General features: G+C 38.5%; 5 protein-coding genes across 8 annotated transcripts; 3 read left to right on the forward strand and 2 right to left on the reverse strand.

Annotated features, from left to right (window-relative positions):
• The first annotated feature begins 6,032 nt into the window (after nucleotides 1–6,032).
• On the forward strand, nucleotides 6,033–10,771 carry rtn4rl2a (reticulon 4 receptor-like 2 a). Its single transcript, XM_079462370.1, has 3 exons — nucleotides 6,033–6,399; nucleotides 6,991–7,217; nucleotides 7,629–10,771. Exons 1-3 carry the CDS (start codon nucleotides 6,342–6,344, stop codon nucleotides 8,727–8,729), a joined length of 1,386 nt encoding a protein of 461 aa, XP_079318496.1. The 5' UTR covers nucleotides 6,033–6,341; the 3' UTR covers nucleotides 8,730–10,771.
• An 8,519-nt stretch (nucleotides 10,772–19,290) lies between these two features.
• zdhhc5a (zDHHC palmitoyltransferase 5a) lies at nucleotides 19,291–42,916 on the forward strand. Of its 2 annotated transcripts, none has more exons than XR_013787033.1 (12): nucleotides 19,291–19,665; nucleotides 27,053–28,529; nucleotides 28,810–28,931; nucleotides 29,053–29,210; nucleotides 30,693–30,865; nucleotides 32,503–32,605; nucleotides 33,000–33,091; nucleotides 33,191–33,317; nucleotides 35,722–35,839; nucleotides 35,942–36,054; nucleotides 37,055–38,041; nucleotides 41,326–42,916. XR_013787033.1 is itself a non-coding variant. In XM_079462662.1 (12 exons), exons 2-12 carry the CDS (start codon nucleotides 28,375–28,377, stop codon nucleotides 41,552–41,554), a joined length of 2,292 nt encoding a protein of 763 aa, XP_079318788.1. In that variant the 5' UTR covers nucleotides 19,291–19,665; nucleotides 27,053–28,374; the 3' UTR covers nucleotides 41,555–42,916. The 2 variants fall into 2 exon arrangements, 1 of the variants encoding a protein (XP_079318788.1); XM_079462662.1 differs by having other exon boundaries at nucleotides 37,055–37,956.
• Nucleotides 42,917–43,920: 1,004 nt separating this feature from the next.
• Nucleotides 43,921–47,835, reverse strand: tmx2b (thioredoxin-related transmembrane protein 2b). The gene is made up of 8 exons (XM_079462664.1): nucleotides 47,471–47,835; nucleotides 47,135–47,195; nucleotides 46,664–46,777; nucleotides 46,094–46,170; nucleotides 45,760–45,866; nucleotides 45,601–45,666; nucleotides 45,385–45,514; nucleotides 43,921–45,245 (listed from the first exon to the last, which is right to left on the reverse strand). Exons 1-8 carry the CDS (start codon nucleotides 47,657–47,659, stop codon nucleotides 45,063–45,065), a joined length of 927 nt encoding a protein of 308 aa, XP_079318790.1. The 5' UTR covers nucleotides 47,660–47,835; the 3' UTR covers nucleotides 43,921–45,062.
• An 8-nt stretch (nucleotides 47,836–47,843) lies between these two features.
• Nucleotides 47,844–50,217, forward strand: med19b (mediator complex subunit 19b). Of its 2 annotated transcripts, none has more exons than XM_079462667.1 (7): nucleotides 47,844–47,947; nucleotides 48,034–48,440; nucleotides 48,638–48,760; nucleotides 48,875–49,008; nucleotides 49,101–49,197; nucleotides 49,279–49,373; nucleotides 49,523–49,849. In XM_079462667.1, the coding sequence occupies exons 2-7, from the start codon at nucleotides 48,233–48,235 to the stop codon at nucleotides 49,586–49,588; spliced, it is 723 nt and encodes a 240-aa protein (XP_079318793.1). In that variant the 5' UTR covers nucleotides 47,844–47,947; nucleotides 48,034–48,232; the 3' UTR covers nucleotides 49,589–49,849. The 2 variants fall into 2 exon arrangements, with proteins under 2 accessions (XP_079318793.1, XP_079318794.1); XM_079462668.1 differs by having other exon boundaries at nucleotides 47,908–47,947; nucleotides 48,127–48,440; nucleotides 49,523–50,217.
• A 340-nt stretch (nucleotides 50,218–50,557) lies between these two features.
• On the reverse strand, nucleotides 50,558–60,662 carry slc43a1b (solute carrier family 43 member 1b). Of its 2 annotated transcripts, none has more exons than XM_079462666.1 (15): nucleotides 60,526–60,662; nucleotides 57,703–57,860; nucleotides 57,316–57,502; nucleotides 56,930–56,985; nucleotides 56,685–56,761; nucleotides 54,428–54,520; nucleotides 54,169–54,302; nucleotides 53,841–53,992; nucleotides 53,601–53,750; nucleotides 53,433–53,468; nucleotides 53,117–53,249; nucleotides 52,905–53,034; nucleotides 52,345–52,418; nucleotides 52,115–52,238; nucleotides 50,558–51,990 (listed from the first exon to the last, which is right to left on the reverse strand). In XM_079462666.1, exons 2-15 carry the CDS (start codon nucleotides 57,854–57,856, stop codon nucleotides 51,850–51,852), a joined length of 1,641 nt encoding a protein of 546 aa, XP_079318792.1. In that variant the 5' UTR covers nucleotides 57,857–57,860; nucleotides 60,526–60,662; the 3' UTR covers nucleotides 50,558–51,849. The 2 variants fall into 2 exon arrangements, with proteins under 2 accessions (XP_079318792.1, XP_079318791.1); XM_079462665.1 differs by lacking the exon at nucleotides 60,526–60,662 and adding an exon at nucleotides 59,620–59,639 and having other exon boundaries at nucleotides 51,706–51,990.
• Between the last annotated feature and the right edge of the window lie 286 nt (nucleotides 60,663–60,948).

Genomic DNA, 60,948 nt, shown 5'->3' on the forward strand with positions numbered 1-60,948 from the left:
TGTATATAAAAAACGTCTATGATGTACCCTTGCTTTCTGCAATGACGTTCTGATTCTTTGCCTACTAGATTTCTTCTTTTTTACAGATATGTGTGAAGGTCTTGTGAAGATAAGATGCTTATTATTCTCAGCATGTCATTTAACAGTGACACAAACCGCATTACACCACATGAACATTTTATTTTCAAAGGCACAGCTAAGTAACATCAATCATTTGAGCACAATGCAAAGCACCTCTATATTTTTGTTTGGTTAATGTCATTGTGTTTTAACCAGCGTTCACCCAGAATTACAATTCTGTCATCCTTTACTCACCCTCTTGTGACTTATTTTCTTCTGCAGATCACAAAATGAGATATTTTGAAGATTTATTGTCCAATTTCAAATATATTGTTTCATTTGAATTATTTTGCTCTGCATTTTTCAGACCTCAAATACTGGAAAGAAAACAAGTTATTATTCACTTTTAAGCTAAACAAAAGTAATATATACATGTTTAGGAAACATCTGTTTTTACTGCGATTTTCTTTTTTATCACAGTTTTCACGTATCGTGTCATGTTGTCAGTCTTTCACAATGCTGTTGGATGACTCTTGAGGTTACATTTTGTTGAAATTTAACAAACACTGGACTGGTATGGCCACAATACATCTAGAAATGCTGATTAAATGAAAATTTCCATATGTGACCCTGCTGGACAAAACCAGTTTTATGGGCAACTTTTCCAAGTTGAGATTTTTACATAAACTGAAAGCTGAAGAAACAAGCTTTTTATTGATGTAGTTTGTTAGGATGGGAAAATATCTGGCGGAGATACAATTATTTAAAACTCTGGAATCTGAGGGTGCAAACATTTTTTTGAATTCTCAAATCAGAGGCACTTGTAGCAGGCCATCCACTCACAAAAAGACAGTTTTTATATATCAAGTGCAGGACATTTACAAAATATCTTCATAAAACATTATCTTTGCTTAATGATTTTTGGCATAAAATAAAAATCAATAAATTTTCCCCGTATAATGTTTTTTTGGCTTTTACTAAAAATGTTCCCTTGCTACTTAAGTTTTGTGGTCCAGGGTCACATATGTTCCGTATGTTCAGATATACAAAATATTCTACAAATTTACAGATATACAAATTTCTATTAAGTTCTATTTAGTTTTAAAACCACAGTATATACAACATAGAGACGTGTGAGCTGTGACAGAAACATTTAGTAAATCAGTATAGAACGTGTACAGCGGATCAGACATGATGATGCTGTTTGAGAGACCGTGAACAAAAATGAGAACCCGAGACAGGAAGTTGGTCTGTTAGGCAGGGACAAAAGAAAGTCAACAATTAAGAAAACACAATGCTTCTGTCAAAGCAGACAGGAAAAGTCTGACAGCTTGTCGCTTTTTTTCGTCTGAAGCGTGACTTGGTCCTTCTATCTAATTATCATTTGCGTTGTCATAGCAGGCTGTGATGTATTAGGCTGAAGAACTTTCCAGTTATCAGTATTAGGGCAATTTGGGTTTGGGTGGCTCTATGACGTTGTTGAAGACGTCTCAGCCGCCTTAGTTCTCTGGTCCAATAGAGAGCTCCCGTTTCTAACGCAGTCACTGCGACTTTGTAATTATTTCTTTTTGTCTTCAAAATAAACCACTCTCATCCAGAAGAATCCCAGCAAAAGGCAGCATCAATTTTCTGCCGAGTCTCTAGAGGACACTTCAGATTGAGTAGCTCGGCAAATGAGTCTGAGATGAGCTTTGTGTAATCAAAGCAATTAAAGCACATTTTCAGAAGGTTTGCTGGAACACACATTTAGAGATGAGTCAATGACTCAAAGCAACTATACAAGCCAATCCAACTGAGACTTCTTATAATTTTTGCCTTAGAAGCTGGGATGCATTCTCTGTAGTGCCAGAGAAGTCATCAATAATGTTGTCCGATTTTCCAGCAAGAGATGAAGTCTAAGTTCTAGATGTGAGTGTGTGCTACTGTAAATTCTCCTTTTCGTTTTTTAACAGTTACTGTTACTGTTCTTTAGTTCAGTTTCATATACCTGAAGTCACTCTTTAATGTAATTATAAATGAATCATTTTAATCATATCACTGACTGTACACACTTACTTTTAAAAAGAAATGTCCACCACATATACATATTTGTTTTGCTTTATCGCCTATTTTTATAGAATTACTGAACATTTTGACCTCACACTGTAGTTTTTCACAAACCACATGAAAGGGAAGGGGGTATATTCAGGCATATGTAAATATTCAGGATTACTTGCAAAAAATCATAGACAGGTGAGTTTAATTTAGAACTAAAAAGCTCTGTGCTAAAAGTGAATTTCATTAAAAAACGAAATGTGAGCCTGTCCGTAAAACCCAGGCTAAACTCGTAATGTAGTTCTGAGATAACACGCATCAACGTTATATTTCAATCTTTGATATGATCGCTCATTTTTTTCTCACAGAATTTTTTTACACTCTGTAGAATGATTTTATCTAGAAAAATGTATACCACAAAGAATATGCGGGGTCACAGATAACCTCAAAATGACCACAAAGGGACTTAAAGTGATAGTTTACCCAAAAACGAACATTTTGTCATCATGTGCTCACCCTCTTGTGATTTCAAACCTTTATGACTTTATGACGCACAAAATATATTTTGAAGAAACAGCACTGGCCCCCATTCACTTCCATTGCACGGAACAATGCAAACAATGCAAGTGGATGGGGGCCAGTTAACAACATCCCTCAAAAAATCTTCTTTTGTGATCTGCGCAAAGAAAGTCACATATTCGAAAGAAAAAAACTGCGAGCAAATGATGACAGAATTTGTATTTATGGGTGAATTTTAAAGCCATAACTCTCATCTCTTTGAAAACAGTTTACCTTGTAATTTTTTTTTTAAAACACATCTTGACAAGACATGTTCGGCTCTATTCAATGCACATACACATAACAGATTTCTAAGTTCTTAACACATACAGGCTGAATATTTCATGAATATTTATTCAACAAATAGATGGCTGTAGGTGTGATGACAGTTTACGCTAACATGTACAGCTCCTGATGTTAACACATCAGAATTTCAAGAAAATATGTTAGCGGAACTTATCACATGCATGAATTAAGGTCCAAGAAGCATACAATAACAATAAAGCAATGCACAATATTAATTAAGATATGACCTAGATATGAGGCACACAGAACGAAAGACTCAAAAGTTACATCACTTCTCTGGCCCTTAAGATACAAGCAGCTAGAGAGAAACACATCAGAAAGCATTGGCCAAAGAAAGAAATAATGAGGGAGAGAGAGAAAGTGGAGACTACGGAGGTACTGTACCGTGGGGGATTTTAACATTTGATTGTGGTTGTGCGTCATTAGATTCTCCTGCAACCCGATTATGGGCAGAAATACAGAGTGTCGGCGTATGAGGATAGGTGCATTACATATTCAGCATTATATAACCTTCCCCATTGACTTATATTGTATGGACATAAAACCAATTCAAGTCAATGGGGACCAATGGTTTTCTGTTACCATCATTTCTCAAAATAGCTTCTTTCTGTTCTTCAGAAGAAAGGAAGTCATACAGGTTTAAGATGGATGGCATGTGAATAATGACAGAATTTCCATCTTGAAGGTAAACTATCCCTGTAATCTCACAGGTAATCTCACAGCGACAATCCTCACCTGCACCGCCTTGAGGGCGGAGCTTTCCGTGGCCTGGAGAAGCTTCAGATCCTCCACATGCATCGCTGCCGTCTGGCTGCCCTTCCCCATAATTTAATTATCTTTCAGTAATTATTTGTTGATCTTGTAGATCCAAAATTAGAGTCCAGTTTCACTAGATCTCTCTCAGTCAGGAACTTATTAAATCTGAAAATATGATTATATGAGTAAATACTTTAAATCAACCGATACAGAGATAGAGACAGCAGCAGGAGACGAAGTGCATGATTCAGAACAAAGACATGTAAACGATTTGGAACAACTCAAAGGTGAGTAAATGACAGAATGTTCCTAAAAATCTGAATTATTTACAATATTATCAAGTGTAAATTTAAGGCAGTAAATCATCGGTAATCATTTATCTTAACATCTCAATTATTGATAAAACCGGTATGTCACACCACTAGTACAAATGTACATAAGCGAAACTTACAGTATGTTGAAGCATTCATTTTAAGTTATCACTTTCTAGACAAACTTTGTGTGTGTAATGTTCTCGCAACTTTGAGTTTGGATTTAAATGGTCATAAGATGAGTTTAAACATTGGTGATAACACACAGACCAATATAATGTCAAAACATAACTTAACTGCATAAACTGAAAAAATATATTATTTATTAGGTGCAGACTCTTAAACTTGTAATGTGACTTTTGTGGTTATAGAAACATTATTTTGAAACATTTTTAACCCTGACCCCCGAAACCCCGAAACTACAGATGTTCATGACGCAGTCTCTAAACTTACCAGTGCTGTTTTTATTCTGATATCTCTCTGCAACAGGGCAAAGTACATCTGTCATTGTATGTGGGCCGCCACTGTTGAGCACTCCCTTAGGGCACTACAAAGCCACTCTTGGAACACTAGATGGCATACAGCTTTAATGCATTAGGCTGCCGGCCCGCATTCTCATCAAGTTTTGCATACAACTTCTCTCTAAGTGCAGTCCCTACTCCTCTTGTTCCACCATCCATGAGTCATGTGCCATTCGTTCCCGTATTTCAATTCCTTAAACTCCTCCCTTCACTCCGTACTTCCTCTTGTGTTCCATACTGGTCTTTTCCGTCCCCCGTCATTCTTTTGTTACGCTTCTTTTTGCTCATGTCACACACGTCTGTACCACGACTGACATGCTGTCAGTCATGTCTTATGCACGGCTGCCTGTTGTCGATAGGGTAATATACATGAGACATGAAAACCCTCGCACAAGCTCACATTCCCAGCTGGTAAGTGTAGGTGGAGCAGGGAATGCCTGTTTGCAGTCATCCTGTGTTGTTGTGTAGGTGGAGAGGGAGGGAGAAAAAGAAAGAGGTGTCTAGAACATGAGTAAATGAACGAGGTGCTAAATAACAACATGGACATCCTCGGGTCCTCCGTCTTTCGATTCGTCAGTCTGTCTTAACCTGTTAGTAGTAACCTGTAGTGTTTGGAGAGGAATGGTGTTGTGTGGTAATAAAGCATCTTCTTCAGACTTCAAGTTATTGTGTAATTGTCACAACATGTAAATAGTAATATTAATCCAAACTTTCAGCCACCCCCGAAACAAACAGCGTAAACAAAGAACCTTTACAGGAGGTGAAAAACAATTGTTCGTTTCAATAAATAAAAAGTTATTCTCTTCTTCTGTATGGTGACCCCTGGTTACAAGCCGTATAGTGCCAGCTATAAACCAAACATTTAGGAAAATTCAACATTTTATTATTATAGGCAAAGCAATGTTTTGTTTACCATAGTTTTAATGCAAATATCATTGGTTATTAAGGTTTTATACAAATTAAACGAAAAACTAGTTACTATAGTTAAACCATGGTTACTTTTTAAAAGGAAGACAGACCTGGTTAAACATTCTTAGCTAAGAGTTTAACTCAAGGTTCAGTCCACACCCAGGAAGCTGCCCATAACGATGCTGTTAGGATTGTGCGTTCTTGGTGTTGGCTGATCTGTAGTTACTTCTCTCCTGATAGTTCATATGCCATTTACTACATTCTTTAGTCATTCAAATCCCCGATTATCTCATTGTTCAAACTTCAAATGTCTATATTTTAAATCATGACTTATGAGTCTCTAGAGCATAATTCTCTTCTGCAAACAATGCACCTTGTTTCAATGTGGATTCTCATTTATAATGCGGAGGAAAAATTCCAGAGGGACACCGGCTTGAAAGCCAAGAAACGAGCTGTGTGACTGTTTCATGTGCCTCGTGCACTACTCCTCGCCTGTTCTCCGTTCAGTCATTACCGGGCGCCGTGCCCGCGCTCCCCCGCCCTTTCCATACTGCGTCTCCACGTTCGTGGTCCTATAACGTAACTCTGAGCTAAGACGTCTGACTTCCTCGGTCCAAACTGGTACAAGAAAGCCCTCCCCTACTCTCTCCGCCCCGCCTTTTCCGTTTGCCACCCTCGCTTGGGCTTGACCCGACTAGTGACGTAGGAGAGATTCCGTGTGCCCACAGCCGTAGGCGCACGCGGCGCTCGGGTATATATTGGGCCTGGGACCCATCATTCGGCACTCTCTCAGTCGCTCCGACTCGGGAACCAGAGCATCAGCGGAGATAGCAGGGAATCAGTGGCTTTACTCCTCAGGCTAACTCGCTTTCGGCTTTGGTTCGGAATGGAAACATCAACTTTTACGCGGAGCCAACGCAGCTCCTTTGCGCACAACTTTAAGAGTGAGTTATTGCTTCTTATTTGTTCATATTCTGTCTGAGTCTGTGTTAGATGGTCTGTTGCGTTTTCAAAGTGTTTTAAGTATTGAAAATATTTTCCTTTGAAGTAGTTTAATGTTAATTATGATTACGGTTCTGAAGAACGTGCTTGGTTTTACGCATTAACAGTTGGTGAGCATGCCTTTGATTTTTGCTGCTTGAGATGTTGTAAATTAGTATTTACGGGTTAACATATGAATATTTTGTATATTACAAACGTATAACTAAAGTTTGCAGGCTTAATTTACTTTCAAAGAGAACGATAAAGATGGCTAGTAGACATCGGTGCAACTGTTTTTCGTTTTTCAAAATTATTATTGCATGTGTTCTGCATTTATTATTGTGTTACATTTTTTATATTTATTTGCTAACATGATAACAAAATATTGTTGAATGTAACAAAATATGATGACAAAATATTGTTAAATGTCGGTCGACTGAACCGTAATGGTTTTAGCAGGAAAGCTTACATACAGCTCCCGTTTAGACATGCGCTTTAGCCAATACAAAATACTTGGTGATGTGACGTGCAACGTCTCTATCTCTTTTCGTCAGGCGCTCTCTCGCTCTGGCTGGTTGTCTGGCTGGTCGTGGTAAAACCCGTGCCTGCGCAGAACTGCCCTCACCGGTGCGTGTGTTACCCGACCCCCATGACAGTGAGCTGCCAGGCGCAGAACTTCACCATCGTGCCCACCGGCATGCCCTACGAATCCCAGCGCGTTTTTCTGCAGAACAACCGCATCACTGAACTGAGAGTGGGGTCTTTTGCTTTTGGCACACAGGTGAGAACGTGTATTTATGTAAATGTGTTTAAACATACAATCTTAATAATTACAAATATAGTTGAGAGGATAATTATGATGCAATTATGAGATTTAGTAGGCTGCTTATGAGTTGTTAAGTATGGAAATGTCAACTGTACATCTTCTAATTATATTGTTTATTCTTTTCCGACGTCCAATGTTTTCCACCTCTTGCTTCATACTACTTCATTTCTTTTTCACTTTTCACTTTTCACTTTTCACTTTTCACTTTTCACTCTTCTCTTCTCTTCTCTTCTCTTCTCTTCTCTTCTCTTCTCTTCTCTTCTCTTCTCTTCTCTTCTCTTCTCTTCTCTTCTCTTCTCTTCTCTTCTCTTCTCTTCTCTACTCTACTCTACTCTACTCTACTCTACTTCAATTCATACCATTCAGGTGTTGTGGCTCTTCTCCAACAACATAACCTGGATTGAAGCTGGTTCATTCAGCGAGCTCCGTGATCTGGAGGAGCTCGACCTGGGCGATAATCCTCACATGCACCGCCTTGAGGGCGGAGCTTTCCGTGGCCTGGAGAAGCTCCAGAGCCTCCACATGCATCGCTGCCGTCTGGCTGCCCTTCCCCATGACATCTTTCACAAGCTCTACAGCCTGCAGTTCCTCTACTTGCAGGAGAACCAGCTCCACTTCATCCAGGATGATCTCTTTGCTGACCTGATCAACCTCAGCCAGCTCTTCCTTCACGGCAACCGCATCCGCACCCTGTCCGAGAATGTGTTCCGTGGTCTGGTGAACCTTGACCGTTTGCTTATCCACGACAACAGGGTCCGTCAGGTCAACCGTCGTGCTTTTCGTGACCTGGGCAGGCTGACCATGCTCTTTCTCTTCAACAACTCCCTGGCAGAGCTGCCCGGTCAGGCCATGCGTGACATCGACTCCATCGAGTTCCTGCGGCTGAACAACAACCCCTGGGCATGCGGCTGCGAGGCTCGCCCCCTCTGGGAGTTCTTCCGAGGTGCCCGTGTATCCAGCTCTGATGTGATGTGCGCTTCCCCCGCTACTCGTCGTGGACAGGACCTACGCTTCCTGAGGGAGATGGACTTCGCCCTGTGCCCATTTCCCGACCCTGGCTCCCTCACCGGCAGCACCACCACCACCTTCAGCACCAAGACCCGCTGGTGGTTCTCCAAGCATAAGCCAGTCAGCAGCTCTAAGGGCATCTTCGAGAAGAGCTCCGAGACCAAGGCGCACCCCTTCACTGCAGGAAAATCTCAACATCCCTCCATCACTTCCACATCCACAAAGTACGAGCTCGGGGAGGAAGAGGCTTTACTCCCAAAGCTTGACCCGGAAGAGTACTGGGCCAACTATGGAAACGAAGATGCAGGCGTCACCTCCCTACGCTGCTTTGAGCTCGATTGCCCCCCTGAATTTGACTCTCTGCCACCCTCCTCTTCTTCTTCTCGCTCTTCGTCTTCTGTCCTCTTGCTGCTCTCCATGTCTGTCTTGACTGTGTGCACCCATCTCCTCTTTGGTTGAATCTATCCATCTCCAAGAACCCTCACCCCTCTAATTTTTCTCCTCTCTGGAGGAGAAAAAGTCCGGTTTTACTCAAATTGACTTCAATGCCTTGATTCCTGTTTACTATCAGCATCACCTGTATCTTTGTTCTGTTCAGTTTGAGCCTCTAGTTCTTTGCATCTAGAGGGCACTACTACTGATGTAGGATACAGTGGGTAAACAAGGGAACGCAGGGCAGCGGAGGAAAGTTCATAGAGCTTGGTTAGCGAAGCTGATACGCTGTCCTTCTTTTTTTGAGGGAATGGGTATTCGAAGCAATCTCTGTCAGTCAGTGCAGACAGAGGATACGGATTTCCATCTTAGGTTTATGTACAATATTTGTATGCTTCTAACTTTTTAGTCACTCTAAGTGCTTCTATGATAGTTGTAACTATAGCTTGTGATGTCACTTCGACACCCTCTAACTTTAAGGCTGTCATGGCTTAATCCACAGTCCCATTCTAGAGCACTGTTTATGCCTCAGTTGCTAACAAATGGCATTATGAGCAAAGCGCTTGGATCCATTTTGTTTTGAGTGCAGTGACTGAATGTACGATTTTATTTAACTGTAGTCTCAAATACAGGGCTACGTGAGAAGGAAAGGAATACAGGGGCAGAGCAAGTAAAGCACAATGGATTGAGCAACTTGAAAGGTTGCAAACAGCCAGAGAGTGCGCGAAAGCATGCAAGAGAAAAGAGCTAGAGAATACGCGCGACAGAAGGCGAAATACATTGTATTACATCACTCACCAGCTATGACAGCAATTATCACTTGTGTAAATATGACATGCTGGCAGAGGGAGCTGTAAATAGCGCTGTGAAAGGCCTTATGTTTGTCACTGTTCTGATTGGCCATGAATGTCACTGTGAGTAATGTCAGTTGTGATGATATTTCTATGGCCAGTGCATGGAAAGATCAATCAATGGCAGATGAGTGAGTAAATGTCTATTTTTGTTTTTTACATAGATTCACTAAGTCTTTCCAAAATTTCCTTGTTCATTATTCCAAATTCATGGAATTAGCTGAATGTCGGCATATTCTACTGATTCCCATTTGTCATATTCTCAATACAACATAAGAAATAATAATTGGCATTGTTGTAAAACTGAAAAGTATACAATAGCGAGACTAATGAAGGACTCCTTAGATGTGACAGATTGGTTGACATTGTGAAAATTGTCTCCCATTGGTCATGGGAGCTGAAGCAATAATGGACATCTTCGAACTGCTTTCAAACCTGTCCTAACATGGTCTCTCTCTCCAAGTTAACCTTTCCTTACCTTGCCTTTTCCTCCTCTTTCTAACTAAAGAGATGGAGAGCAATAAGAAGATGTGACAGGGCTATCGAGAAAAAACGTTTTGAAAAACTGAGAGGGCAAGGACGAGAGAGAGATAGAGAGAGAGAGAGAGAGAGAAAAGGACAAGAGAAAGGCAGGGGAGGTTGTGGGTGGTAGAGAGTAAGAAAACGACGATAAAGATTGGACATGTGTAAAGAAAAATGCAGAAAATTTCCTCCTCAGACAGAAGATGTGTTTAGTAATAATACAGGCAAAACTTAAAATATGTTTTTGTCTCACCTTTTAATTCCGGCGGTCAAGTAATGATAGAAAATTGCATAACGCAGCCTGATCCTTGCTTTCAGTTCCAATTGTTCCTATTGTTAATTCTAGCAATATCCTATCCGATGTTTACCATTTAATATTTCAAAAGCAATTAATATCGCCATCTTTCTCCACAGGTTTTATATGTTCCCTGGCACATTTATGTCTTATTTGACGTTTTGTTTATGTAGATATAAGCTGGACGGGTAAGGTCAAACTGCCTTGAGGTGCTCTCGAGTGACCATATTTGTGAGGTCACTCCTAGATGACCAAAGCATTAGTTATACCTTTTTACCCAGAATGTATGGATTCTCACTTGAATGTAAGAATGTAAAAGAATGAGCTGTTGAATGTTTTCTTTAAAAAAAAATGCTGGACAAAAAGCATGACAAAAGAATAAAGTCTTATCTAAGAAACATATTTAGTGTGGGCGTACTTTCTATGTTCATCCAACAACAAAGGTTTAACAGTAAAATACATGTACTCTCTTTCTCTCTCTCTCTCTCTCTCTCTCTCTCTCTCTCTCTCTCTCTCTCTCTCTCTCTCTCTCTCTCTCTCTCTCTCTCTCTCAGTCTGACCTCTCCTGACACAGACAGACAGACAGACAAACACACAGGTGGCTCAGAGACACTATTCCCCCTTTGTTGTGTACAAAGTTCTTTGAAATAGATATCACTCACTAACAAACAGTTACCATGCAACCACACTGGACGTCATTCAGAGTTCTAAACACTCAGATTTTGAACATGCGTATGTGCACGGTTAGGTATTCACTGGCCAACGCAAGTAAATGCTCCCCTGAGGAACGAATAAAGATGCAACAAGATGGTTTTATTGGAAAAAGTATGCACAAAGATCTCCGACAGAGACTTCAAATTGCTTTTTGAATGATTTCAGGAATCTATAAATGCATTTGTGTCTTGATGTAGCTTCTTTCTTTCTTTCTCTTTCTTTCTTTCTTTTTTCTTTCTTTCTTTCTATCTCCTTGAGTAAGAAATACGAAAGATTAGCAGATGGCTCTCACTGAAAGAGCAACTTGATGACGAAAGCTTGCTTCAGTCTCCCAGCATGTGCAAAGGCAGGCTGTGCTTAACACAGATAGACACACACATACATGCGAGTCCCGCTGAGAGGCTCAAGGGCTCTTTCTTTTAATTCCACTGTAAATGTTTCATGAAAACTAGAAATCTTCTTAAGACCCCCCAACTGCTGTATCCTTTACCATCCAATGCAAACTTAAACCTAACCGATTTTGAATTCAATAGATTAATGTGATGTTAACCAGATTTGCAGCAAGGTTTGCATCTGACAGACACATTTTTTTGTCATTTAACTAGTCAACCAACCAATGAATCAATAAGTTACATCTTGGGTTACAACGATAAATGGCCAACTGTAATGTGTGAGGTTATTTTATTAATCAACACGTGCAATGCATGACATGTGCATACTGAAGCCCCATTGGACGGATAGAGCTGCTTGCATCATCTCGCATCATCTCACATCATCCCACCCACCATCTGCGTGCCCATTGGCTGTCGGCCATGCCGCTCAACAATGAGACACAATGAATTGGCTGGAAACCAAGGGGGAGCGACCACGTCAATATCACGGCAGGCTGTGGATTGTTGAAAATGAACGAAGATATGGAATGAATCATTAAACTGAATGAATGGGGGGAATATGGGTGAGAAACTGAAGACGCAACTTTGTTTGCCGGAAATTGCTCATCACAGTGAGCTGCTTAGAAGTGATAACAATCGCCTCCATGGGAAACAAATGTCAATTTACATAAGGTCAATAGTACATTTCGACACATACAGCAGCAAAAAAACACACATTTTCTTTTTTACACATACAATTACAAACTCCTACACACCAAAGCCCCATCACCAGCTGGTGTGGATGTTACCCTGCTGTGTTATAGTGGGTTTATATTACCAATATTTTTATAATAATCCTTCATCTCTGTCTGCAGTTCAGCACGGCTCCACTTTGCTCAAAATATTAATTACACATTCTCTCTTTTTGCATCTTTTTCTGTCTTTCCGCTACGTTTGTCGTCATCTGAGTCTCTCTCATCCCTCCCTCACCTTTCTCGCTCATGTTTCTCACATTCTCCAGCTCCACTTGACGTCATGAGCATCATACATTTCCTTTCTTTCACAAGTCTTCCCTTTTATCTCTTTTCTTCTGTATTTTGTGTTCAATAACAGGTGCCAGGACTGTAGTACTTTGTTGAATAATGAGATCATTATTTGATTTAAAGGCTCAGCTTTTGATGAAGTCCTCATTATTAGTGAGAATGGTGGATGAATGATAAGAATAAACAGTGGCCAATCTGTGTGGGTGTTTAAGATCTTCCAAAACTTCCCTGCTGTCAGGCGTGCAGATGGCACTAGGGACGGGGGACATGACTCCCTTAGATTCATAGTGACCCGATCCGCCCCTCACGGCCCTACGAAAGGTCGAAAAGCATCTGTAAAATTGAGGATTAATCAGGGTTTCCGCTAGGTTCATTAGCCTAAATAGGGGGGCCGGACAGGCCCGCCACTCCTTAATTTTTTGGCCGTCACTGCTTTAGAATCGGGTCGGCCACCAACGTTTACGTTCTCTGTGCTCTCTGGGTGCTGCTGCTAGCCTGCTACGACCTCCAACTCCTGATCCCACCCCCGGGGTCCTATGAGGAGCTCTTAGCTGCCTCAGTTGTGCCTGTAGTAGCAGTAACCATAGTGATCAAATGCCATTGTTTATGACTGAGCTGGTAATTTTTCTGGACTGAAAAAAATTGACTACTGCCACGTAAAGGCAACCAGAGACAAGAAATAATCAACATGTTTTTTCAAAAACCAAACAATGTAAGTATCCTTCCTATGCCTGTTGACTTTTCTCAGATGTGGATTCGTTTTGTTATTCATTTGTATAGCTAGTCTTTTGCACTTAGCAAACACAGCAAAACACGGATAGCAATAGTGAGTGGTGGTGAGTGGACAGAGGCAAATAGCGAATTCACACAAAAAGAATGGTTGTATAAATCAAACAATTTATCAACAAGAAACAAGGTTTAATCTGGACTTCCAAGGCTAAATTAGGGTCCTGGCATAACATTATCATCTAACCCAATGTACTGTATAGGTTGACTGAGGTAAATTTACTGATTTATGTTAAAATGTTTAAATAAAACATATTTTGCAGAAGGCATGAAGTTTTGTGATTGGCATACTAGACAAATACCAGTTTGATCATGCGCCCCTGCCTGCTATTAAACAGCTTAATTCTTACCATTCTTTTGAATGGTTTGTGCACCTTCTGATAGTCTGGTAATGAAACCAGCTGGTCACTTGCTTTGAAAGATCAGCAAACTGTAATTCTCATCACGGATTCCTCCAAACTCAGACAAACCAAGTGTTCATCACAAATGTTTCTGACGTGGTTTGAATGTGCTTTGAGCACCACAACCCGCACATATCCCTTCACATAAATGATGGAGAGGCAGAGGTTGACGTGCAGACTTCAAAGGGAATGAAAAGCCAGAAAAGAGACATTAACAGAGACATCAGCGCCGCCGAAATAGAGTGTGAAACAGCGAATAAAATGCAGAGAGTGAGTGGAGATGTGAGATGTTTGAGTCACATTCTTGGCAGATTCCGGCGCCATAGACATTTGGAGAGTTTATGAATTGCGCATGCAAAAGTCACACACTTTGCGAGGGCGCACGCACACACACACACACACACACACACACACTCATTTAGCTCTAATCACACATTCTTCGAGGACTGCACTCGTCCCGCGGTGAGGCAGACGTTTTTTAAATGGAGTGCGTCATCGCTTTCGACGGTGGACCGGGGAGAGTTCACGTGCCTCTGCCACCTGCAAAGCTGCCGCCCGATTGACTAAGAAACATTTTTTATGTGGAGCTCAAAGCCAAGATGTTTACTGGTTAAATGTGTCAGATGAAGTGGACTAGGCCATTGCACTTTCAGCTATTTGTGTTTACTTATTTGCTTTGAAAACTTGGCACAGGCACTAGTCTGCCCTTTTGCTGGTTAAAAAGTAATATGCTATTTCTATAATGTGGCTAAAATAGTTCATGTTGATCAGCAGGAATGGGGTAACTTGTTCTGTTTTTAGCTGTTGAGAGAGACATTTGCCAGATTTTAGGCTCAGAGATTTGGCTGTACGGGCCATAATCTCTTGCAGAAGGAGGGTGTCAGTGTGTGTCTATTTGAAGAGTTTGGTTCGAAAATGAGATAACTCATTTTTTAAATCATGTTAACATGGATTTATTGTGTGACAGCAGTCATTGTGTTAGTTAGCTGTATTTTGTTTAGTTATTATGGCTCAAAACTATTTTAACTATTTTGAAAAGGTTTTCTCATTTTGGAACCAAACTCTTCATTTGTGTGAGCATTGAAGGCAGTGGAACGTTACTGGTGTCACATGAGTATCTGAGTGCATGCATGTGAAGTTGACATGATAGCAGTGCAGTAGTCAAAGACAGCAGAGGAAGGATAGATAGCTGAAACATATAGACTGAAACTAAAGGAATGGAAAATAAAAGCCAATAATCTTTAGTAATAATTAGTACTGTAGTTGCTTTACATAGTTTGTATTTATTTACATGAAAAAACAAAAGCCAAAATAGAGTTGTTCATGTTATAAGTTTTTTTTATGTCACCGCTATCCTTCCAAAACTTCGGATCTCCAAATTCGAAAAACACTGCACAATTTTTCACAATTCTGTTTTGACAAAGCTGACAAGCACTTTTAAATACAAATTTTTTTGAAAGTTGAAAAACCCATTGATCAATAAATTATTTACGGCAAAAATATGGAACTAAATATCCACAAAATATGGAGATTTACATTTACCAGACACTTTTATCCAGAGCAACTTACATTGCATGATTGTACTATTTGTTTCTGATTATGTGCAATCCCCTGGGATCAAAGACCTTGGCATAAGGTTTGAAAAAAAAGAGAATCAAAAGAGCATACAAAGAGAATGAACGGATAATAAAGCAAACAACATTAAAAGTCCTGTAAAAACACCTGCAATTTTCTGGAATTTCGTATTACGTGAAAACACAGTAATAGACTGTGAAATTACATGTTTTTTTTCATTAGATAAACGACATTGGCTACAATATTATCAGTTATTCGTTAATCCTCTCATTTTGATGACAGCAGTCAGTCTCCTGCTTTGACTCAATAAGCATTGCTTATATGGTGTAATATTTTGCCAAGCTGAGCTTCAGTTTACACCCAAATCACTATACACAACATGCCTAAAAATTTCTAATACATTTTTAAAGGGTGAAAGACATGACTTTTGGTCACTTATGTCACAACACACAAACTTTCCAATATGCTGTATTTCATATTAGATACACTATAATTTCACATTTGTGTTATTTGTCAATATGTGTTTCATTACTCTCTACTACATAGAAAAAACACGTGGCACACACAAGTCCCAGCTAATATTTAAGGGCTGTGTCCACTGCTGTTGGTGATAATCGACAGTGGTTCTAATAGCACTCTTTAGCGCTGTTTTTCATGAGAATATGAGAATAAAAGTCCAGTGACGATTTTCCCAGTTTTTGCTTTCCAACCCCGCCCACACCACAGTATTAATACATTTTCACCAGATAGTGTTTGACGAAAGAGATGAACGAATTTGTCAATAAGCGTCATCCCTTTATTCTCTTCTTGCCAGCCCCTCGATTCTCTGCAGGGGAGTCAGACATGCTCAGACCCCAGAGGCACCCACCTATACAGCTTTATTCTTGCTTTGAATCCTTGGAGCTGTAATTACAAATATAACCCATTGCTCAAGTCTGTGCATTGTTCAAATTTTATTCAAGACTTTTCATCAGCTGTTGTTTATTATATTTTATTATCAGCTGTAGTGAATAATAAATGACCGATTGATCATGTTGGATATGATAAACGTGATCTGTACATTTTAGTCTTTGCTACTGAGTGCTTCCCTGTAAAATCATGTCTTCTTCCTGCTTTCCTTATAAAGTCGTTCGGTTTTACATCTTCCTCCACTAATGCAGTTTGCCTTTCTCTGCATCAGCTTGTCTACGTCCTCCCTGCTGCTGTTTTCGTCATTCTATTCTTTTGTTGTAACTCGTGCCTCTTCTCCTTCTCCGCCCTTTCTCATCTTGTCTCACCCTCTTCAAACTCTCTTGCTCTTTGTTCGACTTCCCGCTTCAGCCTATTTTTGCTCCCATTTGTCTCAGCAGTGCGTAGAAGGAACTCGGCGAATCAAAAATAAACCAGGACAGATGCAGTGTTGTGCTCTGGGACTCTCACAGATCCCATATCATCCCTCTCAAGATGGCCGCCGATTATGAGTCATTCACTGCCTCTCTCCATTTATCTGCCTTGCTGCGGGTGTGCTTTAAAAGATCTCTCTTCTTCTGCTCTCTTTAGTTATACAGTCTAAAGATATATGACATAAATGCTCTTTGATGTATAGAAATGCCAACAAACAGAATGATACAGACAGATGAACAGACCGACGAAAACAAAAAAATGGATACATTCATTTGGACAATACATATATAAACACCCAAATCATGAGAGAAAGCTGTTATTTAATGGCAACTGTTTAGGAAAAGGAGATGAAGTAACAGCTTGGCCTTCTAATTCTGGAGGCATGCATTTTCTATGTGCTTTTAGTGCCCTCTAAAGGTGAACATTTGCAAAAGAATGCATTGAGAAAGATATTTCCTATTTATTTGTATTCACATAGTTAATTTGTAACTAAATCTATGGGGATATCTCTATTTACAATCTTTCTGAAACATAGGTGTATTGTGAGGCTATATTAATGCTTAAATTCTATTGGCAGGATTTCTTGAAATACCAATAAAATTATTCACAGGTGGAATGTTCATTTAATAATAATATTTGATTTTGGAACTACTGGGCTCCTTTTACACGCAGATTTGTATGTGGTTGTACCCTTAAACAACATGAAATGTACATTCTAGCCACGAGGGGGCGGAAATGTGCAAACGTTGTTAATGTATTTCCTAAGTTTAAACTACTGTAAGAGAAAGTGGAACAGGTGAAAACAACGAGCAAAATTAAAAGTGTACTTATTTTTATATTGATATTATTACATAAATGTTATACACCTTATTCATATTAATAAATCAACTGATGTTATCTGAATTCAAATAACAAAATGTTCAGCATAAAACTGTACGTTAAGCTTCATTTATAAAGCAAATGTGTTAAAGATATTGTAATGATTTAATACAATCATACAAACAGGGCCAATATAATTACAAATAATCAGTGAACACCAAATCTTACAACTACAGAAATACAATGAAAACAAGCAAGAAGCTTTTTGGCTTATGCATCCTCGTCAATTCAATTCTCTATTAAAATCTTCAAAAGAAATTCATACAGAAGCAAAATAGCAGTGTTAGAATTCATTATCCAATCACTGTTGTCATATGAAGTATCATCATGCCATGGGTTCATTTGATATGGTTTCATAATAAATTAAACCTTATTTCAACCATATACTTAATATTCAAACCTTATCAGACAATCATAGAAAGAAAATTTCGGTAGCTCTTCTCAACATGGTTGTATTTGAAAACAATTAGATAATGCATTACATGAACGAACATTGGACAATACTTCTACAGCTTTTATTAATAAGAGTTCATGTTAATTTCAACATTTACTAAAACATTTTTTAAATCAAACTTTGTAGCTGTTAATATTAGTTAATGCATCATCAACTAACATGAATAATTGTACTGACATGAACTTATTTATTATGAATGATATCAGAATGGATGGCCTAAAAAAGGTGAGATCATAACAACTTTACTTATTTTATTAAAACACCCATTGACCTATTTCTATGCTGACCCATAAGCAGAGTGCATTATCAATATGTATAATGACTTTTAAAATGACTGAATGCTCCTTATTAAAAAAGTGAGAAATTATATCTTGTCTCATTGGACATTTTCATAACAAGCATCAAAAAGAGGATTCCTTTTAATTAAAAAAGCAGTGTTTCATATTTTGTTAATGCTTTGCTGTTCGGCCCATTTCAATTGACACCAATTGGTGTTGGTAATAGATTTTCTGAATAACCCTAATCTAGAAAATTAGACCTTTGCTTCCTTTATGCGTTAAAATTGCTGTTTTACATTGCATATTTCAATGAGTACACATGTACATTTGGACCTTTATGCATTTGGCAGACGCTTTTATCCAAAGCGACTTAAATTGCATAGGCCTACTATAGCCTACCTTTTCATTTGTGTGTGCAATGCCTGCGAATCCCTACCTTGAATTGTGCAAAAAATATTGTTATTCTGTCCTCATTTGCCATTTTGGAGGGTTGGTGCCATGTTTGTTTCACATTAAACAACAGTTTATTGTAACAAGGACATCTGTGGATATTTGTGTTTTATGTGTGACATGAGCCGGAGATTTGTGTTATTTGGTCTGAGCGGCCGTGTGACAGATGTTGGTCAGATTTGTGAGGATATTGGTGGGTGTGGGGGATGCTTATCCGTAAAACTCCTTCTGTCTCGTTAATCCTCGGCGCAACGTTCACAGCGACGCGTATTTAATATGTCACTGTGTCACTTTTAATCCTGCATTAAGCTGTTGATGTCGGTCGATTTATTACGGTTTAAACTGTATTATTACTCGTTACATTTAAAACAGTTCGGGTTAACGTTTAGCCTACCGTATGCCCCGTTCCAGAGTCCGAGCATGGACATGAGGGCCAGTCAGGTGTCCGTAATCCTCTTTATCAACACCTGAGAAATGGGCGACTTTGACAAATCCGTCAAATACTCCATTACGCGTTATCATTGGTTACTTTGTTGTGATTGACGGCAGGTCCTAGCGAATGCGCTCGCAGGAGGGTGGGGACGTCAGGCTGTTCTGGGAGGCTCGTGGATATGGAACGGAGCTTGTGCCGCTGCGCTGAGCTGGTTGAAATACGTTTAACCAGCCCTTAGCTAGAAGCTACATTAGCTTTAACAAGCTTTTCGCGATAGTATATTTCGTTTACAAAAACAATTGGCGATTTTAGCGAGGAGTCAAAACCCAAAGGGCCATTTTTATGTTTGACTGTGTATTAAAGCTTCAGAGTTTGGACGCAGGCTAACTGGCTAAGTGAGCCGTCGGAAAGACCCCACCACCCAAAGATTGAAACGGAGATTTAAGCCATCATCTAATCTATTCAAGAGGATAACCAGTGCCACACACACGCCAATGCTCTAAACCAGCAAAGTCAATGAATTGACAGGTAGGTTGCTTGTTGTGTTATTTTACACGGTCGTGAACACCATTTTTTAAAGGGGCAGATATAGTGCTAGCTGCAATGCTAATCGTCCTGCCCAGCCGTGCGACAAGTTACGTTTGGTTCTATATCGATTTAACGCTTTTATATTATGCAGTGCATTGCTTTTTCTAAACATGTGAATCGATTTTCGGCATCTGTATTCGTTGTCATTCGTTTTTTTTGCGGCGTGAGCTGAATTACCAAGGTGGTGACCACAGAGACACGTAACGTTAACATGCACTCTCTAGAGTATGTTAATAAGATTAGATTTGTTTATTAATAATCATTTTTTTGCTGCAATTGCACGGAGTCAATCGATTAAAGGAACGCGCTAAAACTGCGAGCTGGGAATCGGGGTCGCGCGGATTCACTTCGGGCCTAAAACCGATGACAACAGTGCAGCTGCAGAGAAACACACCCAAAAGATACACACCGCTTGAACATCAGACCCATACCCCACGATACGGTTATGTGTCTCGTCCTTTAACCTCACATGTTCAAAACGGTTCTACATGATATTATATTGTAGTCATTTGTGAGTCATTTATTGTCATCAGGTCACCTGCCTATTAATGATCTGTTAGTTTTACACTCATCAATGAGTAAAACGAGCAACCATTGTTGAAAGTGAAACGAAATCACAACAAAGGACTAATAATGTTACCGAAACGAATGACTCGCGTATGACTAAAAATGCGAACAATATGAAACGTGAGAGTGAAAATTGAACCATTGCTGTCTGTCGACCAGTGTATTGGCTCGCATAACTAGCTATACCAGCTTTGATCTCGTGTGTTTGTCTGTTAAATGATAACGATATGGAGTATAGAGGGGCGTGTCAGGGAAAAGGGAAGTTCAAAAGGCTCTCCCCCTCTCCCCCTCTCTCTCTCTCTCTCTCTCTCTCTCTCTCTCTCTCTTCAAATGTGCTTTTTGTGTTTTGCCAGAGCACAATACATCTAGAACAGATGAAACGCAAACAATATACATCAAATCAAACAATGCACATTTTGGAAATAACAAAACACAAACATTCTGTATGTGTGTGCTTATTATTGAGAGCATCACTGATTGGTCGACTCCTCCCTTTTGTTGTGGCAGGCATCTATGTATTGTGTTGCTAATACAATCCTATTTTTCTCCTAAAAAATATTGAAGTTGTGTATTGTTGTCTAATTTCCTGAAGTCAGGGCAAATCATTTCAAATATGGGTCACAGTGTGGGCAGATGCGGCTCTCTTCGGCTGACCAGTTCTGTCGATGTCTAGCCTTCTCTATGCTCAGAGTGTGATTGCTTAGTCTGTAATGTATCTCATCATTGTTGTTCTTAATTTACAGTCTTTCACTGTACTAGGATATTCTGCTGTCGTATAATTTCTATCTAGGGTCAAATAATATTCAAGTTAAGTTTGTTTTCCTGTTGATTCCGTCCAGTAAGGTAACTTTCTTTTTGTACTTCCATAATTTGGTTGGGTTGAACTTTGTGAATGAGTGTGTCAGTGTCTTGATGCTGAGTGCTGTTAGTAGCTTTAGGATCAGCTGAATCATTCTATTTTTTTTCAGTGTTTAGTTCCTGGTGTTTAAGGGCTTTAAAATTAAATTAGTTGGGGTAACTCATTTTTAGATGTTTCTAAAATTTGATGCTCTGTTTTTGAATGCGCATCAGTCTGCTCCGCATGCGTTGTTTGGTGTGTTTCTCAGGACTCTGAGAATACTCCTACAGAACTCGGCATGTAAGGCCTCAATCAGGGTTTTGTCCCATTTGTTAAATTGGTTCAGGAGAGTACCCACACTTCACTGCCATACAGTGCAATTGGTTCTAAGACTGATTGAAATATTTTGAGCCAGATTCTAATTGGCATTTCGAGGCATGTGGATACTGTTTAGTTGGAGATAGAAGGACCAGATCATCAGCAAACAGCAGAAACTTTATGTTGGAATCATGTAGTGTGAGATCAGGTGCTGCTTTTTTTTTCCTAGGAGTTTTGCCAATTTTGAAAAGGGTTTGTGATTGTGGACATCCCTGTCTCACCCCCTTCCTTGAGTAAAAAATTATATTTGTTTATTTTTATACATTGATTTAATAATGTTTTATAAGAACGCTTTGAAAGAGGATAGATCTAAATCTGTGATCATGTAGTCAACTGTCGAGCAACCATGAAATTAACAGTTTGTATATCCTCCTAGAGAATCTCCTCTCACCATGCCATTGATGATGTATATGCCAAGACTTTGGCAGAGCTCAATTATAAGTTTTCCATTTTTGTTGACTTGTGTATCAAAGTTATTTCTTGACAAATGTACACTGTTTTGTTGAAAGCTTTGTCCAATATATAGTTATATATAGTTATATACAATTTATAACTATTACCATTATCAGTGGTGTAATCGGGTAAGGATCCTGTTCTTGCATTGAGATCCCCACATACCCACACACTTCCTAGGGCCTGGAAATAGTTAATTTTGACTGTAGAGGGTATCAAAGATGTTTTCATCTTGATAAGGAGATTCAATGGAGGAATATAAAGGGCACATTAAAATATATATTTTGTAGTTTGACTGAGTTGATTATTGATTTTTAGCCAGACATGTGATTCTTCTTTTTTGATTAGTTGGATTTATTTATCAATTTCAAGCTCGCCAAATGATTGTGCCGGCTTAATCTCTTCCACATGTATTTTTTTCGTGTATTTGAGATGATATTGATATTTCACGATAACCTGGGTGAAAAAAGTGACCTCATCGGTTTTGCCCCATGTTTCTTGTAATTTATTATGTCTGTGTCTAATACACTTGCAGTGCATAACACAAGAATGCTGTCAGACTAGTGTTGGGCCTTTCGCATCTCCGGACTGTCACATACTATATTTTACTACATCTGAATGCCCAACGAAGCCTTTCTCATTGATATATTTTCTGTTGTCAGACGAAGTAGTGATCAAGGCGACTTATTACTTTGCATTCTGGAATACTTGATTCTGATTGGCCAATCACAACATTTCAAGGTCTGATATTCATAGATGATAACCGCTCAAAACTAATAACACATGGTTACCTGGATGCTGCATTTCATTTTGGCAGGCAAAGTTTAATGTAATGAAGTTGAATAAAGTATAAATACATTTATGTTCAATGACATTATATTTACAAAGGATTCAACCAAATTGCCTGTTCTTGGCATTTGAATGCGTGTTGTCTTAAAACCAAAAATAAACTGTTTTTTCTTTCGGAAGGTCTGCATTCGGTAAAAAATAGCTAATAAATTATTTCATGTTCAAAAAGTTAACTAACTTCAGGTAAGTATGACCCCATTCACACAGACCACTAATTCCAGAAAATTGCCAGAGAGCCTTCTGTGTGAACGCAAACGCATCCCGGATTGATCCGAAAGTTTATTCCAGAAAGGGAACCTAGTTCCATTAACGGGATTAGTCCCGGAAAATGCCATGTGTGAACAAAAGGCAGAAACAATGCTGTAAAAGCTGTGTAGTGATGACACACATTTATAATAAAGCGTAAATAATTTGGCTATGAACACAAATATAGTAATTTCAAAAAGGAAAACAGGGGCCTACTATTAGTCTTTAGCTAATTCATGGATAAATGCAAGAGTCATAATCACCAAACTTAGATGCGAGAATTGCATTATTTGCTTCTAAACACAGTTTTAACTTGAAATTACTTTTAGCAGAACTATAAGCACGAATATACTCAGTGCTTCAATAAACTTGATCGGTTTACCAACCTTTAAAATACGGTTGTGTGCACCTGCCATGCTCGGGCTGAGCTTCAGAGAAGCCCATGTGTTTCTGTTTATACTCTGTTAACAAACTAACTCCAAACTTTCACCGAAACATTTGTGTGCTTGTTTTTCTCAACAAAAACATTGAAAACAATATAAACATGATGATAATATACCAACCTAAGTAAATCGTGGTTTTCTTATAGCATTATGTGCAATATGCTTTAGGTCCTATTACTGGGTTTTTCATTCGATCTGCATGAGCTTATTCCGAAACGGTTACAAAATCAAAATACTAAACTTTTCTCAAATTTTGTTTTAAAAAAACGATAAACTTATTTTTAAACTTACATTTTTGTACATCATATGACAGAAAAATCATCATACAGTGCCCTTTGTATTGTAGTTAGGCGATTGTAACAAAGTTCAATAAAAGGAAGGAAGGAGGTGGGAACCGGCGAACGCAAATCAAGCTTTTAATTAGATAAACAAACAACAAAACACATTTAAAATGCCGCCAGCTCCATCACGGTCGATTGCCGGCCACACAAACATAACAAAACACAACATAAACTCCAGGCCTGGTCCTCTCTCACTGACGGTCCGCTCGCTCGTCCTCTTATGCTCCCGATCTCCTCCCTGATACGAGACCGGTGCCTCGACTCCCGGCTCTCGTTCCGCCTACCTCACTGCAGCGATGTTGCAAAATTTTACTTGCCCGCCTTTCGATAATTTTGTTTTTTCATTAAGGCTGTCTAACCGAACAAGCCTGAAAAATTTGCTTTTATTTGTTTTCATATGGCATTTTATATTTAGCTTAATCTCGTTGGGCTAAAGCATACCTTGCGACATCTTCGTTCCTCATTTACCAATAAAAAATATAAATACATTTTTTTTACGTCTTTGGCATTTGCATAAAGCAACAATATATGCTAAGGAATAATAAACCAAAACAGAGAGATTACTTAAGCCTTTTTGGCACTAAATAAAGGAAGGCTGTAATAATATCAAATTGCGCTATTTAGCCACCTAAAAACACAGCAAGAAATATCTTTCACAGTGATCAAACCTATGTTTATGACAAAAAACCCCAAATAAGAATACATTTACCAGTGTTGTATGCGCATGAGCTCTGGCAAATGACACTGTCCAATGCGTCCAAACATGCACCATTTTACAATTTTGACGCACCACTCAGTCATGATTCAGTAACGCATTTAAGAAGACGAGATACTTCATGGTCGCCACCTCGTTACACCTGTCACATTTACAATCTGATCTCTAGAGATCAAGTTGTCAGCTGTTTACTCGAATACATAGCTCTATACACATTTATATCATATTTATTTGCTATGCATGCTGTCATTTTTCTTTTTGTAATGTTAAATCAATCTGTTGATATCTTCAGTGTAAGCCTACTTTCATACCTTTTTTTTATATATATTTTTAATACAATTAACAGCATCCCCATCCCCTCCACCTTTTATAATGCAAGTATTTTTTACACTAACATTTCAGGGTGGTTTTGATCAATTTAAAAATGACAGAGTTGTCCCTTGGACCTGATTCAGGGTTACACAGCTACGGCAATTTTAGACTGGACCACAGGTCAGATTCCAAGATGTCTCGCATACTTAAACTGATAACAATACGCTCTGTGACTGAACCAGTTTAGATCTTTAAGAAAAGTGTCTCAAAATACTGCTAGATAAAAAAACGGAAAACACCGGATAACACTGTTTTGAGTGCGAATAAATGTGAATAGCGATATTTTGATATAATTTATGGCTTAAGTCATTGTCGGGATACTGTGAAACATTAACAGATGATATATTTACATTTATTCATTTGGCAGACGCTTTTATCCAGGAGTAAGGTGCCTTGCTCAAGGGCCCTTCAGTCATGACCTGCTGGCACTGAGATTAGAACTGGCAACCTTCTGATCACAAGACCAACGCTCTAACCATTAGGCCACAGCTGACCCCATATATATTCACCAAAAGCCACTGTCCACCTTCAGAATATGTCCAGTACATTGAAACTTTTCGAGTCATAAGGACTACATTTAACACTTTAGCTTTTTCTAGGAAAGTCGGTCTTGTGGGTAAATATCCTAGTATTTAGTGTCTGCTAAATAATTATGAATGTAAATATAACAGAAATGTAATTTTTGGGTAAACTCTTCATTTAAGAATAAACTCCAGCCTTGTGATAGTAGTCTCTTGCTTTAGAAGTTAGTTACTGTATTGCATTGCACCTTCAGTGCTTTATTTATTAATTGATGAGAACAGCTGTCAGCCACAGTGACTTTAATGTCCTTTTATTTTCAGCCAGCTCTGTTTGCTGTGTCACCTGTCTGTTACGATTGGGTATCTTTAACTACACAATGGAAAACTGTTTAGGCCCCACAGTCCATACAAATCCCATATGGCTTTTTAATATGTGCATAATTTGTACCAATTGTAGTCCTAGAAATAAACAGATATACAGACTAGGGGTGTCCCCGACTAAGGATTTACATAGTCGAACTTGCATGTGAGGAGGATGTGAAGCGTGCCCGTCTGCTACGCCACTGTTCGTATAACCAAAATGGAATGATCCCCATTGCATTACACCTCTCAACTGTGAGATGATAGTCGAATCAGGCTCCTCCTATCAAAGCATCAAATCTACAACCCAATGCAGACATATTTGTAGATAGTTCATTTTGTTTGCTAATGTTCAAATTCCAATGTTTAGGTTGTCTAGAGCACATCCATAATTAATTTGTCATCCAAATGTATTTTTCACTTTGGTCAACAAAGTACAGCGACAAATGCGTTTCTTGAGCCTCTTATGTTAGATTGGTGAAATGCACACATACATTGTCAGCGCACACAATGTCAGACAGCCTTGAGGCTCTGCAAACAGCCAGACATTACGTTTGTTTGCATACATTTGATAGTGAAAGCTTATGTGATGTCATCTCTCCACGGTTGACAGAAAATTGGTTGGGTATTGTCCTACAGATGTCTTTGTAATTAAGCGCAGTTCATGTATTTATTTGGTTTGTATTGTGTTGTTCAACGGGTATGAGTCAGTTCTGAAAAGAAAGAAAGAAAGAAAGAAAGGGAAGAAAGAAAATATATCCTGAATTAAGTATGTCTAAATAATACCTGCTTCGAAGGGCTAGTTCTCAGATTTTGACAACAATTTTCTCAGAGCCCAACAACTCTGTTGAGTTCCATAGATTGTTCCCAAATTTTAGGGTGGAATCAACAAAAAAGTCTGCAGATTCCATTTGACCCTGCTTATGAGGGAAAACTACTTGAAAAGAAAACTTTATTTGAGCAAGACCTATGAGAGGGAAGATTTACACACATCAGCACAAATATGTGATTAAAAAATGTAAATTCATGTTATGTGGCTCTTAAAAATGTTTTTGGCACCTGCTATTTTCCCCTATAGGAGCCAACGGCTCCTTAACTGATTTTGTTTGTCTAGAGCCATGTAGTAAAAAAAAATGTGTTCTGTTTAAAACAAAATGAAAGATTTTGAAGAATTTAGGAAATCAAACGGTTCTGGGCTTCCATTGACTATCATTTAAAATTTTTCCTTCCTTTGTGTTTTTCAGGTGGAGTTAATTTCCATCCATAAATACCCTCTCCAGCACACCCACAAGAAGTGCTCATCATTATATCAAAGCACCAACGTTTGCTATCTCTGGTGTGCATTTGATCGCCTGGAAGAAAAGATAACTTCAGTTAAAGGAGGAAGCGTAGGCATGGCTCGGGACACTCCTTTGAGACCTCGTCCTCCTGAGACCCTTATGTAACGTGCCACATCTGCTAATAGACATCAGCTGGGCCTGATGCGCTCACACTTAAACACTTAAGGAGGTCCCTAAGAGTCCCAAAGGAGAAGTCGACCTTTTGTTTTTCCATTGTTTCCTATTTGCTCCCCAAGCATTTTGGTTTTTTTTTCTTCCAGTCTTGATTCAGAATCACTCCAGTCACCTGATTCAATTCCTAGAAGCTTTGTTGTTTTTATTTTTTGTTGGTAAGAAGATTTGATCCAATCAGCAACGCAGATTCTGTCATTGTAGGCCTACTAATATTTTGTGAAGACCATCTGGCCTGTAGTCCATCACTCACCAGTGCATCGACAATGCTTCGACTAAAGAGAGAAATAATTCAAAGGGTGCGATGTAGCACATTCTGGTTAAAATGAAGGAGAGACATTTTTACATTTTCTGATAGCGTGGACAGCGGGGGAGAAGACATCTTCATCGGCTCACAGTTTTGACCACCAACTCCTTCACTCATTTCCTTTGAAACATTCTAAACTGAACTTTCCAACTTAGGCTTTGTAAACCAAGTAGAAGAGATGTTCATCACAAGCATGTCGCTCAAATGATATACGTTTAATGAACGTTTGTCAGCAGTTGCAAAACATTTTTTTATGAATATGTCCTCTATGCTGTCCTCTACCTCTCATTTCATACTGTATCACCAAATTTTTATTTTAAGAGCATCACTATAGATCAGTTTGCTTTTTCAGTTGGTTTTATTTGCCGCTGTGAAACTGGTTGGTGTCATTTTTAATTGATTAGTTATTTTTTCTTTCTATAGAGTTGACGGAAGTGAGAGAGCCTTTTGCATTTACATTCATGCTTTAAGCAAATGACCAAAACAGTTGTGCCATGCTTTATCATGTTTAACTTTTAAAATCCTTGTGAATCATTGTGAAAGAATTCCATCTGCAGAAACTTAATCAAACTTTTAATTTTGGGGAGGACCTTATAGCTCTTGAAACTATACTCATGTTGTGGCCTTTTCATACACTTCTGAAAGAGTGACAGCTTTTCCCTTAATCTACACGTTTGTGCTGTCTCAATACAAACACTTGCAAACTGATCATATATATCGGGGTGTGCTGTGATTTTTGCCCCTGGTGATGCCGAGCGGCAGCATGAGTGGGGGAGTGTCCGGACCCACTTCCCCGCCCCACCCCGTTGTTCCATCTCGACCTCTCCGGCCAAGTCGCTACGTGCCTGTCTCTGCAGCAACGGGTTTCCTGGTTGGAGCAACAACGCTGTTCTTTTGCTTTACGTGAGTACACACACTTTGCTGAAAAACCCAGCTATAGAGCAAGTGAAAATATATGTTTTGCGGAGAAGTGGCACATTTTTTTTACGGATTTGCCTTCACAGAGTTAATAACATGATAGACATCATTGGGAATTCTTCGTGACTGCATAAAGTTTTCCTGTACATGCACATGCTATATATTTATTCATCAGCACTTGGTAATGTGTCCTCTTTGTCAATGGACTGCAAGCAGGAAGTGTTTTTTACTGATGTTACAGAGTTACTCTCATTCATTCTTTCAGGTGTCCTTGGCTTACGGAGCAGTTTTCTGTCGCTGTGCCAATATACAATGGCATTATGTTTCTGTTTGTGTTGGCCAACTTCTGTATGGCCACGTTTATGGATCCCGGCATCTTCCCCAGAGGTATTGAAGAATAATTCTTGATATGTTTTTATGATGGATTTACTGAATTTTCCAGTATTGTGTAACATGCACATATAATTAATAAATGCTAACTCAGAAAAATCACCTGCGTGTGTTGCAGCGGACGAGGATGAAGATAAAGAGGATGATTTCCGGGCTCCTCTCTACAAGACGGTAGAGATCAGAGGCATTCAGGTGCGGATGAAGTGGTGCTCCACCTGCCGATTCTACAGACCGCCACGCTGCTCGCACTGCTCTGTGTGCGACAACTGTGTGGAGGTACAAACACAAATCCTAGTTTTGAAACCATAGCGGTGTGTAAAGGCATTTCCAATTCATATGTTAGCATGTGGTAGTTTACATAATATGAGACATACGTGCCTGTTTTATTAATGGGGGTTTTGCATAAATATCATAAACGTCCTGTGTAAAACGTCCCAGAAATATGGTGGGCGAGCTTTAGTCGTTCTCTGCAATTTGATTGGATGTATAAATACAGCTGTTGAAATGGAAATGACAGCAGAGTAGTCTAACATATGTCATTTAAGATGCATAGGAAGGCAGTGCATTTTCTGATTTTACCAAAGATTATGAGGGCACACACAATTTTTAAGAGAATGACCCACATTGATAAACTATTTACATTAAACGCTGCAATATTTCATGAGAAAATAGCCATTGTAATATTTTGTTTCACTGGCACTTTGAGGCCTGGTTTCACAGACCAGGCTTAAAGGGACACTCCACCCATAAATGAAAATTATTTCATAAATAACACACCCTCTAGTTGTTCCAGACATGTATAAATGTCTTTGTTCGGTTGAACACAAAGAGAGATATTTTGGAATAATGTTAGCAACCAACAGTTCTGAAGCACCATTGACTGCCATAGTAGGAAAAACATTTAATAAATTTTTTGGTTCTGTTGAACACAAACGAATATATTTTGAGGAATGTAGGAAAACAAACAGTTCAAGTGCACTTTTGACTACCATTTAAAATGTATTTGTACTATGGCAGTCACTGGTGCTTCAGAACTATTGGTTGCTAACATTATTCCAAAACATTGTTCTTTGTGTTCAAACCGAACAAAGAAATGTATACATGTCTGGATCAACTAGGGAATCATTCATGACATAATTTTTGGGTGGTGTTACCCTTTTAGGCTAGTCCCGAGCGCTTCTTTAAACACCAGCGGCGGCGTCTTTTTTCTGCAGCTGAGAGCGTCTTTTGAGGTTTTAAAAAAAAAAACGCCTTGCGTCAAGTTCACTAACCGTGACAGAGCCTGTTGTTTCAATAACAACATGCGAAGAACATGATTTGTCGAGAAGGCTGAAGCTTGAAAAAATAAAATGGTGACCAAAATGCCCGTTGGAGCATAGTTTTGTATAAATGTAAGTTAAATTTTCACTTTCAACAACTTATTATTGCATTTCTACCGAGAAATTAGTGTTGTTGTTTTTAAATATGTGATTAGTTATTGCAAAGACGCTCCCTGTTTATAATTCAAATAGACTTCCGTTACGATGCCTATGAAACATGTCTGCCTTCATGCACAAATGCTATCTTTGAACATTGCCGTCTGCTATTTGTAACCACAACGCTGCAATGTATTTTTTAATCTTAAGTGCTTTTGTCCATTTTTTTTCTTGTCCAAAGTTAAGTGTGAACATGGGCTTAAGCTCATGCTTGTTCTCTCTCTTTTTGTCATACATCCACACACACACAGTAGTTATTTTCTTGTCCCCTCTTTCCTCGCAGGATTTTGATCATCACTGCCCGTGGGTTAATAACTGTATTGGCCGGAGGAACTACCGTTATTTCTTCCTGTTCCTGCTGTCTTTGACGGTTCACATCATGAGCGTGTTCGGATTTGGCCTGCTCTTCATTCTCTACCACACTCAGCAGCTGGACAGAGTACATTCAGCTGTCACGTATCCATACATTTACAATGTGCTAACATTTGCATATTTGATGAGGAAGGTGTGCTGTTTTTATTACCCTGTTTTTCACTTCATTGTCAGATATTTCTTCATATTGCTTCTATTGTTTTCCTCTACTTTGTAAGTCGCTTTGGATAAAAGCGTTTGCGAAATGACTAAATATACATTTAGATTCAAAAAGAGAAAAGGCAATAGATGTCTGCATTTACATGATATTGTTGACAGAAATGATCTCAAAATTCATGCAAATATAATTTCGAGTCAGTTTCTTGGAAACAGTTTAATGTGCTGGCTTAACAAAGACTGACTGCTGTCAGCATCTTAATGATCTCTCTTTTAGAAACACTACAACTAAAAATATATAGAATTTCCCATTATGTTACATTTTTAAGTGTCCTAATATATTGTATTTGAATCCCCAACAACAGGTTTAAATGCATCCAAGGTCAAATAACGCTGTAATTTTCTCAAAATATGCATTTAAGTTCAAACCTTGTCTCATCTCGAAGCGGTTCCCTCCAAGCAGTTTGAAGATTCATTTTTCTAAACCCCTCCCTTCCACAAGCCCACTGTGCTCTGATTGGTCAGCTACCCCAGTCTGTTGTGATTGGTCTTTCCGCATAGATGCACAACTACATTTCAGCTCTTGGAGGCTTATTATTAATTTACACAAGGATTATTAGTACACAGAGATGGTAAGATTGCAAAAATGCCATTGATTTGTAAACACAGCACAGCAATGCTAACGTAACTAATTAAGGGAAACCTTACAGCATATCAACGAAACATATCCACATCCTTTATCATGAATCCAAGTAATAAAAATGACAAGACACTCAACCGAATTGGACCCACAGCTAAACAGAAAAAATATTGTATCCGATATATGCGCTTATTAAACATTACAGCTTCTTAACTAAATCTATCCACATCCTTTATCATGAATCCAAGTAATAAAAACGACAGACAATCTACATGACATGACACATTTATAGATAGTAGTGGCCTCACACTTGATTATCAGAACTATTTTGGGAGGACAGTTTTAGCTGCTGTAAGTGTAACGTTACACCACATAACATAAAATATGAGTGATTTTCAACAATCGATAGACGATATAATTTAAACGTCTTACACTTACAGGTTGTGATTCAGAGATGTGCATTGGTCCAAATAAAGCCATGCTGACCCATATTTCATGGACAAGCGTTTAGTAAATCCCACACTAACAAACTCGAACAAGGTTGCAGAAAAAGTTGTCAGTAAAATGACAAAAGGTTTGGATTATACTGCTGTGCAATCAGGGGGAAAATATTTTATCCACTGGTTCTTCAAAACATCATTCTTTGGATTTGGGAGTAAAAACAACTACATTCTTGAACACAGCATCTCTGCTACAGGATGTAAACACACAAACTATCTGAATCTATCTTTTATTTTTCATGGACTTTTTTGATTAGCAACTTTGCAGATCTTTAACACTGAAGTAAAGCTACGTTACACACTGAAATAGTCTGTTTTAGGACATCCAGGCTACGTGCTCTTTAAAGTGGAATAAAAGACAATAAGAGGTGAGAGTTATGTTGATGTGAATGAATATTGCCGGTACATCCTTGACTTTTCATCAGCATGGCCGTCATGTGTGTCTCTGGGCTATTCTTCATCCCAGTGGCAGGCCTCACTGGTTTCCATGTTGTTTTGGTGGCAAGAGGCAGGACCACCAATGAGCAGGTTCGTAGCGTGTCATGTTTGTGACATGCACATCATAATCTTCTGTTTGTTTGTGATGTTCTGTCAGTAATCATGTTGGTGGTGGAGAACCGGGATTAAAACCACCACTATTAAGCAGTTTTATAATCTCAAAAGAAGCTTCTCTCAACCCTCCTCCCTTAGTTTGAAGATTAAAATCAGATTACATTTTTTTGCTGAATTTGCTGGTCTTTTATTTCCTTTTTTTGTTTTATTGTCTTTTTTATGTTCCTCGTGTTATGTTTTTGATAATGTGATTTTGATGTCCGCAACATGATGATTTTGAGTTTTTAAAAGATTATCACTGCGGAACAGACTTTTGTTTAAATCCCTGCCCCATACAGTGAATTTATTGCACATCACTGTCTTTTTGTAGGTGACGGGGAAGTTTAGAGGAGGCGTGAACCCCTTCACAAACGGCTGCACGAGAAACATCTCGCACGTTCTGTGTAGCTCACAGGCACCCAGGTTAAACATCACCTACATGTTAAAAAGCCTTGGCTTTTTAAAACATTGATGTATTTTCTGATTCGGGTATTGAAACAGTGTTGTGTTCTGATTTGTCAGGTATCTGGGTAGGAGGAGAAAGACTCAGACAGTATCTGTTCAACCTCCTTTCCTCCGGCCGCAGCTCACTGAAGCCCAGCTGGCTGCCAAAGTGCTGGATAATGGAATCCACGGAGATCTACACCGGGTAGGAAATCCTTTCAGTTTGCTTTACTATTACAGAAATACAGTCATCTAACCTTCACAGTAGCATGTTTTTTTAAAGCTTGGTTTTGATTCCTTAAAACATATCTTTTTAAAAGGGCTTTTAATTTATTGTAATATCGTATCCTACTTTTAATTTGTTTTTGTCTTTTTTTTATCTTTCTTAAATTTTTTTGTTGTACAGAACTTTGGTTCAGCTTTACTGCTGTTTTTATATGTGCTATCGAAATATACTGAACTGAACCGATTCTACATTTAAAGCAAATCTATAAATCCATTAAGTATGTTTTCAATCACATTTTTTCTTATAAACATGCCGAAGGCTGTTAACAATGAGCCAAGGCCTTAAGCATTACCTCTGTCATGGATGAAAGATATTCCTGTTTGAGCCAAACATCAGTAGGTCACAGAGTGCATTACAGTTTTTTGCTCAAGTTTCTTTTTATTGGCAGACTCAGTTTAAAATATCTGTTTGTGTCATTTACCATGTGGTAGGAGAAAGGCTTTTGAGTGTAGATTATGGACAGCGAAGCAGTCACACTCACACTGAACATAAGATCAGCTTTAGTGTTAGAATGTGTTGTGGCATGTCACTTGATTTATGTTCTACAGATTTTTTCAACTTTTTCCCAATACTTTAGGATGTCTGTTTTAAAGACTCACCTTGTAGTTGGCTGAGTTATAAGCATTAAAAACCTTAAGAATGAGGAAGTAGACACAGACAGCCCATTGGTAAATGTGTTCAGTTGTGCAATGGATGGATGAACATGCTTATACTGTAGACGTTTGTGAGATCCGCCAGCATATATCAGAGGTCCACTTTTGATTTCATAATGTTAAGATTAAGAATTTTTCATATCGTTGCGCTAGTGCATAAAATAACAGAGGTGTACACAGGCGATTATTCAAGAGTCAGCAGATCAGAAGAAGCAGCGCCTGGGAAAGAGCCTGAAGGCTGTTCATGCTGCAACACCCAACAACTTGATGTGTGAGTGAGGAAGCAGTGTAGTGATACTAAAGCAGTACGGTGAAATACAAAATATTCAAGAATAGTATGCGAATTTCAGACATTTACTGTTGGTTTTTATATGTGTGCACATTGAACTTCCAGCCATCTTTAAAGGGGTTGTTGTTCTTAAAATTAAAAGTTGTTGTACACTTAATGATTGTGAGCTATTTAATGATATCCAGCTTCAGGTAATTGTGGTGGATATCATGGCAGACTACATTGGTTTTGCGTCATATTTACATTTGTTCTAGATTAGATCAGTTTGGCAGTCACCGTAGGAAGGAGTCATGCTCTGAATGCACACTTCCACATTTTCCAAAGGGACACAGTGGTCTCTGTGATCGCTCTGTTGAGTTGCATCTTCTAAGGCAGCGTTTCTCAAACTGTGGGGTGCGCCCCACTGGTGGGGAATAGAGACGTGACAGGTGGGGCGCACCAAACGGGAGGAAATGTTCCTTTTTATGCCTTATATGGAAACGTGAGATCAAATCTTCCGGAATTTTGTATTTATGGTTACAAATGAAATTGTAGTGAGGTAGGCGGGGGGAAAAGCCGGGATTCGAGGCCGGTATCGGTCTGGTATCACGGAGGAGATTGTGAAGCATAAGTGGACGAGCGACCGGACCATCAGTGAGAGAGGACCGGGCCCGGAAATTGTGTTTGTGTTTTGTCTTTGACGTCCTTGTTTATTTGATTTGATTAAAGATGTTAAATGTTCGCCGGTTCCCGCCTCTTTCCTTCCCTTCATGGAACTTTGTTACACTGGTGCCGAAACCCAATAGTACGGTGCGCGTACAGCTGACACTCGTTATCATTCACGCACCGGCCTCGAATCCCGGCTCTCTTCCCGCCTACCTCGCTACAGAAAATTTTTACCTTTATAAAACTTTCGCAGCAATATTTCAATGTTTTTTTACAGATTTCAAAATGGCACTTTTATATCTTTTCTATTTTTGAAATTAGTAGTGCACAGCTGCACTTTTATTTTCTCAATTTTTTTATCTCATGAAAGTTATTATGACACTTTTACTTTTATTTTAGAACTTTCTGTTATTTGCTGTATATAGTTTGTATTTTAGATACAACTTGTTACTCTGATACTACTTTTCAGTTCAATGAATTGGAACATGTTAAGCTTGTTGCGCTTCATTAACATTGTGTTGGGGCGATGGGGGCAGGTGGAGCTTGAAAATTCCCCCTTGTCTAAAGTGAGGAATGACCAAGAAAGTTTGAGAACCACTATTCTAAGGTGTCATAAATCAGTGCTGCTTTTCTGCCGTCAGTCTGTTCTGAGCCGAAGTCCTGCATCTACATTTTGTGTCGTCAGCCTTTTTGTCTTTTGCTTAATTAAAAGGGCGTTTTATTCTCCATCTTTTAGTCTAAGAGCAGTTTGGAGATGATGGAGAGTCAGTCTGCTGATGCCGAGCCTCCACCTCCTCCTAAACCAGAGCTAAGATACCCTGGGCTGTCACGAGGACCTCCCGGACACTCTGAGGGTTAGTGCAAACCTATATGACGGACTTATGTTTGTAGAATGTGCAACATAGGTACTGAGAGCCCTTTCAGCTGCGAATTCATTCATTTGTCTTTGTTTGCAGAGATCAGTCTGTTAAATAAAGCTCCGCCCACCCCCACTATGTTCAAGTACAGACCCGCCTACAGCAGCCCAAGCAAGAACCACACTGCCCTTACACATGCCTATGCCAACCAGGTAACATTTCTGTCTGTTAATGTGAATGTGTTTATAAAATAACATGTTTTCACGTTCAGTCAAGAGTCTACAGGTCTGAAGGTCATACATTTAATTTGACTTAATGTGATGCCATTTCTGTTGTTTTTGCATGTTTTAATTTCTTATTTCTTTTATTTCTTTAAGCTTTTGTTTCTGTTTTATTCAAGTCTTTGAATTGTTTTTTCCCTCAATTTGACTCAGTGACGCTCAGTTGAACAGTATCAGTAAGTTCACGCAGTATTTTTTTTCTGTTTGTGTGTTTTATTGTCAGTGGCCTTCTCCTTTCTCTTATATCTGTTGTTTATTGTTATATTTTTATAAGGGACAGTGAAAATTCTGTCATTTACTCACACTCGAGTTGTTTTAAATCTATATCAATGTCTTTGTTCTGGATTAAGTACTGGATTAAGATAGTAGATGAGAAACACACCACCAAGTTTACCCGGGACATCAAAAATGTATCCTTTTTATTTTATACATTGGGCAAAGCAGACTTTTTTGCCCCATGTGACATACAGGTCTCCATAAGTTTATGTCCCTGGCGCTTCATCTATCAAAATCACAAAACAAGAAAATCTAGATTTTGATGTCTTCTGGTTTTTAACGTTACTCATGTGGTGTCTTGTTGAGACAGGAAAAATCTACTCGCATCAACACAACAATAGCAGCGCTTTGCCCTTAGCGCTTTTAAGTTTGTTGCGTGTACTTCAATTGTGTCCCTGCTGTTCCAAGCCAAGCCTCTCTGTCTGTCATATCCTGCTGACTTTATTTTAGCCATAAATATACTCCCAAATCACTCGTCGTCTCTGCAGTTTCCCTGTAGTAGTAGTTGTGCCCACGTGATCCTTACCATGAGATTTGTCCTCAGTCCTATTATTTAGCTACAATTACAATTTAGCTTTCAAATTGCCTTTATAACTTTGTAAACTTCTGCTTGCGCTCTCTCTCTCTCTCTCTCTCTCTCCTGGTCTCTCTGTAGATGAGTCGTGGGGACAGTCTTAAAGAGTCCTCTTCCTCTCTCCTTCAGTCCAGTCAGCAGCCAGGTTATCGCTCTGAGCCCAGTCTGGATGGACGAGAGGGGGGAGCAGGGGAGCGAAGCGGCACGGAGCGTACGGGAGGGCCCCCCGGAGGACCATCAGGCTCAGCGGTGCCGGGCTACTCCCTCGGTGGGCGCTCGTATCCCTCCTTTTCCGATCCTACGGTTCTCGCCGGCGGTGCCTCGCTGTCCTCCAGTGTCCGCTCTTCCCACAATGCCCCACCATCTGAGGCCTCCACCAGCTACAAGAGCATAGTAAATCAGACACCACCGCTGGTTCCTCGTAACGGCAGCCTGTCGTACGACAGTCTGCTTACTCCCTCCGAAAGCCCTGTTTTCGAATCCGCAGCACCAGAGATGTCTCCAGGGCGACCGCGCACGCCGGTCGGATACAGTTCACCCTTCCTGTCGGCCCAGATCGCCCATCAACGGGAAGTCGAGCTGCATCAGCCATCCAGTGCGGCCCTTCTCGCATCCACACAGCACGCAGCATACATTCGTGGCTCCACATCCTCGTCGCCTCCGCCACCACCCGAACGGGAACGGCTGCTGCACGATTCGCAACCCCACCACCATCGTCACCACCACCATCATCACCATCGGCCACCCCGCTTCTCTCGTCCTCCTCTGCTTTCCGACTCGGGCCACTCCCAGCCCTCCTATGGGTACCGCACCCGCTCTACTGACACGCCCCTGCAATCCACCGCCCACCCCCCACGCTCGCCACACGCCCCGCCACTGGGAAAGTCTCTGTCTTACTCGAGTGCAGCAGCTGCCGAGATGCAGTACCGCCTTGTCCGCAAATCCTCGGCCTCGATCGGGGGAGGGGGCATACAGGCGCCAAAGTGAGTAACTCCCCCACAACCTTTCGACGCTCTGCGCAGCCTGCTGCCTCCTTCCTCCTACTCTTCCTCCTCCTCCCAGACTCCTGTGAGTGTATCTCTTTCACTTCTTTCTTCCTTTTCCTTTTTTCCATAGTCATTGTTGCATGCATGGTCTGCCATTACATTTAGTCATTTAGCAGACGCTTTTATCCAAAGCGATTTACAAAGAGTTCAGGGAGCAATAAGCGATATGTCATATGCCATCATCTCATTCTATTGGTTTTTGCAATCATCAGTGATCTGTTGCTTTCTGCTGCTTGGATTCATTGTATTGTACATCATATTGTTGTTTAATGACCTTTCAAAGCAAAGTTCAGAATTGCACGGATAAAAGCGGTTTTCAAGCAGGTCTCCGTGTCAAAGTGTCATTCTAGTATTAAAGGAACAGTTCACCCAAAAAAATTAATTCTGTCTTCATTTACTCACAAAACAAAGAAATGTATACAGATTGTTGGTAAGACACAAAATAAGTTAATTTGAATAATGTAGGAAAGCTAACAATTCTGCGGCACTTTTGACGACTTTTGTCATTTTTCCTACTATGGTATTCAATTTTCTTTTAAAAACATTTCTGTAAAACAATCACAGTAAAATGTATTTTCATAAATCTTCCTTAAAGATTAGGGCCGCTCTGTTAACTGCAAAATTGAAAAATGTGGATAAAATGATATTTCTTTAATGAAAATGTAAAATTGTTGTAAAAAGTCCAAGTTAGGAAAAGCACAAAGTCTAAGGTTGTTAACTTTTTTATTATTCATCTTTTATTGGATTTGGAATTAGTTTTTGTTATTTGACACAAACATTTTTTTATATTGCTAAGGAATGTGAAGCATTTGAGATGCGATAAAGAGCACTTGTCCATTTCTAATTTGGCTTAACTAATTTTGTAAAAAAATCTTTAAAACAAATCGTATTGTGAATTAAGTATCGTGAATGGTTACATTCCTATTAAAGATTATTTCAAATATTATAAGCAGCATATTTACAAAAACAGTTGACACTGAAAGCAACGTAGTTGATGCAAGTAACGTAGTTGACTGAAGACATTTTTAACTTAACATCTTTTCCTGTTTTATTTATTTTTAATTTAGAAACAATGTAAAGTGACTTGTAAAATTGTTCAACTGTCCCCTAATTCTCCATCTTAAAGGTATGATTCACCCAAAAATTAAGAATCTGTCATCATTTACTTACCCTCAGATTGTTCCAGACCTGTGTAAATGTCTTTGTTCTGCTAAACACAAAGGACGATAACCAAACAGATCTCATCCCTCATTTACTGCTATGGTAGGGAAATGAAATACCATGGGAGTCAACGGAGGATGAGATCTGTTTGGTTAGTGATATTCTTCCAAATATTTTCCTTTGTGTACAGCCGAACAAAGAAATGTATACAGATTTGTAACAACCTGAGGGCGACCAAGAAAATGGTGACAGAATATTAGTTCACTTTAATTTACTCTCATGCCAATACACAAATGCTCATGTTGACACACGTGTAGTTTCTTTTAGGGTTGAATTATGATCAAAATGAACCAATGGCACATTATCCATTAACATCAAAGTCATGCAGTAGTTACACAGTAGGGTCATAATAGCTGTTTTACTCAAAAGCGGCCTCTACTGACAACTTTCTCGATAGTTGACCCTTTTCGTCTCAATTTCAGTGGCAGGCCTTCAATGTCTGGCCAACCAAATGTTTTTTATCAGGTTAACCTCAGATTTTTATATTTAACTTAATTAATATAACAAAAATGAAATCCATATCAACATGGTTATTTAATATATTCCTTGAATACTGTAGAACTAGTAGGCCACTAGTCAACTAGTTGCCTGCGGGCCAAATGCGGCCCGCCAATTATCTTTATCTGGCCCGAATTAACATTTTAAAAAAGTGGCTAGACTTAAACCATAGTGTGCTTTAAGAAATGCACAGGCAGTCGGTTCCAAAACACGTCTTAAGCCCTTGAAAATAACTGCATGAAGGGTAAAGCACTTGAACGGTTGTCCCAGATAAAGGAAAACTGTGTTGTTTTTATTGCAGCATTTATTACCTATGTATGATTTAATCATCTAAATTTATGAAAGCATCTGTTCATCTCCCTCCAGAACTCGCACTACAGAGGGTCTGCCCTTTTAAGTGCGTGGGGCACATGAGTGCGATTGGAACGCACCTGAAGATGCGATAATAGCGTTCAGTTTTTTGCACAGATCAATTGATTCATTTTATAAGATGCCAGTTTAACGTCACAAGGGCCAGAGATTACTTATCGTATGTATAGTGTATTTGACTTTTATTATTTCAACCAAATATATTAATAAATATCTTCATAAATTACATCTTGGTGTGGACTGGGGGTGATTAAATTAACAGCAATTTGATTATGGGGTGAACTAATGCATCAATGAATATAAAAGACAATATCCCTTTTAATTAAATATAATTTTAAGGCACATCCAATATCTGACTTTCATGTTCTAATATATGATCTAAAAGTAACTGCAACAAAAACAGTATAAAGGGAACAAAATGCAACATATAACAGAAATGAGGATAAATTAAAAAAAAACTGTCTTGCATCCTATTTATACTTTTCGAATCTGGCCCTCAAGGAAAAGTAGTTGTAGACCCCTGCTGTAGATAATTTGATTAAATGGAAAAAAAAACACATGCTTATTTCTTTCGGAAACAAACGAATGTGTCATACTGAAGGTTAAAATAAGAAATGTTTTTTGTTCGTAAGATTTTGTTCTTAAAATAATGTTTCCTTCTTGTATTGTGGTAGGCATTCATGAGTTTACCATGGCAGCTATTGTGTGAAATAACTGAAAAAGTAGTAATTATTTTAGCTTTCTGCATTGATATCGCTTATTTATTGGTTTATTTAACTGACTGTCATTAACTATTAGCTTTAAATCGATAGTGGTATATAACACAACAGGCCCCCGATAATGTATTTTATTATCTATTTGTCATTACAAATATTTCTTATTACAAATACATCTTGTATGCATTGAAAGTGTGTCTCAAATTTCAAAGTTTTGTTTTTACAGTCAAAGTATTTGACATTTTGTCACACTGTTAATACATATTGTCAGTACTCTCATTCTTAATTGGAATGCATGCCTTTTTCTTCACCATCATTTAGTTTACATTTGGTCATGCAGTAAACACTTGACATTTTTATCTAAAGCAACTAGCAAGAACAAGGAAACAATAAAGCAAATCATAATTTCTATACATAGGACAGAAGTAGCTTTATTATTGTGTATATATTATATAGGTAATACATGTGATTAAATATATTTGTCTAAATGTCTTTGTTTTAGGGACGAGATTCAGATGAAGTCGTACAGTAGGACAAACGGGCAGTCAAAATCATCTCTTCCTCAGTCTCCTACCACTCCCTCGTCCCCCTCCTATCCTGCCACCGTGTCCACTCGCCCGGGTCAGGCCTATTCCTCCTCTGGCTCTTCTCAGAGCCCCGCCCACAAGCCTGGAGGTGGGGTAAAGAAGGTGACAGGTGTCGGAGGGACCACTTACGAAATATCGGTGTGAGACCTGACCAGCTACTTTGACCAATGGTCTTTCGACGATGGAGCAACAGACTCTCAATTCTCCGCCCACATTGCAGAGCCGTGCTGTAAGAAGAGGAAAAAAGTTGTTTTGGACATTTATTGCTTCCCACAAAAATTAATATTTTTGCATTTCAGACTTGGAAAAAGAAAATCGAACAAGTTTTGGTTAGACATAGAGGTGGAGGTGGAGGAGGGGGGTATTGTTTTTCAGCCGTGAGACCTATAAAAGACTCCTAAACGGAGGAGTAACACGTATACGACTGGAAGGACTGGATGACTCTCATACATCATAATGACTTCAGTACATCACAAAAAAAGATTTCTATCCACATAATGTGTAAAGTGTTCTGTATAGACAGTAAAAGGTGTCATTTTGTTCACAGAGTGGAATTGGATTTTCTTTCGAAGGGGACCTGTGACATGCAGTAGCCATGTCAGACCACTGTGATTGGCATGCGACAATGTTGCGTCCGTATCCAATCATTACAAGGGGAGCAAATGATTAAAGCAAAATTAAGGAAATGGATTGCATTATTAAGATGACAACGGCCTTTTCAACGTAGTGTTTTCAGAGCAGTGGTCTTGGTAACCAAGGATGTTTTTATTTAATTTTTACATTTTTTATATGACTTTATATATGTTATTGATGAGATCAATGTTGTTTTTACAATGGCTCACGAGATTCTCAATGGACATATATCCAACCAAGTAGTGGAATAAAGACATGCTCCAGCCAGAGACGAGGCTGGGAAACTGATGAGGTCTGCCAATGATCACAGACATGCACAGAAGGTTACTTGTAGCGTAAAAATGCATCACACACATTGGAGCTCAATCTGTGGCACAGGTTATCACATAAACATAGATTTCTGCCTCTAAGGTATATTTTTTATTTAACTGCTACGTGAGGCAGATCCTGGTGTCCTTGACAAGCCATCCAAGTAGGATTTAAAGCTTGTTTTTCAGTGTCACCGAATGGTGGGTTATCATATCATTGCTCTCTGGTCGGATGGCAGTCAAGCTTTTAAATATTTAATTTGTACGTGTCACATTCAAGAAAAGCATTATGACGTATTGCAGGACTCATTTCAATCATTGTCTGTCTTGTCAGGGGTATTGATCAACATTTAGATCAGGGCTGGATATTCACATGCTGGGAGTTGTGCACTTTTGGCAAAGGTCATCCTATCAGAACAATTATAGGAATATTTAGACTCAAAAGATGGATGGAAAAGAAAAGAACATGTACTGTATAGTTCTGTGGGAGTGAACATGGTCGTGGGCAACGTGTAATGCGTGAATGTGTGTGGTTGAGCATTGGTAATAAACTCTTTATGAATCATTGGTTACCCTTTATGGTGTTCTTATCATGTTCGGGACCTTTCCTAAAACAATGTATAGACTGTTTCAAAGTGACAACATAAACAAACTGACCCCCAACTTCCGGTACACATTCACAAACAATAACGTGCCTGTAAATTATTTCGGATAACAAGCAAAAGTTTTATAGGTGAAAAACACTGTATGCTTTCTTTTCGGGCGATGATTGATAATAATTCATAGGACAATTTGTCTCTTTTGGTTTCGGTTTACTCTGTAAAAAATGTCATGAAATCATTGCTACCAACCAGGTCAGGTGATGTCTGTTTATTAGGTAACTTGGCAACTGTACTAAATAAAATCCTTAGATTGTTTTTCATAGTTTCTATGAGGTTACGGAGGTGCTCAGCCTTTGCTGCTTTTAGTGCCTTTTTATAACAGTTTGCACAATCTTTCCACGCAATTATAAAGACCTCTAATTGGCTTTGTCCCAATTTGTGCTCCAGTTTACGTGTTTCTCTTTTAAGGGCGCAAGTGGTGCTATGTTTTTTCTTATTAATCTTTTTTGACTTCATAGGTATGACAGCTTATGTATTAGAGAACACAGTACCCAATTTTCTGGTCATGTCATTGAGCGATTCTGTATTTATCGGTATGGTTATTAAAGGAGTCAGAATTGCGAAACTATCTTTAGTAGTCAAGGAAATTGTTCTACCCTGTCGATAACAAGTTAAACAGCTGATTCCTGCAGTGCGCAGTGTACATGTTATAAGATAGATCGGTGACATCGTAACTTTGAGGAATAATATCTATATCGGCTCTGTGAGATATAATCAAGTTCCAAAACAATTGTACTGAGAGGTATGCTCACCTTACTTGCGTTTACATTTGGGTGGTCTTAGTCAAGTCATACCACGAACTGACGTAGATTTGTGGCGGTGTGGTTACACGAGGCGTTTCAGGCAGATCTGTTTGATCTTTCGCTTTTAGATTGAATGCATCTTTTGTTCCGACACTTCAATGTTTGCAATGTCTTAATACATTCATGGGCAACTTATATCTCACCAAAGACACAGGAGAATACGTTTTCGCGCCATATGACACCTTCAAAAACATTCAAGTAAAAAAAGTACTAAAACAAGATGCTGAACAGTGTTTTATTTGAATGACAATAAACTCCATCCAGAACCACTCATAGCACTTGTTCCAGACAATCAATTCATTGACAAGCATTAGTGAAAACAAACTTATTTTTAAAACATGACACAAAAATAATATTGCGCTTTTTCTGTGGGTCAATTTATGACAAGATTCTGCATTACGATATTAACAATACTAGCATTCAATGTGAAAGTAAATGCTGTTGGTTAAAATAAACTTCCTGCAGCTTTTTTCCAAGCCTCTGTTAAAAATAAAAATGGCATGTAAAAAGACATTAGCGCAAATACAATTAATAACAGGAAATAAAAATATTTAAGACATGTACAGCGGTATTCAGTCTGAAAAACCCATGTGTGGATGTGGTATTGATTAACAATCATTTGAAAACTTTACGCACTGTGAAATGTTTACACGACATTGTTGGCATACACTGAAAAACTGTCCCTTTTAATGTGATAGAAACCATTTAGTCAGCACTATAAAACACGGCAACATGTCTGTGAAAATTTGTAGAAGTAGACACAACAGAAAAGGAAAAACCGGAGTGACTTATGATTAAAAAAGGAATGTTGTTAATAATAGTAAAAATAACTGTTACCCTGGTTGTGATGCACTTGCAACACATAACCTCTTACTAAGTAATCACTGACTAAAAATTATGAACCATATTAGAGGTAGATGGTGTCCGATTGTTTAATTATGTTTAAATTAATTCATGTCAAACTCAATTGACAGAGACAGAATCATCAATGCCCTGTTCAACTTGTGAATAAAGGACATCAGAGTATACCAGTCCAGTATGTGCGGTTATGATTTTTTAATGCGTATTATAATTTACTTTACTATTGGACTGATTGAACTAATAAATTAAGATCTATATGTTAAACAAAAAATACAGTCATTCCGTTCGTTCAACGACGTAAAAACTCTCTGCGCACTGAGCATTATCAAAAAAACATCCAGTCCCATTCTGACATCACAGCGATCTTTAGTAGCACATGCACATTCTATTTGTCCTTCTTGCTTTCTGTGTCCATCGCGCTGATCGTTTCGGCCTCTGGTTCTTCCTCTTCAGGCACAGAGGAGAACACTGGTTCAGCAAGATGCTCACTCTTCTCTCCTTTGCTCTTACTGAGTTTCTTTGACTTCTGATAAAGCTCATTGAGGTTAAACTCTCGGATGATGTTTTCCTAGAAATCAATGAAATAAACGTTGTTGGTTCATACGTTGTACAATTTAGGGTTAAGGGGTTTGCGTAGCAGGCCTCCCTAAATAAGCTGACTGACACCTAATAATAAAGCCTATATTGCACTGAGTAGTAAGTCTCACCTCTGTAAAAGTCCATGACACTGCCCTTCCCTTCTTGTCCACCTGAGGGCGCCTCATGATTTCCTTTCCTCCCTGAAAGAGCACCAGGGAGGGCAACTGCTTTGATAGGGGAGATGTGCTGACCTTATACCTGAGATTAATAAGAAACATTGTCAGAATGATTGGATTTGTTGGTTCTGCATATCAAACGCAGTGGCGAACAGCAGGACAGCTTACTTCTTAGAGACTTCCCCATAGCGGCCGATATCCACTTTTCCAAATTTCAGCCCTGCACTGTTGTACCTGTGTGAAAATAAAGGACAGAGAATGAGTGAATTACGTTATGCTGAACAGGTTAAATTTGTTGTTTTTGGGTAGTAAGAGCAACGTTCTTACTTCAGAGATAGATCGGCAAAGACAGAGGCGAAAGACTGACATTCTGGTGACCAGTTAGCAAAAAACTCCACAATCCAGGTCACTCTGTGGTCCTTCTCCAACTCCTCCTAAAGAGAAGAAAAGTGAGCTTCTATGTTACCTAAAAACAGTTACACGGAAGTAATACAAGACCAGCAGCCTAAAGGGATTAGTCAAGTTAATGTTCAAGAATATGACTGAAACTTGGGCAAGAGCCAAATAATGTGGGGGTCAAATACTAAGTTGCTGGCCCAGTGTCAGGTCTGACCCCTGCAGGTTCAATGGCAAGGCTTAATGATCTAAAAATCATACTCACGTCAATGGTCTTATCACTGAAGTACTTAATGTACTCAGGGCCCATGTAGAGTGGAGGTTTGCAGGTCATCAGGAATACTGTATCAAACATGAGATATACATACTGGTTTACAAGATGTATGCAAGGGATTGGACGATTAAGTGAAAAAATAAAGGCTTTTGTTGAGTACGGATGTGTTTTGATTTTTAAAACTTCCCATGAAAACAAAAAAAAGTTTTTTTGGCTTTTAGTATAAATATGTTGGCCATAAAGAGATCGATAAACATGTTTGATCCAAAATACTGGCGCACTTCACATTTAGAAAATGTATATAAACATTCAAGACGTACAGTATTTCATCTTCACTAAAATGAATAAGCAATTTTTATGACATCATTCTGCACTTGAGCGTCTAATCTCGTTCTATGAAATCTAGTGTCAGTCCACTTTATTGGCTATTTTAAAAGGTTATGAGCCATTCAATATGTCCCACCCTAATGTCCTGTTTCAGAGGAAATGACATAAACGCATTGACTAAAGCTGCAGATTTCAAGGCGCTTCGGTGGGTCTTTTAAGATTAAGAATACCAACCAATGCACAGTGTCAAGTAGAGTAGTCCCAGACGTATATCCAATCTAAAGAACAGAATCACATTGGCCACTTTAGAGAAGAGGATAATATTGCCCAAATGCTGCTCGACGGTAACTGGAAAGCAAAAAGAAGTGAAAAGAAAATATTAAACATCAGAACTGGCACTCTTAAGTGTGTCGTTCCCCAAAACAAGCACTGTTTTGTTTATGGCTGTGATGGGAAAGAATACAGAAGGTGGTAAGTTGACCCCCAGAGCTGAAGGAGGAGAGACAGAAAAATGAACTGACAAAGAAAAGTGATTCAACAACAAACACACAGACAACCGTCAAAGAGAACACAACGAGGGGCCAACATGTTTGGGGTATAAACAAACCTTTGCTTAGCCAATTTATACATACACGTGAAACTTACTTTTCAATTGACTTGTGTTAAAGGCAGAAAAATAACTGCACGTTCTACAAAAACACTTACTTGCTCTTCTGTTTTTCATCATGACTATAGCGCTTAGAAACATCAGTATCTCCACCTCTCTCTGCAACAAACAAAACAAGTTGTTAAAACGGACGAAACAATTATGAATGCACATGTATAGCAAATATACCGTTTTTACTTGAATCATTTATAAGCAATAACATCTGTCCATGTAACGTTACGGGCTTGGTGCCCATCCGTGCTAAACGGAGACCCCCTCCCTTTCAAACTCTACACGCCACCATTTACTGCCCATAGCCCAATTCTCATTCAAAGCTAGGGGGCTTAGCAGTTATCGTTTGCTGTAATTCACCCAAAGATGTGGTTTATACGAACCCAGTCGAAATCGCACGAATTGCCATCCTCGCGTTGCGTCGTAAGATGTTCACAGATCCCAGGCGTCTTGCGAATGGCCAGAAACGCAAGAGACATGAATAGCGATGCTATGTAGTACGGTTTCAACAGCCATTTGTAAACCTGTGGCAAATGATACAGAAACGCGAGCAGAGGCGTTAATAAGGCCATTTTGTTCAGAGATCGAGTGCTGCTGTGTTGTGCCGAGACGACGGGGTCAGCATCAATGCAGTTATTACTGTGAGAAAATATACGTCGGCAAACAATTCAACGATTTAAAGGGACAGAGGTCACTGCGGACGAAGAAAAAATCAGCCCCACCTCTAGTATTGATTGGTTAGTTTCCTAAAAGAGCAGCGCTCATTGGTCGTGATGTCACAAGAGGGGAGGACAAGAGGAAGTTTGTCGCGTTCCCCTTTTACCGTAATGTGTCATACATGAGCGACGACTTTAGCGTGCGTAGTGAAATGCATTGATGGTTTAATTTTTGTAAAGACTTATTTATGTGTTTAAATAACTATGTCGTGCATTTTATCCACATTTAGGCAACATCACGAAACCGTATTTAGTAAAAAAATACGAGCTTTAAATGAAATACATTTTATTTGATAATTTACGGGAAATTCTCCAACGCGCAGGAACACCCGGAAGTGATTGTCAACAGATCGTTCAGAAACGATCGGCAAAAGTGACGCCGATACATCTCAAAACACTCTCGTAACGGCGAATAATAGATCTGTAGACATGACAGAAATGTTCTCGTCGCTGTATGGTCAGACCGATCCTCAGGGTCCCGCAGGGGCGTCTGCGCTGGGGTTCGGGCCTGGGAAACCTCAGGTACCCCAACATTTGGGCTCGATGTCTTTCCCCCATCAATTGGTTGACGAAGGAGCTCAGCTCAGAAAACCCGCAGCGATGAATGAGCCCTTTTATCTGCTGCGTGAACTGCCCAGTAAGTGCCAATGTTGATTGACGTCGATTTAATAATACAGAATGGGGGGTGGAAAATATTGCTAGTAATAAAACGTTGCTGTTTTGAAGAACTATGGTTACTACTACAGAATAATTTATTACAGTTGACTTAAGTACCAATATAGTCTAGACTACAGTATATATTTTAAAGTATGTTTAAAACATTTATATTTCCAGTGGAGAATGAGCTGACAGGACACACTAATCTCATCACACACTACAATCTGGAACACGCTTACAACAAGTTCTGTGGCAAGAAGGTGAAAGAGAAACTCAGCAACTTCCTTCCTGAGCTTCCTGGTGTGTATGAACACATTTTTTTACCTTTTATTGATGACTCTTGATCAGTTTTAGTGCCTTCCCAAACAACACTGAGTTAAACTTTATCCCATATTAAACCTCCTTTTGTACCAGGTATGATAGACAGCCCTGGTATTCAAGACAGCAGCTCTCTGCACTCTCTCATCGAGAAGCCACCAGTGTGCAACAACTCCTTCAGTCCTTTCACGGGAGCAATGCTCACCGGCTTCCGACTGCACACAGGCCCCGTAAGTGTGTGTTTATAAAAAAAATCATTTAGGAAGGCAAGTTCAGTCCTGTGTTTCGTGTGTGATTTATGTCTCTCTCTCGCTTACCAAAGTTACCTGAGCAATATCGACTCATGCACATTCAACCACCGAAGAAGAAGAACAAACACAAGCATAAACATCACAGGCCACAGGATCCCTTACCGCCAGGTGATGGTCACAATCATGTAAAGTTGCAAACATGCACATTTGTAATGCGTAGTAACTCACAGTAACCCTTCTTTACGATAGAAACTCCTTCAGATTCAGATCATAAGAAGAAGAAGAAAAAGAAGGATGATGACCCTGACAGAAAGAAAAAGAAGAAAGATAAAAAGAAGAAGAAGGTAATGGCTCATTGACGCAAATACAAATTCTTTTTTGAACAAATACAACGCTAAGTATATTGTTACATTAGAATGTATTAATTCAATGCAATTTATTGGATTTATTATGGATCCTCGTATAAATATTGATCTTTGGTTTCTGTTTTTAGAATCGCCACAGTCCTGATCACCCAGGCATGACGGGGTCTCAGCCCAGCAGCAGTAGCTTGAGATAAAAACTGCCTGAATGACAGAAGAACAGAAATGAGTTTGAAAACTGGCCTCGGTAGATGATACAGTTTTAATGCGTTCTAGTGAGATGCAGATGTGTATATACGTTATATAATGAATGAATTAATGGTAAGCCATGCATTACATTTCTGAGTGTTGAAGTGTTCAAAGTGCCTATCTGTGTCTATTTATGTGTATGAATAATGAAGCGTTTTATATTCATTTTATAAACACGTTTTACAAATAAAAAGCTGAGAATTTGGCTGATTTGAAACGGTTTTATTCAAGCACATTTACAGTCGTGAGAACTCCATGACCAATGCAAGCACCATTATGTTGGAAAATCAACAGATACACTGAAAACCTTAACATACACAGCCGTATTTCTTAACAATCTTATACTGTATATCTCTTATTGGGCCATATAAAATATAGTGCAAACTTTCTTTCCAATAAGATAAAAAATGACAATAAATTACCAGTATTGCAGCATTTATATAGAGAAAAGACACAAATATAGTGATGAAAGGCAGAAAAACAGTATTGAGAATTTAAAAACACAGAAAAAGACCTTATGTTAAAAATGTATTCCAAATTATTTATTGGTCACGATGTCAAGAAATAGTGACATTTCATAAAGCCTAATTAAACTGAGTTTTGATGGGATGTTGGCATTACCCATAAACATAAACAAAGGTTACACATTTACCATATAGCCACTGAACAACGCTTTCACAGACACCTTAAAAATAAAAAAATGACTTAGTAAATTTAAATATGTCTGTGACCTGCACATACATAATATTTTATGTATATATATATATATATATATATATATGATTATAAGTCAACATTAAACAGCATTCCATAGCTTTAACATCAGACAACTCTCCCTAAAATATTGGCTATTGATAAACGAGGACATAAATATAATTTTCATTAAAATTTTGTTATAAAGACAAACATGTTTTTTTAAATAATGTGCACTTCACGATCAGTTAGACCATAAATGCGTATTGTATAAGGAAAGTAAAAAGGGCCCATTTTGGTTTAATGTTGACTTTCAAGAAAAGTAATCGGACAAGAGCTGCTTCTGAATTTTGAAGATATTGAACCCTTCCCTCTTAATACACTATGGACGGAAGTGTTCCAATGAACAAATTTGACTACTTTAGTCATTTTCGTGAGCACAGATCGTAATGGTACGGCATATAATTATATTACAGAGAATTGTGTGCTTCTAATGTTATAGCAACAGTTTGGGCAAGTTCCTTTACTATTTCACCAGGACAAGAAAGAAAGGATTGATTCAGTCAAGGTGTTGAAGAACTTGAGTGGTCTGCATAAAGCTCAGACCTGGGGCCAAATTTATAGAATGTTGCGTAAACCATCCTAAATTTGATTTTACGATAATTTCTCACAGTGCGTACGTATGATTTAAAGATCGAACGTACGCATAGAAAACGCATGTACGCCTCTATCAGGTGTGAAATCTATAAATCGCAAATGAAACAGTTTCAGACCTTTTAATGATATCTAATATCATTGATATATAACAGAGCACCTGTCGACTTCCAAATCCTTTACGAGCCAAAAGAAGGGCTTATATTTACCTGAAGCAGTACCTGGCGCTAAGCACTTTTCCACACAATGTTTCCGTGTATTTTTGCATACGCACGCTTTACGATCAAATCTGTGCGCTTTACGCTTTACGATCAAATTTGGTATGACTTGCAGACTTCCAAACACTTTTACACATGCTCTTCCAAAACTCTTTACGGTATTGTATGGGAACATTAATATTTGTTTGATTGGAATTACTGGAATAGATAATCATGGTAATAAGAAAGGGTTGTCCAATACTTTTGTCCATATAGTGTATAAGTATTAATATAAAATTAATGAAAACTATCTTAGCAGCCAGAGACAAACTAAACACTCTAGACTAGAGTAAATCACTATTAGCCAGGCAGATAGCATGATATGGATCTTTTGGTAGTTCCAAAAAAATACTGTAAATGTTGTTTTAATGATGGTGAACATGACTTCAAAGGCGAAGAGGTAAACCAACAAAATGTTCAATGTTGCACCAAACACTGAGATGTTTACCCACTTCACGTCTGTCGTCTTAACGCTGAGTCAGACGTAACGCTTGAATACAAGCTGTTCAGTCTTAGACTTGATAGAATTTCCGTTATAATTCACATTCATTTCTATGATCACTTTTTCACCTTAGACATTTCCGTTGATATTTCGAGGAATCATTCTATTGGTTGAGACTGACGCTCTCCTGTGCTGACAGACTTTCTTGTTCTGCCTTCTCCCTGGTGAGCTGTCTTCGATGATAGATGAGATATCCTGGCAGCATGAATCCAACCAAAGAAAACAGAAGCAGGCCCAAGTTGATCTGTCCATTTGAGGAAAAACAAGGGATATGTTTTCATGTCTAATTATTGCTTAATACTTGACTATTAAAAGTACTAATATTGTCAAACTTCATGTGTATTTGATAACTGATGCATTTGTCTCACCCAGTAAGGATCACCCTTTAATGGTCCCAACATAAGAATGAAGAGTGGTTGTTGTAGCAGGGCGAAAACAGCACTGATCATGGACTGCAGGCCTGTCAGAGTGCCGAAGTGATTGGTTGGGTAGCTAAATGCATAAATAACATGTTTACAGCAGACAAACAGCACTAAGGCGGTGTTAACCTAGATCGTAACCGTATAAATTGTAATAAAATGATTCAAAGAAAACTCACACAGCAGCATAGAGACCACCACAGCATGAGTGAATAAAACCTCTGACTGCAGTGTGCAGAATAAAAGACACCACCTGAGAAGGTGAGAACGTTTATAACAGTTATTTTATTTTTATTAAAATCATTCGTGACTGGATGCACTCTGGTTTGCCTAGTTTGCAGTTGTTCTGACAATGTAATTTAAACTAATATTGCAAGTTTTGAAACAGCAACTCACATATTGTAGATAAATGTAGATAAACTTACCATATTACCTTATCCTACATAAATGGATATTTTGCTTTTTTTGCAGTACATACATCTCACTGACTTTTTGTCAGTATTTCACTTGTGCTATTTGTTTTCAGCCCAGCTGCAAATGCTTTGGCAATACAAATGTATGAAAAAAAAAATGGATTTCTGTCATGCCAATAAAGCAAAATAAAAAAATTAGAGAGATACTGTAACAACATTGTGGTCATTGCATTTCACTTTGAATAATAAAAGAAAGAGATTCTACAAAATTGAATTAAAATGTTTTAAAATGAGAAAAATGTGAAACAGACTATTACGTATCTAACCTGTATAGGTAGGTTGTCTATAAGAGAGATGATACCAAAGACGATCAGCAGCAGGTTGGTAAAGATGAAAGCTTTAATGGCGTTGGTGATTTTCTGAATCTTTCGATCCCTCTTGGGAGGCCCAGACAAACTGAAGAAAATGACGAGGGCCAGTCATCATAACATCGACATTCGATCACTAATTCCACATTTCACCCTTGCTCCACCTTCACCTTTTTTCTCCCTCTGCTGGATTCACCACATCCTCACACTCCTTCATTCTCCAGTCCATGATGTAGCCGATGAGAGGGCAACTGACCAGACAGAGCAGCTGAAGAGTCCCAAAGATGGATGAGTATAGACCCACTGTAACAAAAGAACACATCTATTGACTTCTGTTCTTTTCACATTCAGCTTACTGGATTTCTGCCCATTTAAAACATATTGGTTGTTTTCCTTTCAAATCTTCAATTAGAATATATTATATCTACATTCATGCATGGCATCATACATAAATTGGTTTGATGAAAATAACCTGATTTGTTTTACCTTTCTCCTCTGCCTCCTTCACCAACTCCTCAGGGGCTGAAACACACATTAAAGGCTATTGAAAACTGGTACCTCTTATATTTAGCCATTTGTTCTTAAACGCAAAAAAGGTAATCTTTTCACTTCATTGAAGATGATAAACGCAAATATTTATTAGCTGATCCTCACGGTCAGGGTCACCATGGGTTACCAGGAACTCCAACATCTTATTCATGGCGCCCATGAAAAATATGATACGAAGCTGGGTCATGGGCATAATGATGAGACTCCACAGAAAGATTGGCGAGCACATGGATTGTCTAAAGGAAGGAGATCCTGCTGTACCACAAACATTGATAACATGATTATGATTCTATGTTCACAATAATACATCTGCATCTGCATGTAGATATGTGTTTTTAGACTAACCATGGCTCTGTTGTGCTGTTCCATCGTTGTCCACTTCATCATTGGCAGATTGTTTTTTGGTCACTTCCTGTTCTTCAACAATTACATGACTGTAGGAGCGATCTCCAGTCATCTTATGGTCCACTACTTCACCTCTCAACTTTACCATTTTACTAAGACAAACAGAAACAAAAATGTTCTGTCCATCTATACACTATGGACAGGCATGAAATGTACATTCTTTGATCTAAAATCAAACACCTGCAGTCATATTTAAAGGAAAGATTTCAGCAAGATCAAATCCCTATTAACACTAATGGTTTTGCAATTAAATACTTTATGTACTGACGTGTATCTGACGTCCTCAGGGGCAGGAAATGATTCTACCGGCCAATTAAGAAAGCAGTTGACGAAGACGAGGCAGGCAAGGCCCGCCCACACCCAGAAAATCATACAAAATGACACACCTAGATCATAGATCAGCTAAAGACCAAAACAGACATTCACATCATACACTTTATTTCACAGCTATAACTGCTTTACTTTGTGTTGTTTGAAAAGTTTGCTGTTATTGTTTTATTTTTGGTATAACGATAAATGGAGCCTACCTTAACTCCTGGGAAGGTTACGGCAGAGGAAGCATAAGAGCCAATCATAAGAGAGAGAATCGTAGAGCGCACATTTCCAAACATATTCGGCAACTGAGAAAACCAAGCAGGAGGTTTTTAAATACAAATTAAAAAATAATTATGTTATAAACTATAGAGCAGACATCTGCCAAAACGATATGAATTTTAATTTTGAAAATGTGAATTATTTGAATATTGAATATTTGAGCTTGAATCCTGCATTTGATTTTCAAGAAAATTGTATTGTTTTGTGGCATACTTTTTTATATGAATTCTTAAACAGCAGATTTTAGTTTTTGGAAACTTTGAGTTGTATTTTTAAAAACTGAATACATACAGTCTAAGGATTCAAAAGGAAAATATGCTGCTTAAATTCAATTTTCTTATGTAAAATCTCCAGGATTCAAGAAAGAAAAATCATGTTATATTCCATTTTGTTCAATTTCACTTGTCTTTAAATTCAAATGTTCACAATTAAATTTAATGTCGTTTAGATAGATTTCTGGTTCCATAATAACCAAAATGGCATTAATTTCTATTTTGAATATAATATACATGTTGTTCTTGTCTGTTTCATTGTCCAAACTGTAATGCTGTCCACTTCCACTAGAGAGCATTATTATCATGATTTGTTTTAAAAAGCTTTTAGCAACATGTGAGGACACAGCTCCCAACGAGTTAAAGTAAAAAATATATACACACACAATGGATAGAAATCATTAATAATTAACATTTAAAGAAGATACAGTATAAAAGAGTAAAGTAAATTTAGGAGTAGTAATAGGAAATATTGATATTAATAAGAGGACATATTTTTCATTAATTATTAAATAAATATTATTAAATACATATATAAATTATGAAATAAGCTTAATTCGTTGCTTTATATATCCAAGCATGGTCTGTCATATATGAATCCTTCCTTCCTTTCTTCCTTCCTTCCTTCCTTTCTTTCTTTCTTTCTTTCTTTCTTTCTTTCTTTCTTTCTTTTTATAAACCAAACACACATCACAAAGAAAACAAAAACACAAGCAAATCCTATATCACACCGGCACAACACAAACACAAGCATTTTAATGTTACTACAAATAAAAAGTTTATAATAATTTGTAAGTATGTTCCCATGTCCTCTAATCAGCTTTATTTGTGTGACCTATAATGCAGACAGCTTTATTACTTATTATGGTATCATAGTTTAGCATCGATTAACATATGTAACATATATGTTTTTTACAGTTGTTTCTGGGTGATTCGTTTTTTAGTCTAGTCCAGACAAACACGTGAAAAAGCTGGAGCTAATGATGGGCATGTGAAAGAAAAGAGGAAGAGATAGACGAGGCAGAGAGAGAAAGGACAGTCTGTGAATGTCCAAGTGTGGTGATAGGGTATGGAGTAGGTGGGTTTGGTGGAGTTGAGGGCGTGAAGGCATATCTGTTCACTGATTGGTTGAGATCAGCATGCAAAAAATGTAGAGTGTGCAACACTGGAGTGATCAACAGAACACATGCACATGGAGCGATAACCAAACAGCTCTTACATGCAGTCCGGAGACAAACAGAACAGAGCAACACATTGCACAAGCTTCAAAATTCAGCACCTAAATTTACTAAGTAATGTCACATGTCTTTTTTCATCACTGCAGAAATGTTGAATCATCCTGAAATAGTGAGGCCACTTGGCTTATTCAGTTAAGAACATACTGTAAAGTCCATTCAACTCATTCAAAACTGTGTATTTCTTCAGTTCTGTTCATACTCTCCTTAAGAGAGACCAAAACTTTGCTCGAGTTCCACCAGTTTTCACTCGGAAAAACATTGTATCATGCAATTAGACCTCCACATTGAACACACAAAGCTTAGGGACAATCAACAAATATAAAAACCTCTAAACACTCTAAGCAGGGGTTGGCAGCCCATGGGTCTCTAACCACATGTGGCTTTTCTGCCGTCTTTATAAGGCCCTCTTTATGCCTGGTATTAAGATGCGTTTTGGTCGACTGGATCACAAGTAGAAGAAAGAGACTCATACCCGTTTACACCTGCGGCAATCCGTCTATTTTGTTCACTTTTGACCACTTCTGTCCTGATTTCTTTAAGAAATATCTGGAAAAAGCAATCACATTTACCCAGCCTGGCTAGGTAAATGTATTTGCTTTTTCAGATATTTAAATTGAATAGTATATTCTATATAAATATATATTGTGTATTATATTTCTGTGTGTGAGTTTGTATCTTACTGTTAGTGAAGTGAAGGTTATACAGATTCCTCCAAACCCATTCATGGAGACAGCAATAAATATGATGGCTGATAACACTGTAAAAGAGATGACAGAAAATGCCTTTCTTATTCATAAAACATTTGATATGTAGGAAGCAATTCTAGAAATGAATAAAAGCTCAATTGCATTACATATTAACACATTACAACTATGGACCATGACGCAATGCAACTCTGCATACATACATGAACATTAATACTGACCTGTTGGATCATACGCTGCGAGAGCAATCAAAGCCATAGAGAATGCAAAACAGGAACTGTTAGAGTCAGAAATAAAAAAGGTTGATGGAAATGACCAGAGAGTTATTTACAGGACAGCCATGGACGTTAATTTAGAGGAAACTATATCAATTGTGTTATCTATAATTTTGTGAACAATTGACCATCTATTCTATTGATGTACCATATTGGGCACAGTGACTAAAGCTTGCTGAAACTGTGCTGTGCTGCAACATATAAAATACAATATTGTTGAATTTATAAACCACGTCCACGAGGTGCATCTTCCTCTAAATAATAAAGCATTAGGGTCACACAAATGAAGCCAGTCGGCAGATGATGTGAATATTATCCCGTGTTATTCTTACCTGCCAAGCAGTCTGAGTGGGCGTGGCCCAAATTTGTCCATCAGGACTCCTAGAGGCAGAGTGGCAGCGCTGATGATGAACGAGCCAATTGTAAAGCCCAGATTCAGAATCTCCTCCTGCTCAATACAGCTCGCCCAAACCGTCCTGTCGGTCAAGCTTACATTTGTGTGACTCTCTGTGACATTCTCTGTTCGTATCAGAGAAAGAAACCAATTCAGGTGTATTCAAGTCTGACGGGTTTCTGTTAGATATATGATATGACACTATAAGGGTTTAGGTTTCACTAGACCAATAACTTCAAAATTACTTCATCTAACATGGGTCCTTCTTTATTCTGGCGTGGCACGTGAGTGGGAATTATACTAAATGTGCAGTGCTGTCATGTACCTGTACAAAGGTGTGAGTAGAAGCCCTCGCTCTTCAGCATGATAAGGAGGGAGCCCCATCCCAGCAACACAGCTGAAAAAAGCAGATTCTCGATGACTGCGGTGATAGCCATCCACCACCGCCTCCTGTAGGCCTGCGAGAGTGACGGAGCCATCGAACTATAGAGCGAAAGAAATTGTGACGGGAAAGAAGAATATCTGTTATTTGATCCACAATTCATTACAGGCTGACGATTTGACACTTTAAACCGAATCTGTGGGAATCGTGACTTTCAAACCCAACTACCCTTAACTTGAACCAAAATTGATTAAAAAGTGGATGTCAGAGACGCATAAATGTTAATACTGTATTATAGGCTCACGAACTGTGCGTGTTTGTTTGTGAACAGCAAAGACTACAAAAAGTAAAACATGTAGAGTTTTTGTTTGCGCACTTTGATGATCACATACCGCTATTTCCAATGTTGCAAAATATAGTGGGACACTGTGATTTAGGACGAGTGCCAGCCTCCCTCACCCAGGTCAACAAACGCCTCTGTTATGGTTTGCCTTTGAGAACCCATGAGATCACAATTATAGAGTGTTGTGGGTTTTTGTTCATGAGATATATAATAAAGGCAAGCAGCTATTTCTATTTAAATCAACAATATTTTCGATATGACCTCAACTTCTAGTTATAACAGGAAATTACAATATATAAAAGTGAGTTTTTAAAGGCATCTGTATACTTGGCATGTAATTATCATGTAGTTTAAATAGACAATTTTGTAAGAAAATACATATATTTTTATGTGTTCCATAAAATCACTTGTAAGAAGCCTTAATATATTGAACAGTCCCTCATGTCTTTGTTTCTTCTTGAATCTTAAATTTTTTAGTTTTATGTTAGTTGTATGGACTTTTTATTCATATTACTGTCACACAAGTTAATGACTGAATAAGACAGGCTAAAGCACGTGTCCTCATACCCCCTGACTTGCCAACACCAGAAATAGCCACAGAGCCTCACCACAGTACACCATGGGCATCTTACCAGAAGACTGGCTGTTTGAACTGACAACAACATATGGAATAAGGCTGCTGTGTGCAAACAACATAAATCATCATTCCAGTATATAAAACTCATTAACAGTACCATAAGTTCAACTTTTCAACTGTTTTCATTGTCGTTTCTAGAAAGGCTTGATCCCCTTCAAATTCAGTGACTCACAATGCTCAATACAATTGAATAAAACACTACTGATGTTTCATTTATCTTTTTACATAAAAAATGTAATGTCACTAGTCAGAAGTTACACTGCAGATGCCATGACATGCAATCATTCCATAATCTGCAACAAGGATGCACATGACTTGTTTATAAAGTGTTTTTCACAATTACTTATTGGCTGCCACAAATATACATACTCACATAATTAATACATGAACATCTACCTATTTTGCTATATAAGGTATAAGATTTTCTTTACCACAGGCAAATATTGTTTATTGTATCACAACTAGAAATCATAGACCAAGCAATAGGCAAAAAGGACAAAACTAAGACATGTGCATACACACATATGGATAATTTATTCAAATACACTTTATAATAAATGTAATAGGCTATTCATGAAACACTAAGATTTTGCATCTGCTAATAAAGTCTTTAACCAATGACCATATGACTGAACTAACATCCAAAGTAGCCACTATGTAGCCTATAGTAGGCCAGTTTGTTAGTCTTACCTCCCTTAAACTCATCATCTTTTTTCTGCTTCCATTTCCCTGCTTTGCACAAACAATTTCTGATGTCAACATCTACAGGGTCTATTAATGATCCAGTCCAAATAAAATTATCGATATTATTTAGAAACTTACATTAGTTTCGTCAGGTTTTATTTTCATTTTCTTAAAGTTGCGTCAGGTGATTGCCTACCTCATTCGCATGTCGTCACCCTTGCGTGCCTGCGAGCGCAAATGCGTGCCAATGCGCAGTTGCGTGCTCTGCAGTTCTTAGAAAGGAAACACACAGACCCGCACAGACATGTTTTTTGCGCGAAAATACGTCACGAATTTGAGTTTGCGGACGGTAAAAGTGCGCAACTGCGTCGCTTTTACGAATAAGGTTACTACGTTGCACATTTGATCCGTTTTTGCCGCTATTATCAATGTAATTGATTAGACTGACAAAACTGTTAACTGTTACAGCAGTTTTATACTGGGGTACGTGCCCCAGTGAAAGGGGTCTAACGACGCCCCTGGGTCACTATCCAAAGTAATGACGTTCAACTCCAAACGCATGCACGAAGCTGTTTCTTTCGCAGTGGCTGCAGCTGCTACCGCGTGCTCCAATAGCGTCACGCTCACTATAGTTGTAAAAAAAGTTTACTTCATGAAAAAACACCTCGCGCTCATGTGATTTATTACTAATTACAGTTCACCCAACATAATTTGTTGGATATTTTTTTTTCGTATTTGGCTACTTAACGATTTGTACATTTGAATCTGATTGTATCTCTTTCATGTTTCCAAATACAAGCATTTCTTTATTTTTAAAAGTTCAATTCAAAAGATCTTCTTAAATGCATTTGTCAAGATTATATGAGAAATGAGAAGAGATAAGACGAGCACTGTTGTTTGTACATGCTGCTTAGTGACAAACGAGCTATTTCATCAACTTACTTGTTTATGATGGTTTATTTAAGTATGTAACTAATAGGTAAATACCGTATGTACGTGATACAGTATTGCAATGATGTACATAATAATACCTTAACCAATTTGATCAAAGTAATAAACTTCTTAGCGCCAAACACCCATGCGAATGAGAGGGTAAACTTACCAGTTTCTTATATATTGATATTTAGAGAAATGGCATGTGTTTGATTTTTCTTTGTGCGGTTTCTATTTTCCAAACGCAGGTATTATAAGCCTTTTCTGTTCTGGCACTTATACAAACTATAGAGCAGGATACATCACGTTTGTCTCTCTCTCTCTCTCTCTCTCTCTCTCTCTCTCTCTCTCTCTCTCTCTCTCTCTCTCTCTCTGCTCTTTTCTTTTTGTCTATAAATGGCACCAGACATTGACCCTCCTCCTTGACACTTGACAAACTGCATGCAATTTCTGTTTCCTTTGCACACATGTTCGTGGAGTGGAAGAGTGGCAGCCTGCTTTTTCTAAATATCAACGACGCCCTCATGTGGCCATGGCTATGTTTTCAGTTACAGCAGTAAATATGTGTCAACCCCAGAAACATTTAAAAAAA

This window comes from Barbatula barbatula, assembly GCF_947034865.1.
Source record: "Barbatula barbatula genome assembly, chromosome: 8".
Classification (NCBI taxonomy): domain Eukaryota; kingdom Metazoa; phylum Chordata; class Actinopteri; order Cypriniformes; family Nemacheilidae; genus Barbatula; species Barbatula barbatula.

Bases quoted from the DNA above. Each gene is read 5' to 3' on its own strand.
- rtn4rl2a (XM_079462370.1), top strand. From the start codon at position 6,342: ATGGAAACATCAACTTTTACGCGGAGCCAACGCAGCTCCTTTGCGCAC. The intron at 6,400-6,990 runs GTGAGTTATTGC...TCTTTTCGTCAG, and splicing joins CTTTGCGCACAACTTTAAGA to GCGCTCTCTCGCTCTGGCTG. The intron at 7,218-7,628 runs GTGAGAACGTGT...CATACCATTCAG, and splicing joins CTTTTGCTTTTGGCACACAG to GTGTTGTGGCTCTTCTCCAA.
- zdhhc5a (XM_079462662.1), top strand. From the start codon at position 28,375: ATGCCGAGCGGCAGCATGAGTGGGGGAGTGTCCGGACCCACTTCCCCG. The intron at 33,092-33,190 runs GTTAAACATCAC...CTGATTTGTCAG, and splicing joins TGTAGCTCACAGGCACCCAG to GTATCTGGGTAGGAGGAGAA. The intron at 35,840-35,941 runs GTTAGTGCAAAC...CTTTGTTTGCAG, and splicing joins ACCTCCCGGACACTCTGAGG to AGATCAGTCTGTTAAATAAA.
- tmx2b (XM_079462664.1), bottom strand. From the start codon at position 47,659: ATGGCCTTATTAACGCCTCTGCTCGCGTTTCTGTATCATTTGCCACAG. The intron at 46,778-47,134 runs GTAAGTGTTTTT...TTTGCTTTCCAG, and splicing joins GATGAAAAACAGAAGAGCAA to TTACCGTCGAGCAGCATTTG. The intron at 45,667-45,759 runs GTAAGAACGTTG...ATTTTCACACAG, and splicing joins TTTGCCGATCTATCTCTGAA to GTACAACAGTGCAGGGCTGA.
- med19b (XM_079462667.1), top strand. From the start codon at position 48,233: ATGACAGAAATGTTCTCGTCGCTGTATGGTCAGACCGATCCTCAGGGT. The intron at 49,198-49,278 runs GTGATGGTCACA...TCTTTACGATAG, and splicing joins ACAGGATCCCTTACCGCCAG to AAACTCCTTCAGATTCAGAT. The intron at 49,374-49,522 runs GTAATGGCTCAT...TTCTGTTTTTAG, and splicing joins AAGATAAAAAGAAGAAGAAG to AATCGCCACAGTCCTGATCA.
- slc43a1b (XM_079462665.1), bottom strand. The intron at 56,986-57,315 runs GTAAGAATAACA...TGACTCTAACAG, and splicing joins CCACTCAGACTGCTTGGCAG to TTCCTGTTTTGCATTCTCTA. The intron at 54,303-54,427 runs GTAGGCTCCATT...TTTGGTCTTTAG, and splicing joins TAACCTTCCCAGGAGTTAAG to CTGATCTATGATCTAGGTGT.